This window comes from Cyphomyrmex costatus, unplaced genomic scaffold, assembly GCF_001594065.2.
Source record: "Cyphomyrmex costatus isolate MS0001 unplaced genomic scaffold, Ccosl1.0 scaffold241, whole genome shotgun sequence".
NCBI lineage: Eukaryota > Metazoa > Arthropoda > Insecta > Hymenoptera > Formicidae > Cyphomyrmex > Cyphomyrmex costatus.
In genome coordinates, this window is record NW_017276489.1 from 1,168,265 (window position 1) to 1,240,353 (window position 72,089).

The window sequence follows — 72,089 nt, forward strand, 5'->3', positions numbered from 1 at the left end:
TAATAATCTTTCAAGACCGAATTGTCGCTAATCAAAGATCACAATGTATTGAAATTTCTATATTTTAATAAGAAACGCAAAAGTCCAAAACGCATATATTGATTCAAAAATAGGAAGTTAAAATAAACTAGGGGGGACTAAATCAAAGCTTATACATTAAAAACCAAGAATATTTCTTTTCTTGATTCTCTAATCTTCTTGAACACGATAAAATCGAAAAATTTTACCCATTGTTTGTTTTACGTTTGCGTAGCTAGACCTGCGTAGCTACATCTGCGTAGCTAGACCATGATTTCATTACGAAAAAACATTACGAAGACGATATTTCGTAAATCAAACTGGATATTGCGGACGTTGAAAATAACGTAAATTAAAATAAATAATTATTAGATTCGGAGAGCCCCGGAGATAAGCAGGAGCATAAAGTTTTCCAAGAGAATTATACTGCCGATGACAGGGTAGGGAAGGAATGACGTCACGTTGCGATAATGATCATTAGTTAGTTGACATAAATCATGTAACTGCAATCGTAAAGTACACGCGCCGGGGTTAGCGCTCCATGGTGTTGAGCAATACACGCGAGCGTAAATTACCGCAACGTGTCTGTTTTAGCGAGATTTTCAAAACTGTCGGGATTGCGTCACTTTGCGCAGTAAAAACGGGTTACACACGATCGCGATATAGATAAACGGAAGGTTACCACGCGCGGTTTCCATCGTGCTTCTCCCCGACATACGTTTCTTCTAATGTTGCACATCGGTCCGCGAATAACCTAGGCCCTGTAGGCACCTCAACCGTGAAGAGTCCTTGATACGCGAGCGTGCACAACCGACGACATATATATGTAGGCCAAGCATTCGTGTGTTTTGTCGACATATGCGCACAAGTCAAGTGTGCGCGTATATACTTCACATGGACTCGAGAAAGGCTAGACATTCTGTCTGTTGATGGAGTAAGTACATTTATTTCAAATTAAAGAAAACACAAGGCTCATAATTTGCAGAGTCAAATGAAAGAGAAAGCGGCTGAAAAAACGCGCGGTAATGAATATATGAAATAAGAATTAGTAAAATTTATTCTCTAAGAAGTTATATAATTTATACTAAAAATAATTTACAAGAAAATAGAGAAAACATTTTTCTTTTTCTTAGAGAATAAATTATTTTAATAAAATTCTTATTTTGTAATATCTATTATTTGTTTTTGACTGCTTCCTTTCTTATTTTACATCAATTTTATTTTAAAATACATAAATCTACTTTCATACAGTAATTAATTACACATTTTTGCTTTTATTGTGAGATAGAAAAAACTATTGAATATGAATTAACATACGAACTTCACAGACTAAATAAATATTTTGACCATTAAGAGTGATCTTTTATACTTAGATCGAGACACCATGCGAATTACAAAACTATTTATAGCCAAATATCTATTCAAAATTAAATCAATAACATCTTACATCCTCCTTGAAATCAACAACTTGGTATCTTGTATATCCAAAAAATAAATGATAGATAATTACTTGTAATAAAATGAGAAAGGATGCACAGAAACTTTCACTTGATCTTTGATACGTGTATCTTTTACTACAAAAACAATATTAAAGCATTTCTAAATGTTTAAAAATTATTTCCGCGCCGCAAAAAAACCATGAAAGATTAATATATATTTTTTAAAATTATTAACGATGTGTGCATCCCAGCATAACGGAGTTAATCTACTATCTATAGATACGCAATATAGACAACAATATATACAATAGAAACAATCAGTGATCCATGATACCCCATGACTCATGATGCCCTCCTCTATATTAATTTTGTGCATTTTATATATTTTCCTTAATGTATTAGAACCATACACCAAAATTATAATTCGATCTTAAAACGCCAAATTTTATGCCAAAATTGAGAAGATTACATTATTATTAAATTGCAAAAAGCATTTTAAATTGCAAAAATAATGTCGATCTTTACTATTTTAAACTATATGGGGACTTTATTCTACAATGAGGATACGTTCGATTGTGTTCATGTTGTATCATTATTTTCAAGCGCAGATCCTGCTCTGTTAATTATGCCAATAATTTTGTTAACTTTGTAGTCAGTTGTTAACATTATTATTAAATATAAAAAAGCAATTCTGAATTTTTTAAATAAAAATTCAAACTAGGTTTTAACATAGCAGGAACGAAGAATTAATGAAACATTCGGCTAGGAAATTATAAATAAATGAATAGTATAATGATGGTTTCCAAAATTTTATAACGGAGATGACAGTCTCAAAAATAAAAAGGGTTAAGAATAGCCTGCAATTCATTGACAATGAAGAAAAAATTATTAAAGCAAATCTATTAAAAATCACTCCAAAGATTACACTGAAACTAATCAATTAACAATTTTTTATCAATCAATAGTTGTTTGTCATTTTAATAAAAAATAAAAAACTGACATTATTTTTGTATCAACCTCTAATAATTTTAACAATTTTAATATTACTCATGCGCTAATAAAGATCTTATAAACTTACAAATATTTATTATAGAAAACTTTAATCAGATGATGATTTACTCTTTGTACTTATGGTTACTATTTACTCGTAATAAATTATTTAAATTTGTTTGAAGGCTGCATGATAGAAATATTTAATTGAAATAAAATACGTAATTAACATATATATGGATAAAAAATAATTATGAATATGGAAAACATTTTGTAGAAAACAATCCGAAAATAATTGGAATAAACAAAATTTGTTATAGTTAAAAATTTAAAATTAATTAATTAAGTTAAAACCGTACATTTTCAATTTAATAATAAAAATTTTTCTGTTTATATCTTATTTTCAATATAAATATTCTGATGAAATTTCAGCTATAATAAGATGAAACCTGTACATTATGGATGCATTCCATTTGGCGCTTACAACGCTTGCGAATGTTATTTATCTTCATTTAATATTTGGTAAACAATGAAATGATTCTATGAGCTTTGCAAGCATCAAATGAAATGCATCCTATGCATAATAATAAGTAAGACTTAACGGTAGAAAGGGAAAAAAAGTAGTAGGAAAAACATCAACGTCTATTGGCAGACACAAAGATCACAACATGACAAAGAAACAGACATTTTTGGAGTCTCATGGAGTAGTGCAGTTTCCATCTACCACCATTTACGTAGATCAGTTTCTGTCTTCCAATGGTTATATTAGGTAGTGCCTAAGAATTTTAGGAATAAAAGTGAAAAAGTTTGGAAAATCTATATGGCAGAACTTCATTAACATCACTTTTACGTAAATTCGAAGTAGTTGAACAAAGTTGATACAAGGTGAAATGAGTGATAGAAGCAATGGTGATAAGATCATAAGAATAATGCGTAATAAGATTTTGTTTTTTAAAAATAGAAAATATTAAAAGACTCTCGAAAATATAAAAAAAATTAAACAAAACTTAATGAAGAAGGGTGACGTAATTGGAGTGCTAATTAATTTGTATAAAAAGAAGCTAGTGTATAGTTCTTATATTAATAATTTAAAATAGTGAACATTTCGACTCTGTTTTGAGACATCTTCAGTCACAATATAAACGATCAAACGCTTTAAAATACCAAGTATTCCTCCAGTTGTTTAATTCGTTGCATCGTTTGCACAGAGATTAATAAATCAAGTGCAGTCTTCTTTATTGGGTAAGCCTCATTTAACTTCTAGACATTTGCATGAAATATAATAATTAACCTTCAACTCCAGCAACTAATCATTTGGACCCAAAGCGAAAAATTTTAGACGGCTGTACTCAATACGATTGGTGCTGTGAGTTTCTAAATTATACAGGCAAAAAAAACTTTTTATTTTTCTTCGCTAATTGCCGTAAAAAAAGTTTACTTACACTATGCACTTCAAACAAGATGCTTTGAAACTTAAGTGTAGTTTTCATAACTGTAGTTGAGGGTTAATTTTGATAAACTGGGAGTACAGCATGTTGTGTACTTTTAGTATTACATGGACTCGTATATAAGTAGTCAAAAATACATACCGTATCCTAAGCTTACGATAATCTTACTTTAATTTTTCTTTGTGCAAAACGTGTCTAAAATTCAAAAGTCAATCAGCCTTCTTTCGACGATCGATTGCAAAAGGACAAGAAGTAGTTGCAACATCAACTACTATTTCTGAGTTTATTCATTATTAAAATAGATGAAGTAGATCAAATGCTGTTACACGTGTCCGCTGGGTTGCTCGATACCGTCGCGAGCAACACATGCCCCTCATCTGCGCCAACAACATAGTAGAACGTCTGAATTAGAATCTTCATGCTGAACGCGTGTATATCTACGAGTGTTGCAACCGGACCATATTGTCTATTCGATATTCGAATGACCCTGCTCCCGTTGAACATGTTGTCGCGGAAGCGCACGATTTACGATCCCAAAGTTGAAGCCTTTAATGAGGCCTTGCCGAAAGATTTAGTATTTCGAGTTACAACTATTTGGCTCGCAAACGAGCCCAGCTTGTCCACGTGCACATTCTCTCTTTTAGGCGTGCGTGCTAGATGTATTTCTCCTTCAATACGCCCCGTTCCCTCGATTGTTTGCATCTTAACAACATCGTAACACGTGTCTATCGTCAGCTAGAAGAACGTCGAATCAGAACTTAGGCGTGCGCGCCGCGCGCGTGTCATAAATGCGCGCGTTATACTTGTCGCCGCTACCAAGAAGCAGCGACCGCGACGCAACCGAGTTGCATACGCATATAAATGCAGTCAGTCGCGCGTGCGTTTCGTTCGGGAGGAATAGAAAGCGTGCAATAAGGGGGAGGGAGAGAGGGAGGGAGAGAAAGAGAGAGGGACGGAGTGCTCTCAAACGATGCAGCCGGCGTGTGTATATGCGATGTAAACAGTGCGGTTGCTGCCAGCCCTGACCGGCCGGGTGCAACGCCACCGCGGACCTTGAGCGATTATTTTACTGTGAACTCGCCTCGCGCGAGCGCGTGCTCCGGCACCGCGGCAGCTCCGTTTTACGCGCATCGCATTTTAGTGCAGCACCATGCCGGAGTGCGGTTTTACGCCTTCTTTAAGGGAGACAACCACGGGGGGGAGATATCGCAAGAGAGTATTGTAAAAGATGGGATAAGATACTTGCGTTCCCGGAATGTACACTGTTAGACAAAGGAGTAATGGGTATATCCTAATCCCTTGAGTTAAATAATTTTGTTATTTTCAACTTTCATGTCAAGATATAAATAAACCCATTTCTGTGGTGTTGATTTCGACATCCATATTAACGTATATACGTAAATAAATTTCAGTCAAATTTAACTCTTAGTATAAAAATCAGGCGCCCGACTACGAGCAATAGAAAACAAATTGAACGCACTTAACGATAAGTGATGTGAAGAGAAATAATTAGGTGTGTCACACGGAACACAGGGCTAAAGATATAGGTCTTTAAAAGACGAGATATGCATACAAACAAAAACATATATATTATTCCTGTGTACTCATAAGGGAATTTCGCAAAGTGTCAAATTTTGATTTTAATAAAATTTTGTTAAAATATATATATATAAATTATGTAAATAAAATTTAGAAAATGTTAATTGCGACCCAAAAATGATTTTAATATGGCTACTACAAGTATCTTATGCTAGATCAAGATTTTTTTACAATGAGTGTTTTCTGTATACTTATATTAACAGTTTAATTAATCTATTAAAAAATTTAGCAACATAACAGAGTACTCGAGACTTAAGATTGTTTGAGTAGTTTGAGTACTTTGTTATACACTGAATATCCTGTATTAAAGGCTAAATTTGATTACACCATTTATTGTATGCATAGGACGTGGACGTCTTTAGGACATCCCTTCAAGAGTTATGTTGTGCTAGGAATTTAACAGTGTACACAAGGACTGACACAATGTGCAAAAATTATATTGCGCTCTAAGAAGCATTTTGCATGCAGGAAAAAAAGAAGGAGACTGTAGTCGCATAAGCTGCCTGTTGGACCACGGATGGCTCACGATGCTTGATCAATATTTTCGTAGCACGAGTTTGACATACACGAGTGAAAAATATCCGACTCGCATGTCGCTCACAAAGTTTAAGACACGATCAGCAGACGTCGGCGTATCTTGGCGTTAATCTTGGCTAATTCCATGCGTCATCAGTATCACTTGGCGTCGTTTTTACTCTCGGCCGTGTTTACGCACTCTTTGAAAAAACATTCGCGGCGTCGTTGAAAGCGATATGCCATGGCATTTTTATTAGCACGAATCGACACGATTCGCTATTAATAACAATCTCGTTAATAGTCAATTCGGATGCGGAGTCCTCCGCATTCGAACGTATCTCAGCCTGCATCGAGCCGCACGCCGACGCGCGGCTCCAAAAATACGCGTTCGTCGCGGCGACGTATCGACTAAACGAAGGAAAACACAGCCGCAGGAGTGTTATTTCAATCATCACGCCACGAAAAAGAAATCGCACTTGGAAAATATTTATTTTCTGTACCGCAGTAAACGACGAGTCCAATCGTGGAAACGCGCACCTCGAGACCGAGATGTATCGTCTGAAACGTTTGATCTGACGGCGACTAATTGTAAGCTGAAAAAAAATGAATTCGTATAATCTTTGAGTTTAGAATCGATGGAACAATGCTTTGATGAATGTAATCGTAAAGTTTTAAATTTGAATACCAGTTTGTCAACCAAGCTATTATTTTAGGATTAAACATATTATATTAAGTCCTCAGATGTAATTCTTTTGCTTTATTTTTTTTGTTCGAGTTGACAAAATATGTATTATAATAATGACAATAAAAGTTTTCCATATCATTTTTTAAATTGTCTCTAAAATATGTTTTAAAAATAATTTATAATATTAAAGTTTCAAATAAAATTCTACGAGACCTAATTGTAAGTTAACCTAGTTTGGTCATTACGTATATACATAGATTTAGTTTAGGTTTAGATATCTAGATTATAGAAGTTAAATGAAATACAAATGAAGTGCTATAATATATCACCTTCTTCTCTAGAATGTCAAAAAAGATAGAACGATCGTATTAACTCATACCACTAAATGGAAACCCATACAACACATCATTTCGACAATATTGCAATAACATGGAACATATTATACAATAACAAATGTTACAGCAATGCTACTGCAAGCTTCTGCGTTATATAGGAAAAACACCCAATGCTTTCTGTTTATAAAAAGAATGAACGAGAAAAGGAATGAAATTTGGTCTCGCAGCTGAATTGACACGACTCAGGTACATCAAGGATCGCCAAGTGGTCTGAGGCCATTTCTTGAGACGCTGAAAAGCAGCGTCAGCATGGTTACGTGGCTTCAATTTGACGCTTAACGTCTGACACTAAAAGTTGGATTTATTCTACTTCCAGCTTCTCAGAGCACTCAGTTCACTCAGTTCAAAATTGAAGTTTCAACGATTGGACTTTATATATGGGGCATTCCACGCCAAATCGGCCACTCAAAAACTTTTGGATTTTTGATTTGGCTGAAATTTTGATATATTATAGTACCCATCGCAAGAAGCTATCATGATTTTTTTTGAATTTTTTTATGAACATAGTCATGAGATATGAATTTTTTTTAAAACTCGCATTTTTCAAAATTCGCAATCTTCAAATGCCTATAATTTTGCGAAAAATAATTCAAATAAAACGTTTTTTTTTAAATTGTTTTTTTCTCTAGTTTTCAAAAAAAAATATCAAGAAAAGTTTCAAAATTGTTTTTTAATTTTTTTTTAATCTAATGTAAAAAATTATTAATTTTAATTATTAAAAATTATTAATAACGTTTTATTTGGATTATTTTTCGCAAAGTTATAGGCATTTGAAGATTGCGAATTTTAAAAAATGCGAGTTTTTAAACAAATTTATATCTCGTGACTATGTTCATAAAAAAATTAAAAAAAAATTATGGTAGCTTCTTGCGATGAGTACTATAATATATCAAAATTTCAGCCAAATCAAAAATCCAAAAGTTTTTGAGTGGCCGATTTGGCGTGGAATGCCCCATATATATGACGTTATACAATGTCATTTTCATGCATCTTTCTAGCTCTATCCAGTTTTATCAACTTTAATTTAATTTAATTCAATTTAATTTATTGTGTACTTATATACATATAATAACTAGCATATGAAACACGCAAAAGGTAGGACAGCAGCAAAGTTACTGATCCAAAGCCCACCACAACTTTGATTGTATAAACCTATTTTGACACTGAAAGTGAGCGAGTCGAACGTCAACATGAAAAAGGTACTTCGATGCTGGGTCTTAGATAACACTATCGTAAAATAACGGCCGTTATCATGCTTCGTGTCCGAACCGCGCTTCGGCAATCGGAGATTACTCGGCCACCGCGATGCAGCTCGACGCCAGGCCTTGGTCGACGGAGGAAAGGGCGGATGACTGCATACAGGCGTGATAGGATGAAATCGAAAGCGCGGCACGTTTCCATGCCGCGATCGCGAGACCCGCGCTATTAATAGCGTACTGCGCGTTATTATCAACGTCGATGAGCCGAGAGACCGAGACGCGACAACTCTCCACACACAGGGAGGAAATCCCAAGGAAAGAACGACGCGCGAACGGCCGCGAGTCCTCGTCATTTTCTTTTTTTTTTTTTTTTCGACGCCTCGCACATTTCCTCTGGAGAATTCTCCTCTTCCAACCTCCTCTCCTCACCCTGCGTTATCGATTACTTACCTCGGAGACCTGTGTCGTCGAAACCGCGATGGGACGTGCCTTCGGCAAATTGAATTCTCGATTGCTTCGCAATTCAGCAGGCTGTTGGTCGACTGAAGAAACGAACGCAATTTACAATTGAGCTACTTTGTAAACCTCGAGCAAGTTTTGGGTCTTGAAAAGTCACGCAAACCAGCACCGTTGACGATGCCCATCCCTCGAGATACATGACCATCTTTTTGCATTATAATCTCCTTTCCACGAGATCGTCTTTTGTATTTTTCTTATTATTAATTATTTCTGCGGTATGAAATCGCAATAGACTGACAATAACTGACTGAGAATAAAAAAAAAAAGGAAAGAATTACAGCAGCTGTTACATTTAGATCGCCTGTTTCTTCCACGAGAAGCAAGATGCCAAGTAATCAGGTGCGTTCCACGTTTCAGCGCCGCCGGAGGTTGCTCGAAGGTTAATTAATGCTGAAAACGGTGACGGAACAGATGATGTGAAAGGATCGGTCGTGGAATATAATTGTTTCGCAAATTAATAAAACCACTTGGTTATTTTTAAGTTATTTTTTAATAATTTCGATAAAAAATGATACAAATCGGATACTTAATAACAATATAATAATGTTATAATGTATTATAAACAAGATTACTAAATACAAATGTACAGTGGTATTTAAAGTTAGTCGTTATCGTCTGCTTCTTTCTTATTATGTATATGCTGCAACTTAAAAGCTATGATATATAACTTAGAAGCGCATGAATATATTTCTTTTGTCGTACAAACGCTCCACAATGCTTCGGCAAAGAACGCGTACAGAGAACGTACAAACAAGAAAGTAAGCGAAAAATTGACGATCTCATCGACGAAAAAAATTGTATTTTTTCCCCCCCATCTCACATAAGGAGAAAAAGAAACGGAAACGACCAAGCGACGCAACAAAACAGCGACAATTAAAAAGACACGAGAGAAACAAAAGATCCTGACTTTTTCTCCCTTTTGATCGCGAGAAAGTTGAGAATCGATCGGTTATTGCGAGAGATACAGGTTCGTGTAAAAATATCGTGAAAAATTTACGGCATCTTCTTCTTCCTCATCGAAAGTGTTGCTTCTTTCTTCTCGCTTTCACAGTATATCGGCCCTTCGGCCATGAAAAATAGACGTGTCGGCTGAGATCAGGTTTTTTTCAGCGCGTTTACGTATCTCGATAAAGGTGATTTCTATTTCAGAGCTAAACGTTTGCCTTCGCGGAATATTGCACTTTGGTGTACCTCCTTTCTCCCCCTTTTTCTCGCGCGAAAGGCTGCACTTTTGCATTCGTTTTTGTTTTACTTTCCCTCTTGGAACAACGATAACGTAGCATCGAGGAAGTGATCTGTACCGGTCTTTACGGAAGAAAGAGAAACCTGCGAAAAACCTGCCCGCATCTCCTCGATACATATCGACACAAGCGATTACACGTCACGCGACAAACGCCTAAGGTACACGACGAATGCATTATCCGACCAATATAGATATTACACGTTAACCGTAAATAATGGCTCTCAATAAACCTTATCACGTACACCAAATGTAACTTTGTAGCCCATCGAAGCGCAATCTCGAAATATATCAAAAAACCTCTTCTCGTCCCGCGACGCTCTCAATTGGACATATATACACGCTAAGAATTTGTTAGAAACTACTACACATCTATTTGTCGAGTCGTTCATACACATACATATATATATGTATATATTATATATACGAGTACACCCTGGCCGGCATTCGAATCGTCACAGTATAATCGTATTATCAATAAATATCGTTCTTACTTACAATAATTAACGCTTCAATCTTACTTTAACTCTTCTAATTTTTTAATGATAAGATTGAAGTCAATGTTTATCCAAATTGGATATCTTGAACCGGCATTCGAATTATCAATGTAATCGCAATGTCAATAAATATGATTCTTACACGATTAATTTCAATCTTACTTTATGTATAACTCTTCTAATATATATGTATTTTTAAAATAAGATTGAGAAATTCATATTTGTCCAAATTGGACAACTTCGACTGATTGAGCGGATTAGATATTTCACTTTAAATTGAGGCAAAAATACGCACTCGACGCAGCGAGTTTGCATATTACATTGCAATCGATTGCAGGATACTGATCGGTTCGAGTGTCCGCGAGTGCACGCGCGCCTAAGTTTATGTGTTACTCGATGAAGTTTTGTAAAAATTGAAAAACCCTAATCGCAACACGGAGATGATGTCGTCGGTGCGACTTCGAGGTACGTGTGTCGCGGCTTACGATTTATTTGAGCACACAATTTGTATCGGGTGGAAAGTGCACGCATGCATTTGCTCTTCTCCCCCGTTCTCGAGACATTCCTAACATCTACACGCGAAATCTGGTATATAACTATTATTAGAGATCAGACAGTAAAAGAAAGCCCCGCGCGCGGCTCTCGAAGTCGCAACGACGGACGTTCGTTTTAAGGATAGAAGGCGGTTGCGATGCGAAGAAAGCAAGTAAATCCGAACGCAACTGCGAAACGATCTGCTGCACTCAAGTAACTTGCAGTCGTGTCTCTTTGTTTTTTTTTTTTTTTTCAACGTGTATAAAATAATCCTGTACAGATATCTGAATTGGAAACAATCGATAGGAATACATCTCGCGAAGTTAATTACCTTTTACAAAGCACCACTGCGAAGCTAACGTATAACGCAATCTGCGTTCGAAAGGGGGGGGGGGAAATTAAGAGAAACCTCAGCGATAGAGTTTGGTGGAAGCACTAAATCCAGAGTTTTCCCACGTTCCCGTCTCTCGCCATGTAAAGCCTTCGGCGCAAGACAGGAATACGAGAGACCCTCGATAACATTCCGATAAATCTACGTGAAAGCAAAACGCAAGTCGGCATCGTCTCGCTTTCTTCGCGGCGCCGCGCGAATTCTTTTTCTCTTTTAACATACAGCTACGTATCCCCGTCCCATATACTTTGTAACTCGTTCGTTAACTTCCTCTCTTTCTTTCTTCTTTTTTTTTTGTTTGGTCGCTTCTGCAATATATATCCATCGATTTAGGTATCTCGCTGTTGTACCCGCTCGCATACGAAATTCCCGCTCCCGTCCGCCGAACGGACACGCTTCCCTGCCTCTTCCACTAAGCGCGATGCAAAATTACGATCGTAACGAATGCGTGTTTGGACGAAAGGAGTTTTTTTTATCTGGCGAATAATCTAAATAGCGCCGGCCGTTAATTCGCGAACAGTTATAAAAAAAAAAAAAAAAAAACTTGACAAAACTTCGGGCAGACAGAAACGATCAAGCACGCGAGCCGGTTCTTCATATGTGCCAAACAACTTTTTCTAAACAGAAATATACATGTTGATATATGTAATTAATGTATATCGCGCCAGAAGAAAAATCTTCGCGACAAACGATGCATCGCGTCACTTTTTTTTTTTTTACTCATTTTTCAATTTTCTACAGCCGCTCGTAAATCGGTCGATACTTCACTTATTATTTCTTAGCACACAGCAATGATTCGCGGTTTATTTACGCGAATCATTATCAGGTTTCTGTCAAGGTTGCTTCAAACTCCCGCTTTACAATCCTTGCCATTCGTCACGCTCCGTTGTAAGTTCGCAAGAACGGCTCTTCGTCCGAATGCGCACCCGTCACGATCGTAGCCCCACGAGAAAGAGAAAGAGAGAGACCCTCTCACACACAGAAAAATACATATTGTACGCACGTAATAGTTACATGTTTCAAGTACTTCAAAAATTCATATATTCGCAAACCCGTCATGAGTTCGTCGCAAATATCAAATTTATTCAAAATATAATCTGAATCAGTGGATAATTACTGACATCAGTCCTAATGCCACTGGTAATCAGTGAACGAAACGTGAAATCTCTAACCTAGCTTACTTCACTTTAGTGTACAAATTCAATGTATATTGGAAGTAACTGATGTGCAAGAGAGAGAGTCTTGAAATTTTAATTACATAAAAACTCGAACTTTCTTTCCTTTAGTAAAATTTCACTGATCATCTAGTATCATGCATGCTACTGGGGGTATATAATCAGTAATTATCTATTAAATTCAGATTTAGAGGATAATAAGTTTAATACTTAAATCGAGATTATTAAATTAAAGCAAAGTCGATTTGCTTTTAGCACATGAAGTTGCTTCTTCGATCAATATTATAATATTCGTCGAAAGAAAATTAATTCTTATTTTCACTACTGTATAATAATGAGTTTTTCGAAAATTTAAGATTATTACTAAGAGAATTAATTTGTTAAAGATAACCGTCACTTAAAAAAAAAAAAGAAAGTAAACTGAGCAATGACTTTTTTTCTTAGCAATAGAAGATTTTTCTGTGTGCACGCGTGCGAACTGTGACCCAGCCGATGTACGTAACGATGCGCGTTTGCGTACTTATCGTCGATCTCTATTTGCGCGAACAATGGCTTTCATGAAGCTGCAAAGCGAGTTGCAAGCGGCGGGAAGGGGGGGGCGGGAGAGGGGGGACAGATTAAAAGGTGGCTCGCGCTCCGTTCGGCCGGTCCCGAGAAGTCAGTTTCCCGTACTCTTTCCCTCATCGCCCTCTGTTTGCACAAGTGCCCTTCGTCGTCGTGTGCACTCGGCTGCAAATTGTTCGAGTAATTTACGATATCTGAACTCGTGTCCCCCTCCCCCTTTTCTCCCCGCTCGTCGTAACCATCCTGCGCCAATTCAGACGCGAGCCTAAAGTTTTAGAGCTTGGACAGTTCGAAAGTTGAAGGTCCGTTGTTATCTTAAACTTGAATGATTAATTTGGAACAACCTCGTAATAATTTTAACATTGAAAAGTTAAATAAGAAACGTTCGTGTGATGCTGCGATTCAATATTCTGATCCTATATAGTAAAGATCAACAATATTACAGCAACATTGCAACGTTCCAGCGATATTACAGTAACATTGCAAACGTTGTAACATTGTTGCTGCAAATTCTGTACTGTGTGGCATTTGATTTCTTCAACGTCATCACCTTGAACGTTATTCGATGTGCGTTACGACGGAAACAAAAATTTAGTTATCTATTTATCTTTTTGATTACCGAGGCATTAATTATTCTTCGACGCAAGTATCGCGCGTCTATTGCTGGCAGTTCTCTGTTGCATTTGACACATCGCGACGCACGTCGTGAGCGCGTTATTGTGTGGCTACGAGCGATGAACGAGCGTGGCGTTTAACGCGGCTTGATATGTAATGCTGTCCGCGAGAAGCGTTTAACAACTTTAGAATCGACACAGCCTGTTTTACTCGTGAAAGATTATTCGCTCCTAGAGCAATGGCTCTCCCTTTCGTTTCCTTCACCGTAATTGCTTGCCCGATTCGCGAGGACCGAGTCTGATCATCTTCCTGAAACTTCCTGAGAACCTTAGTAAAGGAGACGAGAATTTCGGAGCAATTGTATCGTAATAATTTTTATTGCGCTTTCATGTAAATAGCTATCAACACTAACATTATACTTTGTTCCTCTTGGCCCTGTATATGATTTTTGTACGAGAGTTTCCAGACCGGAGTGATAGGCACTGTATTTTCTTTGTATTTTATTCTCTTTTTCTCAGTATTACATCCGGTTTCCTTTAGTCCCTTCTCTTTCCTTCCCTTTCCAAGCACGTCGTTCGCCCTTTTGCAGAAAACGACCATCGTTTCATACGGCGATCGTTTCTCTCGAGAAAAATCGAAAAGAAAATTAAAAAAAAAAGCGCTGTTTGCGATTGATTAATTGGCGCACTAATTGGCGCACTAATTGGCGCAGTGTCACATACGACGCTCGCCTACGTGTTGGTGAAATGAAAAAAGAAAGGAAAGAGAAGGAAGCAGATAAACAGAATTTATGAGCTATAATTCGCACAGAGCAACTTATTTTGCTCGCCGATGAAAAATTAATTTTTTTTTCCATTTTTGTCCGCAAGTTTTAAGAATCGCGCACTCCGCACGCGCGGTGTCGGAGCCGCTCGCTCGTTTTTCCACGCTGTGTTCGCCGAATCCAATCTTTTTTCGCAATTGACGATATAGCAAATACGAATAATAATGATAATATCAGTAATAATAGCAATAGAATTGATAAAGACAATAATAATAAAAATAATAATTATGATAATCATAATTACAATAAAAGTAATAATATTAATAATAATAATCATAGATATTTATATATATATTTAACAATGTTAATACGAATAATGAGAATAATAGCAATGTAGAGCTGCTACATTGCAAACAGTAGCGTTTGAATCTTACCAAGAGAAGTAAAAAAGAAAAGAAAAAGAGACGGGTAGTAGTGAATTCACTGATGGTGCGCGACTATAAGATAATCACCGTTTACGAACAATCGTTGAAAATTAACCGCTACGCAAACATAAATGTAATTTGTAATTGGAGACTATGAGATCAAGTGTTTGATATATCGATAATCGTGCGGCTAGCCGAGCGTGGCTCACTCCGATCTCGCTTGCTCGATACCGATGATGGATCTTAACCGCTAAGATCTAACGTCGGTGACCGTGTGCACGACCGATCGGAGAAAAACAGCTCGCGCTGTTATCCTCCCCGTTTCCGTTTCCAATCGAAGCGACGCGCCTTGCCTCCACTCGACGATTTTTCTCCCAAACGTAGCCCTTCCATCGAAAATACGAATTTCTCTTTTCTATCATTTTTTTTTTTTTGTTCTTTTCTAGGACAGACGTTCGGAGAAAGCAACATCTCATGAAATCTCTGAGGGTATCTCGAGGGATACCCGACAACAATTATCTGAGCAAATTCTCTAAAGTCTAAAAGTACATCTCGTCACTTTGCGTCACGTCGATCAAGCTTTACAATCGTTCAACGTCAACTCGTCAAACTCGACAAGATAATTATGTGTGACCGATCGTGACTGAGCATACAATTGTCTTTTCGCGTTTTATTCGTTTGGTGACGAGGTTCTTGATTTTGTCGAGGGAGTACTTGATGATGATCTCCGATTCGTACCGATCGCTTCGCCATTTCTCGTGGGAGGACGCAACGACTATCGTCAACGTAACGGTGTCTCACACATTATTCACTCTTCACATCTATATATATTTATGTATGTATACTATCGTTTATAAGTTCCTAGATACCTTTAAAAATAAAACATATTCTTGTACAATTTTTTTATTTTAGCAACTTACATAATCTTTTAACTATAAAATAATAGAAAGCCTCTCTTGGCTAACAAATGGGTAAAAAAAATTAGGATCGTACTATAATTCTGACAGTATTTTCAAAGTGCCTGGAGATCATTAAGTACGCTTAAAAAGTTCAAAATATGTAAGGCCATATAAAGCAAAAGGATTTTTTGAGAAAAAATTGTAAGTTTTCCGATTACTTGAACTTATCAATCCGTGACAATTAATATCGTTATTGAAGTTGTTGCCAAAACAAAAGAAAATTGCACAAGAATACGTTTTATTTTATTTTTTTAAGAATATCCAAAAACTTATACGGTAGTGTATATATTTTTCATGAAGCAATGCACGCATACACATTATATCAATTGATGTTCTTTCTTCATCCGTTTCATATCCTGCTGAAAAACAACTTCTAACATTTTTAAATATCGTATAAGTACTCGACTAGTAATCAACTTTACTTAATTTTTTTATATCCTTTTCTGATCGATTAACTAAAACATGTTTGCAATTAAAAAGTTTTTAAAGGTAGTATAATTTCTTTTTTGCACTTTTTTCGAATTTCTCATTGTGCTTATGTATCAAGACAATAAATAAAAACGGTGAAATAAAACTAACATTTTTTCGATTTTTGTTTTAATATCGTCTCAATATAAAAACCAAAGAAATTTGCACTGAACGTAATAATAATAAAAAGTAAAAAGAGATAAATAAGCACAACCTCCTTTTACTTCAAATAACGAAAAATAGAATATATCTTGATTAAATTTAATCTAATATTTTAATTTAATTTAAATATATTATATAAGGTATATTAATATATTCTATTATACATATTATATAATTAAATTAAAATATTATATTAAATTGAACCAGGATATATCTTATTTCATCGTTTATATTAAAATATATATATGTACATTAACATATTTTATTTCGATTTAATAAATAAATAATTTTTCAGAATTTTCTTAGTTAAATAAAATCCTCAATTTTAATTTTTAATTTTTTGACTTATTTTAATATTATGATTTTAACGGAATCAGAAGGAACATTGATGTCACATAAAATGCGTGCGTTATTTACATCACGATTGGAGATGGATTTACTTATACTTTTAGTATATATTATATTCTACTAAATACAGCGATATATACAAAAAAAAACGGGCGGCTGTAACTCGCATAAGGACGAAAAATCGTTCATCTTGGCAAACGTGTTTTTCGTATTCTTTTATCAATGAATTATCAATTGAAAACTTTCAAACCACGCGAACCCAACCGCCCGCCTACGTTTATATCTAACTTCATACAAAAGTATACAGTACATATACAAAAAAAAAAAAATCCCGAAACCGTCACGCGTCGTGGCTAACGTTTGTCTTTTTCTTCTCGGTAATCAATGTTAATGCCGCGCACGGATGATTCGTCAGCTATTTGCTGAGCTGGCTAATCTTACGCAATGCTGATATTCGAATAAAGAATGAACGAAGACTTGATCGCTTTAGATCTGGAAAATTTTGATATATTGATTCGTACGAAAAATTCAGGAAAAGGTGTTTTTATACGAACTATAACATATCCAAAGACGATGTGTGTTGCAACAATCGTCCAATTGGAATCACATCCGCGAATCTGAATCTAATTAATTAATTTATTATTAGGCGCTGACCATTTCCCGATTTCTGCCCAACGAAATAATCAAGTATCCGAGATATTTTTCGCGGATTTTTAAAAAGAAAAGGTGAGAACCAATAAAGGCCACGTAATGCCGTATCTCTTGAATTTATTTTTATATATGCTAATCATTGTGGGCTTTTTGTGTTACCCACAAATATATTCGTATTAGCAGCTAACTGCAAATCAAACGATCCTTTTGATTACGAACAAACTCTTACGAACGTACCTTTCGATGTTTCCTTTGAAAGACCATTTTCTGCCTTTCTGATCTAACGATTGATCGTGCAGATTTGAATTACATGAACCACACACAACACGGAAAGCCACGACGCGCGTCGGCCGAAAAAAACACTCGTACATTCGAACAGTAGCGCGTCTACTCTAGCGACAAGTACAAAAGACGAAGACGCGCGATAGCGGATGATAATTCGTTCAAATGAACTCGAGCGTGCGATCCGTGTGAAAGAAATGTCGACAACGATCGCAATAATATGCGTTATCTGCTTCGCGCATCGCGCCGATACGTTCGGTCAAGATCTTTATTAATCGGTTCATGCGGAACACAGCGAATGAATTCTTCTCTGCTCGCTGGTGTCCTCGCGCAACGTGGAGGACAATTATATGTAACGCGATTATTTATGTGTCTCTATGCGTGAAAACACTCCATACAAACCAATAATGCGCATTCTGTTTATCTTCCTCTTGGTTTTCTCTCTTGACTTTTCAGTAGGACCCGTTCCATTCGTCAGTACCGAGTATGGACATAATCTCCTCATTACGATTAAACTCCAAATCCGGCATCATCATGTCGATGTCGTTTGATAAGTCGGTTAATGCTTGATCGGAGAGAGATTGATCGGCGAGTTGTGGAAAGCTGTTTATAAGTTCCTCAAGGTTGACCGGACGACCGATGTTGCTAATAAGGGTCTCATCCGTGAGAAAAGAGTCATCAATGGTGGTACCTCCAGTGATGCCCGTTGTCGGCGTTACAAAGGTGGACGACATGATGGATACTGGCGACGGAAGCATCGTCATTGGGACAACAGCGTTCATCATCGTGGGCTGTGAAGGTTCCCGCTTCACTTGCAAACTCATCTGCCGAACGGCGGAAGTCAAATTCGTGTGACAGTAACCATGATTGTCCGTCCGCATTGTCGATGGTAAGTCCACAGACGCTAGAATTATGTCTTTCGAGGCGAAATTGATTTCATCCAATTCCGACTCCGGTTCCACCTTCGGTTCTCTCAGTTCTACGTTTGGTTCCTGCTTGATCTTAAGAGCGACGTTGCAGATCGCGTTGTTGTTGATAACATTCTCGGGATTGTAACTTTCATCGTAGAAGGCGGACTCGGGCGAGTCAGGGGTATCGCAGGTCGGACTGGTAGGCACCTTGCCGGGAATTGATAACGGTGCCGAGTTGTAATCCACATCAGAACGCAACATATGATGTGGCGTTTCCAAGGTCTCTAAAGTCAATTCGATGTGTTTTGAGTTCAACCTGGACATCGGTTTAACACTCGATTGAAGCTTTTTCATCGGCTTCTTCAGCATCTGCTGTCGGGTATTGTTATTATTATCATTTCTGGTCCTGGCAGCGTGACTAGCAGCGGGTGCCGCAGAGACCGGCGACAGCGGTGACAAGGATGAGCTGGCCAGCATCGAGGCCGGGCTGTTTGACGGCGTCGACAACATCGATGACGACGACGATGGAGAGGGCGGTAGTGACGGCGACGACAACGATAGGGATACCGATTTCCGCGTTCTTTTCCTCTCTTTTGCCTTCAAAACCTCAGCGGGTTTTGAAGTCTTCTTCCTTGGTCGGTATTTGTAATTTGGGTACTCTTTCTGATGCAGCTTCCTGAGTCGTTCGGCCTCTTCTCTGTAAGGCTTTTTCGCCATCTCCGGTAATAACTTCCATTCTTTCCCTAGACTTTTACTGATTTCAGCATTATGCATATCTGGCTGTTTCTCGCAAATCTCTCTGCGCCTCATCTGCGACCAGACCATGAACGCATTCATGGGTCTCTTGATGCGGTTGGGATTGTTCTTTTTCGTCTGTAACAGAAAAATTAGAAAGGGACATTGGTTTATTTAATTCGTTACTTTTACTTAATATCTTTTAGGAAATTCTTATATTTAGCATAGGTTTCTCCTACGTTGATAATCATAGTAATCCTGTAAGATAATTTCCAATCGATATTGTGGCAATACTCAACTCACCGCGATAAATGGAGAAGTTATATCATATCAAAGTTTAATACCGAAATTCATAGATGCTACTTATTATATTAAGATCATCTTAAGTAATATCTTAAGAAATTAATGCAACTCTTTAATTCATGACATCTGAAAACTGTACTTAAGACAATATAAGACTCGACTATGAATACCGTCCTGTGTGATTGACTTCTGACATCTTAAGACTATACTTAAGGCAGTCTTAAATATAAAAACCGACTATAAATACCGGCCTAAGAACTGTTCTGAAAATATTACTACGTCGAAACAGAATCCCATGAAGTCATATATCGATACCCGTATATTGAATATCTAACGACGTGTGATTTTTAGTCTATGATACATCGAATTGACCGCGATCTTCGCATTAGACAGACACAACCCGGAATCGAATGACGACGTTCGATCACGTTGAATGTGGGATGCAACGAATGCGGGTCGACATATCTTCTCTTTTTTTCTCTCTCGTTTCCTTGCCGTCGATCCAGGATCGACCGCGAGCGCGAGAAGAGTGCTTATGTATGTTGAAAAAAGGCGAATGTACGTACAGAACGAAGGTAAAACGAAGCGGGAGACACGACACCCGTAATAAAACGAGCGGCTGCTCCCGTTTCGGCATAATTTCCGACATTACGCTACAAAGAAACGGGCGCGACACGGAAAGGCTCCTCGCCGCTCCTTGTCACGGAATCGAGGCCCTGAGGTTCGGCCGTGCGTGCGTGCATGCGTGCGTGCATGCGTGCGTGCGTGCACATGCACATGCGTGCGTGCCTGCGTATCGACACGTTATTCACAATTAGCCCGCAGCTGACGGAAGCGGGTGACCAAGGCCGAGTCCGAGAGACACACTCGCATCTCAACTCGCTACATAGTGGTGGCCTTCACGAGAACTTGACGGAGAGACAAGCGATCGCGTGCGTGTACACCGCTCCGGGCTATATGCGCGTCGTTTCGCCGTGTGTACATATGCGCGCGCGCGCGCACACGAGCTCGCCAGCTCCTGCGTGACAAACCGCGTAAAGACCGTATCACGCTAATCGCTCATCGATTGCTCTCCGGTTCGCAATTGCGCCGCGTGCGCAGATTGGAAGAGCGGATTGAGCTTCGGAATTCCTCGATTCGCCAGAATTCCGATCTTGTTTTACGTCTCTCGTCGCGCATATACAATCACTTCATCTGTGTTTGCAGAGTTTTTTGACGTAAACTTTCCGTGCAGAACTGTAATATGGCATTAAGGAGGATGTGCCAAAGAGTCTTTTATTTGCAAGAATATACTGCGAGAAGAGAAAGAGAGAGCATCGAGCCAATATAGTTCTTATTCTCGATACTATCAGTATCCTGAATAATATTAGCGAGTTCAGTTAAAGATCTTAAAATAGCATCTACTCTTGAGAGAAAGAGAAGAACGATTTTGCTTGTATGTATTTAAACATTTAGTTGGATACGGATCTGAAAATAATTGGACCATTAAAATAATCATTTCGAATGTTCAAATTGGTCGTTAGAATATTAAAACTTTTTACAACAATTTGTCGTCAATAGCGTTTACAATCTATACAATCAATTTTATATAATTCTACCAAATATTGTTTTTAATCTCTTATCTACATGGAAACAATATGTTTTGCTGACGTATCTAAGAATTCAAATAGAAAGTTTTAACATTAGAAATTTGAAAATAATTTTGTTTGAACTTATTAATTAAAATAATTATGTAGGATTCAAATTTTGCCAGAATGTTAAAACTTCTACTTCATTTTAAAACTTGCAGCACTATTTATAGTGCTTGTCATATTTGAGATTTTTAATTATTTTATTGTAATGGTTCATCAAAATTATTTTTAGATCTGTATCTAAATATTTAAACATTTCAGTAAAGCCGTTCTTTCTGTGTAGCTAAACTGTTACTTCAGCAAAATCACGTTTTTTCCATATAATTATATATTATTATTTCTATTTCATTAAAAAGAATGAGGAAGCAAAGCAGGTAAAGAATACAAGAAGTACACATGTTAATATTTTTCAACTGTTTAAAATTCTATTCTTAGATTAAATTAGATAATTTCATATCCATCACCGTTAGTTGAACAAGCAATTAGACTAATTGGAATGTTAGATAATTAAAATAATAGTAACATTTCATCTCCTTCTGTCTTTTCGCGCTTTGCTGAACGTTTGAGAAATACTCGACGCAATCGCGTCTCGTTCCATGTTGATTGAAAAACACTGATAGCGAACGCGATCAACATACAGAATGATGAACGGCGTCGCTCTTCCGCGATCGTGATCGCCGGCGACGGTAAAGATAGAGATCCATAGATCAAGCGCGACTCGACGTGCGTTATCGCTGGCAAAGGAAGAGGAAGAAGGAAAGCCGCGTGTATTGTCCTTTTCGGGTCGTCGCGTATAACACCGAGTCGCGAATCGCGATTCTCGAGAAAGGAAAAGAGCGAACTCTCGTCGAGGGCCCGGTCGTGCGTAATGAGGCACAAACAGCCAGCGAGGTCCCTGAGCCTCCAACTCAAGGATCGCTCGTTGCTGACGCACAAACGACGGACCGCTCTTGTAAATCACCTCGTCGCTTCCTAGACGCGTGGCCGTGAAACACGGAATCGTCATTTGTATCGCGAAACGTGAGAAAGTTTCAAATGGATATCAGACCGTAAATACACTTCGCTGCCGTTTCACGGCCGACCCGGCGATTTCCGTCGCACCGAAGCTTCTCCGGATGCAGGCTTTTAGTAACAGACACGTACATACGACACGATACTTTCCGATGGAATGAAAAAGAACTTTCTAAAAACACCGAGACAGTTTAACTCCTGCCATGTACATCGTGAACAAAAAGTGAAACAGCAAATTGAAGACCTTTGCGATTTGAGAATTTCAATACTTACTCTCTAAAAGTGAATCGATAAATTCAGTGCTACACTTATAACTGATGTCATCAGCGAATATTTACAGCCAATAATAATAATAATATACTAATTGTCTCTCATTTTTAGAGGGTAGAGGCTTTAAAATTTTATACACGGATGTTAGAAATACTTTATACGGAAAGAACAATTTTGCTGCAGTCAGAAAAATGTTTTTGTGTGATATATAATTTATAAAAGTTTATTGTTCTAATCGAAATTTTTTAATGAAAAAATAAGAAAGTTTTGTAAGTCGAAGAAAAAGTAAGTTAAAAATTTTATTTAACATTTTTAAAAAGTAAGAAAGTTTTCATATGAGATACATATTATATAAAATGTTTTTTTTCCAATGTAAAATATCTAGGAATTTCTAGCTAGATGCAGATCTGAAAATAATTTTATTGGATCATGAAAATAACTAGGTAGACGTTTCAAGCATGATGTAAATGCTGCCAAAATGCTGCCGGATGTTAGAAATACTTTATACGGAAAGAACAATTTTGCTGCAGTCAGAAAAATGTTTTTGTGTGATATATAATTTATAAAAGTTTATTGTTCTAATCGAAATTTTTTAATGAAAAAATAAGAAAGTTTTGTAAGTCGAAGAAAAAGTAAGTTAAAAATTTTATTTAACATTTTTAAAAAGTAAGAAAGTTTTCATATGAGATACATATTATATAAAATGTTTTTTTTCCAATGTAAAATATCTAGGAATTTCTAGCTAGATGCAGATCTGAAAATAATTTTATTGGATCATGAAAATAACTAGGTAGACGTTTCAAGCATGATGTAAATGCTGCCAAAAGTTTTGACATTCCAATTTGAGCGTACTACGTAATTATTTTAATAGTCCAACAAAATATTATTTTCAGGTCTGTATCCAGCTCAATTTTTATGCTTTACCAAAATCATTCATCCCGCGTATGTAGAAATTTAGAAAGTTTCTAATAGTTGTATAAAATCATTATAACTATGAAACTTGATGATATACCTGCGACTTACATAGTGATGTAACGCGGATATCTTTGAACGATAAAAATAATATTCATCGCGATGCTTCGTTTACCTCGCTATCGCAATTATCCCAATTGACCGTATAAATATCTAGATGGTAATCTCTAATTGGTTAAATGGCCGATAACTATACGGCTGAACGGATCCGATCGTTCGATCGTCAAGGCTGATTATTTCGGCCCGATGAATTACACGTCGTCATTCACCGAAATTCGGCCGTGTTTCTCGCGCTCGCGAGATCCGATTTATGTATAAACACCCGGTAGAGAAGGACGAACCTGCGGCACGTCTCGCGGGATATCTGGCACAACACGTCGTATATATCGAGACGGCCCCCGATCGTTTTGACGAGCTACACGCTGCAAAAATGAGAGAGATATCGCCGACCAGGCGGCGCGCGATCGGCGTAATGGATTCTCTTCTCCCGAGAGGCCGCAACGACGTCGGGCCCAAACCCCGGGCCTTAATAAAACAAAAAGGAAAGCCTGTGCCGCCGTGGTGGAGAGGTGAAGTCGTTGCGCTGCCCCCCCGGGGGCTCCCACACCACCATCACCAGCGGGGTCCGATAAATCATTATCCTCGCCGACCGGCTTTTACCTGCGACCCGTGAAAATCGCACGAACACGAAACCGCCAAATCGAGCGTGACCGTTGCTCGCGAGAGGATCAGCGTCGAAAGTATGGTTTCCGAGGGATGCGATGAGGTGGGTAGGGCCCCTGTGTATATTCGGATGAGGCTTGTGTAGCCCCGCCATATGTTCCGCTCGCGCTACAAAAGCGGTGCCATTAGAGCAGATATCTGGTCGCTACGCTGGTATCTCGATAGATCGGAGAAAATAGTTTATGGATGGTTTTTACTAGCCCGAGCTTATATTGCCTCAAGTCTCGCCTGCATCTTGCGTTTTAAGGACCTGGCGGCGCCCTTTGGAAATGCATTATATGCGTATCTACGATAAACAGCCGTTTATAGCGTTGAAAAAATAATTTCTGTGGTTCACATGCATTTTTTTAAGTAACGTATATTTATCAACCGCATAGGATATCCAAGACACACGCTTTATAAATTCATTGAATGCTATTTATATATTTATTATATTTATTACAAATTATTTCACAATTTTAAAAAACTTGCATTTATTTTTGTCTAAAGAATGTATAGAATATTATCAATTTTTTTTAATTAGATATATAATAAGTTATCAATGAGAATCAATGTCAGCAATCTTAGGTTTTCTTATTCAACCTAAGTATTTTACTGTCCTAGGCCTTCAAAAATATTGAAAAATTTAGAGTTACTTTTTTCAATAGTTAACTAAAACGTTTATTTAATAAAAATTGAAAGAATAAAAATGAGGCTGAAATTTGAAAGTGAAATTTCGATTATATTAAAAAACAGATGGAGAGTTTAATAAACCACGTGTAATGTGTAGAGTTAATATAATATGGATTACATCTCGAGTGAACACGCACTGCGAAGCAGTAAAAAAGAATGATATAGTATCTTTATATATGCAGGTCTTTTTTGAAAAATCGACCATCGTTAGACTGCACATGTTTTCTTGAGCGAAACTCGAGTGTCTTGTAAAATTCTAGCGTGAGTTCAGTGCGGGCTATTTAATGCGGTATCATAACGATATCAGGGAATAAATATACCTATACCGGTTCTTACGAAAGACGTAAGCTCCTTCCCTCCTTGTATCAGCTAATTTCCCAGACCGTCTCGGTCCGCAGACTTTCCACGAAAAAGCAGACCTTGGCACATCGTTGATGCGCGCAGGAGATCCTCACGCGTTACGCAATGCGTAATTATCAAAACACGAATGTGGGAGAGAGGCACCCGGACTTCTAGTCCGAGATATGAAGAAATTGCGCGCGCGCAATACGAACGCAAGGGCACCGCATTCTGATCTGCCCGCGATTTGCGTTGCTTATTAGACAGCGGTGTATGTTAATGCCAGCTAACACACCGTGCGTATACTATTATACTTTTAAATGTCGACGGTCGACGTACCGGGATTTGCGCGGCGGAGATCGCGAGGCTGGATGTAGGTTACGAAGAGGAGAGCCACGCGTTACCTTGCGCGTGCCACACCGCGTCGGACTTACGATTCGATTCGCAATTTATATATATTCAGCGATTAGATCTCCCGTTAGACGTAAATTGGGAGAGTCGGTCGGATTTTAGCAAGCGAAAGAATTCGAGACCATGATCGTCTCGAAACTTTATCGCTTCGAGAATTTGGAAACTTCTTTCGCGGGCTTGATTTGGCAATTTTTTATTGCGTAAAAATATTTTTCTCAATAATATTATTTTCAATATTTCGAAAACAATATTATTCTCATCAAATAGCCCTCTTCATTTAATTATATTAATTTTCTTATTATTACCTGATTAGCAATTAAAATATGATATTGTTTTAGTTAGGCTCGGATAGTTAAAGTTTTTTAAAGAAAAGGAAAAAGAAAAAGCAAATAAGAAAAGAGGTGAGGACTAAAGGAAGACGAAGGAATTAGTAATAAAATAGGCTAAGAATAGGTAAAGGATAGATGACTTGTGTTAAATAGGTGGTTAAATCTAGTAATTACGAAGCTGTGATAATTGTACAAGTAGAATAGGATAAGATGAGATTAATAGAATATAATTGCGACTAGTCATAGGCTAAGGTCATAGGATAATGGAAAGTTTTCTAGAAAATTTTGCAAAATTTTTTTATTTCCCTGGCAATCACCAGATTTCTGAATACAATATTATCATATATAAAATAATTATAATATATTTTTATAATATGTATGTACAAAAATATGAGATATTATAAGAATATATATATATTTATTATAATATATTTTCATAACATGTTTATAAAGATTTGCAATATATTTTTAAAAACGGAAATATAGAGCTTATCATCAGTATATCACTTTATTAGCCATAAAATTTTCGTCGACAGATTTCCTGAAAATATTTACAATTTTTTTTAATGATCCGTAATAATTAAATATTATATAATCACGGAAAGGATGTTTGTGAAGTATCTAAAGCTAAATACAGATCTGAAAATAATTTTGTTTGACCCATTAAAATAAATAATTATATAGGAAAAGTCAAACTAATTGCTAGAATGTTTAAAACTTTTTGCAATATTTTTATCAATGTTTAAACGTTTTACATAATTATTTTAACAATCCAATAAAATTGTCTTCATTAATTATCAGTATCTAGCTAAATTTTTAGATACTTTAATAAACCGTTCTTCCCATGCTTCCCACATTTTCGCAAAAGTTTAAACACGCCACGATACCTTCCATTTAGCCAAAAAAAAAAAAAAAGCTGTATAAGTTTTATTTCATAATATCCCTTAACTGATCACGCACGCACAGCTCCACGGCTGTATCTATACTCGGCGTTTACATTTTACATAACATTTCAAATTAATGTCTGAGGCAGCCAATTAACAGAAACCATAGACGCGAGAAATTCTCGACGACGTAAGATTTCAGCGGCGAGAAAGACCCGGTCGATTGCCGGTATACACGAAACCGCATGCATGCGCACATACGTATAACTTACGTACATCGAGGGAGGATCAAGAATCAAACGCGGTAATACGAGGGACGGAGAGGAGAGGCGACGCGCGCGGCGTGTGCCCCGAAAGTAATTTCGTGACGCCCGGTCGTTATTTACGAGTGCTTCTCGCGCGAGCGCGAGCGCACGCTCGCCTCTCGGCGGTGCATAATTTCGTGGCGTGCAACAAAGTGGCCGGCTGCTGTTTCTGCGGTAAAACAACCGGCTCGCTTCCGTTGCTGCTGGAGCCTACACTCCCCTGTGCCCTCTCTCGCGCTGTTGCTGTGCCTGCTTCTCCGTCTGCCGAACCCCTGAGCCGATCTGATCGGTGCTCGATGCACGATGGTCGCGTTTTCTCGACGCAGCTGGCCTTGGCCAACCAGCTCCGTTCGCTACCGATTGGAACCTCCGTCGTTAACCCTCCTCGCGTATACTGATTCCCCTTACTACCGCCTGCATTTGGAACCTGGAAAAATCACCCCCTTCTGTTCCCCCCCCCTCCCCCTCCCCCTCTTCACGGAGTTAGTTCCGCCACCTGCGTGCTCACGCATTCTCGCGTTTGAAAATTACCGTTGTACAAACAGCGTTCTCGTAAATCGTGCTGTTTTTACTAGAGTTTGAAGGCTGCTACGAACAAGATAGTGATCGTGTAACTTTTTCCCCAAGGCGAAAATGTGAAAAGTAAATATTTTTATCGTGAAAAATAATGGAGAAATTTCTCACTTTTCATCAAGGGATAAACCGCGCTGATCAAATCACCAATGCTTACTAGTGTCCAAGTTATGCTCTGAATGTCAATTTTTTATGCTTATTAATACCTTAGTAATGCTCTACAATGTCCAGTAATGTATGCTCTTATACTGCTTATTATAATACACAATTCTCTTAAGAATATCCAGTAACGAAAGTCAAGCGTAATTAGCGCAGTGCAAAATAGACTCTATTTTTATTTAAAATACACATTTTAAATTCAGATAATTTCAGCTTCTTTTCGAACTTCAATAAAAATAGAATACCATATCATTATATATTTTCCTGAAGTGAAAGCAAAAATCCTAATCGAATGAGTGCGTCACACAGATTACAAGGCCAAGTGACGTCAATTAGGATAAAAGATGTACGAAGATATAATATTATATTTTCGCTGAAGATATGATATACGTGTCGAGGAGATGAAACGTCTTAAATATAAAGTACATTGTAATTTCAGCAATTAACCCCTTACTTTTTACATATTTGCGCCTTTGGGAAAAAGCTACATGAATCCGATCTTATATTCGCCAAACTTGATTTTCTACACGGGTTAACGGCGTGTTACTTTTAGGCAATTTCGATTGGACTTTTGTGCGTTAATGAGTCCGTTGTGTAAACGAAAAACTTGGTAAGAAAAAGATACTAACAAAATAATATATTTTTTTAAAAGAATTTCTAAAGAATTTGGAAATTTTAAATTAAGAGAAAATAGTATCACACAAGGCAAATAAGTGTCAAGAGTAATTAATGAGACGCAAAATTGAGTCTACTTTATTTAAAAATAAATAACATTTCAAACATTTTATCTCCTCTTCAAGCTATCTTTAATGAAAATACAATATTATATCTTCATATATCTTTTATTCTAATTGACGTTACTTGGCCTTGTAGTCTGAGTGACGCACTCATTTGATTAAGATCTATTTTTACTTTCTTGAAGATCAGGAAAATGTATAATGATACGGTATTATTTTTATGAAGATACACTGAAAGAACAATTTTACTGAAGAATCTAAATATTTGGCTAGATACAGATCTGAAAATAATTTTGCAGGAATTTTAAGCATGATGAACAACGCTTCAAAACGTTTTGATATTCCAACAATTAATGTTGTCATCCTACCTAATTGATGGTCCAACAAATTATTTTTTAGATTTGCATCTAGCTAAATTTTTATGTTCTTCAGCAAAAACTTTTAATGTGGCTCGAAGAGGACCTGAAATTGTCTGGAATGTTGTGTATTTTTAAATAAAAATAGAGTCTATTTTGCACTGCATTAATTACACTCGACTTTCATTTGCCTTGTTTTTTTTCCTCTTGATATTACTTGGAAAAAAACAATTTTATTAATGTATCTAAAAATATAGGTATAGATAGAGATCTAGCTAAAAATAATTTTGTTAGACGATTGGATTAAAATATATAATTGTGTGAAAATTCAAACACACAATGAGCAATACTGCAAAACAAATTTTGACATTGTAATAATCAGCTTAAACGTCCTACATAATTATTTTGCTAGTCCAGCTAATCTGATAAAATTATTTTTAGATACGTATCTACCTAAATTTTCAGATACTTCGATAACACCATTCTTTCTATATAAGAATAATTCTCTTGGAAAGTTATAACTTGCGATACATCGATACCTCCTTACAATTTTCAAAGTCAATTTGTAAAATTTATAAAAAAAGGAAGAATATATAAAAAGATGGTGAATTTCAAATTGAAATTATAATAACTCTAACGCGAATATTTAAAGTTCATCGACCTGATGCGGATGCGTCACGTCCATATCGTTTACAAAACATCATCGGATATTACCGCTTGGTAATGCCGCGAAAGGATCACAGCGGCGAACGATTTGGTAAAACTTGATAATGGAGTTCCGAGCCTCTTTCTGTTTTATCTCTGTCTCTCTTCCCTCTTTCTATCGTCGCGACATACTGAGTCCTCGTCACAGTGATTCATCCAGCTTGCATACGATCGTGGTACTTATAAAATACACAACGACGCGTCTGTGCCTGCCAGACCCCTTTTAAGTGCTTTTTAAACATATCGACTCTCTCGAAGCGTAGTCACTGTATTTCTAAAATCGTCCCTTTTCCAGCCTTGATTAGTGAGTGGAATTATTATACTAATTTCTACACGAAATCTGAATTCCTCCGTTATTTTTTGTACTAATTTCAAAGCGGAAAGTAATACAAGATGAGGATTATATTTGAATAAGTTAGCGAGCTGTGGCTTTGAAGCCACAAAATGCAAAACAGCGTTAGTCCATTAGCGCTAAACTTTTGAGATGATAAAGTTTCCCCCGCATAAATTTGATTTTATTAATGGTATTACGGTAATCCTTCTCCACATATAATGTAATATCTTTATGTACGTACACTGAGAAAAATGTACTAAATTTTAATAAATATTTTAATAAATTTGAATTTTGAATAGTACCACAACTTAACATTTAGTAAATATTTATTTACTTGCGATAAATCAGTATTTATTTAAAGAAATCATAGTTGGATTAAATTTGGTTCTTGTATCAAAAATAGCTTTTAGCTTTCATATTAAATGAATATACATATATTTAGTAGTAGCTGAACATTTACATGCAGTAAATATTCAGCTACTGCTATTCAAATAAATGATTATTAAAATTTAGTACACATATATTTTTTTTTAATGTAAGCGCGTGGGATTTCGAGCTCTCGATTCTATTAATATCTCAACTTTGTCAATGATAATTTACTAGCAGTTTATTCACGGCCTCTCGCCTCCGTAAAATACATGCGATTTCGGCGCGAAGAAAAAAAACTACTCTGGCCTCCAGAGAGTTAAAATCAATTCTCCTCCATCGGACATTTGATCCGGCAACTGTTCGTCTCGGCGAAGGCGAGCGATCGTACTTTCGTTTGACCTTCGCCGGTACAATTTACCGCTATGAATCTGTCAACGCGACCTTGCAATAGACATTAATCTCGTCAGATCGACCGTAGAGAGACTCGGAGAACGTTAAAAGCATTTTTTTTTTTCTTTCATCGTCTCCCAGTGACACGCGAATCGCTTTTTTCGCGCCGTAGAAATCTCTCGTAGCGTCGCTGAAGAGACCCAGGAACGTGATTTCCGGGTCAGAATCAATCGCCCCGTTGTTTTGCCCCGTCCGCTCTTTTTTACGTGATAGCGATAGAGACGACATTGTGCATCCGATACGGCAATGTCATTGAGATTAGATCGATAGATAAACAGTACAACGATAGGCAAATAACCGATACGCTGAAAACGTCACTTTATCGCGCGCTCTGTGCGTGGACTTATTCCGCTATTATCATAAAGCCTCGCGTAAACACAAATATATATTAGGGAAAAAAATATTAAGGAAAATATCTTATCGTTCGAACGTATCATTACTCGTAACGATAGCGCGAAATGTTTTATTTTTCAAAAAGGTAAAATAACACTCTTAAATTTAGATCCAATAGTTACACCTTTTTGCTGAGACATCGCATCATTGCAACTAAATTTAAAAGCTGGAACTTAATTTAATAAATTGGAGCTTAACGAATCTGTTTATTTATCATTTAATATCGCGCCGTTGAACTAAAAACACGAATCTCATAATATGTAGAATTACACCAGCCGTAATACTCATTTGAGATCGTAAAATTTCTGATTATTAATTAAAGTTATATACGTATTTAAAAAATTATATTAATAATATAAAAATATAATATATTATTTACAGATTACGAATTGCCAAGAAAAATTATGTTCTAGAAATTTTATTTTATTAAATATCTGCTTTAACGTATAAAAAAAAAATTATATTCCCTATTTGCCGAATTTCTATTTTCAAAAAATATACATATGTACCCTTTTCTTATAATTTAGATATGGTAACCCTATAATCCCTCATACAATGTACGGCTCTGTCCACCGTGGTGCGTAACAGAAAAAAAATGCGTGATTATATTTATAGCTGGTCTCTTAAACAGGCCGATCTCAGTGCGAGATAGTCCCGCTTTATATTCTCATAACCGTAACAATAACTCGCACCACCCAAGTAGAGAAATCTCAGTTCTTATCAGAATCTCTTACGAGCCCGTCGTAACTTCAATCTTTACGGCCGATTTTATGCATACTCGACAAAAGACAACTATTTCTCCCGTTCACCGACGAAGACTACTTTTCCCACTTTCTTCCGTGCACGCCTTCTTCCGCGGAATCCGAGCAAACTTGTGCAATTTCCAGAGTAGGGAGGAAGGGACTATCGTTTTTTATCGTTCGCATAAGTAAAGTACGAAATAATTACAACGTGACGTGCTCGCGGCTCGTACGCGCTCGCGTAACTTTCAAGGAGCGAAACCGGCGTTCTCATCCCGCCATTTCACTGTCGCTTTTGTAATACCGTTACACCGGTTAGCACAACATTACGGCATCGCCGATGGTTTCACCGTCGCGGCTAATAATGCCTCGGTAGATAATCCGACGGTTAGCGTAATTAATTTTGACATGCTCTTCTTTTATTACCTTTGCAGACCTTTTGAGTGTATACCTGAAACTTTTTCGAAAAGGAATTTTGAAAAAATTTTTAGTTTCCTCTAATCACAAAATATAAATTTTTATTTCTTTAACACCAAAAAATGTACAAAAAACAAAAATATGGCATATACAAAATGTGTCCCGTAATAATGTTTAAATTCCTGAAATTATTTTAAGACTTAAAATCCAAATGTTAAAAATCCAAAATACCAAAATGTCGAAGCTGTAATAGTTTTTTAATTATAAACATTTAAGCTTTACGATTTATACCGTCAAAAATTTGCGCGTTTCGACACAACGCAAAGTGCTAAAAGCAAGAGTTAATTACCGCCTCTTGTTAACATAACATTTCGTATGCGAAGATAAAATTACCAATATTTCTAATTAACTGATATTTGTTACCATATTAAAGAATATTTTTTTCGATATTTTGATATTAAGAGTTTCATCTCTAAATAATCTAAAGAATCTTTTCTTAAGCATTGTTCTTTGTAGGTTGGTATTTATACAACATCCTGTATAAGTATTTATTTTTGTTTCATTTTATTTATTAGATACGATATAAATACAAATGAAGATGGAAAACAATGCAGTAAAGGACAACGTAGATATACAATTGGAGAGACACCGGCTGCTACAACGGCCACCAATAATGCTAAAAGCGAGAAATGGATTACATATGCAATAAGCGACTACATATACATAAGATGAAAAAGTAAATATTGTTAACTAGAAAGACATGTCAAAATCTTAGATAATGAGACTTCTTATAATAAAAGTATGTATACACAAATTTAAATTTTACAAAATATACTAAAACAGGCACGTATAATCCTTAAAAAAATCATGTAATTCAATTTCGCTTGAACGAGTCTAGTTCCAGTACTGTGACGATTGTTGGTCTTTATTTCTCTGTATTTTGTTTTGCTAAAAAAAAAAAAATAAAAAAATTTTTTCATGAATGAATCGTTTTAATTAATATTTCCATGCAAATATTTTGCACATATTTTGCAGCAACATGCTAAAATTGAAAAATATTTTGTATGCAAGATAATACTGCCATTGAACAAGGCTAAGACTGACTGCTTAATCTCGAAAACAACAGAAAGTAACAGAGAAACTTGTAGATTCTAGGTTATATATTGGGAACTTCTAATCTGTTCTAATCCCAATCGCTAATTTTACTACTACTACTACTACCACTACTACAATAGTAGTACTACTACTACTACTACACTAATAATGCTCTTACAGAATTTCAACACTTAATACCTTCAAATTAATACTTTTTATTTAATAATACAAAAAAGCGCGTGTGTGATTAATTACTCATTTTGTAAACTTATAGCATTATTATTCAGTCGATAATACTTAAAATAAGTAATTAATCACTACTTTTCAGTATTACATTTCTATAAAGAAATATAGAGAATAGCACACATTCTTATCTAGCATTCCAATCACACGTCATCAAAGCATCAGTCCAAACTTAATTATCGCTCAAATCTTATACTTTCTATACATTTGTTTAGAACCATAGTTAGCTGCAATTGCTTGGCAGGAAAATCGCATTCGATATTCCGACGTGACGCGAGGATCGGAGACACGATTGATGCTAAACGTGACAAGGTGCGCCGTTCTCAATAATCATTTTCGTAAATAGAATAACGTGCGAGCGCGAAATGTCACGTTCACGCGTACGCGTGCGGGAAAAGTGGCAATGATTTGCGTTTCGTTTACGCACCAATACGTCAGTAGGCACCGACAGTCGGTCTGCCAGCCGGCGTTACTTGTGCTCGTCCCACGATGAAAACGCGAGACGTTTTTTCCAACCGCGTCCGCGCCGCCACCGGATGCGCTTCCCAGAACATATCCGACTTATCCCCCGCGCCGCTACGTTATCACGCAAGCTTTCCATGAAAGCGAGTCGATCCGCGTATCCGCTCGTTGCTTTTTACTCCCGATAGCAGAACCCTTCCCTCCGTAACCGCGAGATCGATGGGAGTCTGGTCCCCCTCGATTAAAATTCCGCGCTACGCCTGTTCACGTCGTCGCAGCGGAAAGTACTCTAAGAAACCGCGTTATCTCGCCGCCGCGCATTTGCCGTGATTATTTTCAATCGCTTACAGGTTGCAATATCTTTTTAGATGAGCCAGTCGATACGGATGTAGCGAAAATAAGCGTACAAGTACCAAAGTTCAATTACGAAGAAGCAAATCAGAGCCAACACTAAATGTTCATGTGTACATTTAAATTCTTTATTAACTCTTCGTAGATATATACATATATATTTTTATTAGGCACATTCTGAATCATTTTTTACCAGCCCAAATTTTTTACTGTTTACTACTATTAGAGATTTATTAAAAGAAATTTGAGAGCAAAATTTCATCTGGGTCAAAAAAGCATGTCCTACACACACACAGGAAGGATCAAAAATAATTAATTAATATGATAATTAAATATCAAGAATAATTAATTATTTTTTATATTTAATAAACAATGTAAATGCACATATGAACACCTAATGTCGGATCTGGTTGGCATTTGTTTTTTATGATTTATATTCTTTAAGTTTAAGGCTTGTACATTTTTCTTGCCAAAATATAATGTAATTCGTCAAAATCGCAGAAAATCGATTATTTTTCGATGACGAATAACTCGGAATCCGGCTTGTTCGCGTCGCGAGAATTACGTTCAATGTCACCAGTAAAAGACAAGAGGCAGACCACGTTATTTAACGGTAAATGCGCGGCGTAAATCTAACGAAACTCACGTCACGCGAATGCCGGCAGCACGCGTTCGACTTCGAAATCGTCGTTAACGTCGGTGCGCGCTTGTCTCTATTAGAAAGGCTCGCGTATACCGTCAAGGCTACAGGTAATCGGGATAATTTGATGGGATTGTACCTATCAGGAAAGGAGGAGGCGGACGGACGAGAAGGAGGGAGAGACGGAGGAGGCCAGAGAGGCCGAGAGCAGTCAAAGAGAAGTTCAGAGGGCCAATTTACTGGACGAGATTAAGCCCGCGAGAAAAAGAAATTGGAATCGAGACGAAAATTACGGATCCCACGTTCCCCGCCGAGTCCTTTTTTCGTCCTTCCCGCGCGCCGCGCCCTAACACACACGTGCGGTTTATTTCCGAAGCGACGTAAATCAAACGTCGAAAAATGCGTACGGCAATATCGGTCCATCGGACGTGATCGTTGTGTTAAGGGAATAAAATTCGAAATCGATTCGATTGCAACTGAGAGAATCTCGCGAACGAAAGTTATTAGTTTCACTTCAGATAGGTACTCAGAGCGAAATCCTTATAGACGTTACTCAAGATTTTGAGATTAAATTAATACCTAAGATGTCATGAACCAATCAGAGAATAGTTTTAACATTTGAAAGCATTGCTTGAGACGGTCTTGAAACTAAAAACAAACTGTGAATATTGGCTTAATGCCATATATATATATATATATATATATATATGACATGAGGTATCAAGTGTTTTCAAATATCTCAATTTAAAACAATAATATTAGTTAATCTAGACCGATGTGTAAATAAATCAAATTAGTGATAAATCAAATTAAAATAAATTAATCGAGTTAGTGATAAATCAACTTAAGGAGGGTCAATACGGTCGAGGTTAGATCTTGATAGTAATATTTTATATATATAAATTCTGAATATATATATGTATGTGTACATATTTATTGTATAAACTGCATATTGAACTTTAAACACACACACAATCATAAACTGAAATTGAAGTAATAATTTAATAAAGGCGAGCATAAGAGTACAAAATTCTACACGGTAATTCGTACACTAAAACTTATATTTATTTCTTTTTACATTGATTAACAAGAACTTTCGTGTTAATTAATGGAAGGAACGGAACAAATATAACATTTTTAACGCATGAATTATCGCGTAGAATTTTACTCTCACTCGCTCTCATTAAATAGTTACTCGTTGATCAAATCTCGAGAGTTCAATTAATTTTTATTTATTTTTTATGAAATATAATAACATACGATTAAATTAATACTCGATTTAATAATGATGCTACTAGCATCTCAAAATATTGTAAATAAAGGATTTATTGCGAGAAATATAATTTCAGCCAAGATCTCAATTTTTATTTTAGCAAAAGATCAATGACAGGCAAATCACTCGATTAATAAGATGTCAACGTTTCGAGACATCTTGAATATTCTGTGTACGATATTCTCTTTCCCATTCCCTCTCGTCGTCGCGCATTCCAGACGAGTGTCATGACGCACTTGTTGCGATTTCACGCGAATATCGCAAGGCGGATGTAACGAAGATTTGATAACGCTCAGTGCGACGTTACAGCATGTCAAGGGAGATTAAGATAGCTAACGCAATTACGATGCAACACGGACGAATCAGATAGAAAAAGGAAAGATATATTTGTTTCGGATACAGATAAAACAGCGATTATCTTAAATCATTCTCACATCTTTTTTATATATTATTATAAATATTATTATAAATATTATCTCAATATTAATCTCCCAAGTAATTAATACGATCTCTCCATTTACGTTAAGCGGATGTTAAGTAACGATTCGAGATTGATCTCTCATGGTGAAACATTTCAGCAATATTAACTTGAAAATGCGTAACGCATCGTAATTATACACGGGGAAGAGATATACGCGATTTAAATCCGCGTCTCTCGGCATGCAGGAGTCAAAGTAATAGGACCTCCAACGATCCGCGAAGCTACGGGATGCTGAGTGCGGAACACACGATCGTATTCCCAATTCGTGCTCACAGAGTACGATCGATCGGTCGAAATGGACGATCATGGTGCAACCGTCGAATTACCTGGCTCTCTCGAACGAGCGCGGCGCGGCGGCCGGGAGTCGTGCGTGCGAAATCAAAAATCACGACGATGACGCGATCGATCGATTATTCCGCGCCGCGGACCGATACTCGTACCGTGGTCTGCGCGCGTACCGGGGAATGTTATTTCCCTGGAGCGATACAAAATACATAACCGCGCGCGGAGGACTACCTGGACGGACCGAACTCTAGAATTAGAGACCTGAGTCATTAAAGTCCCGAAGGATAATTGACCGGTCTCGAAAGGAGATTCGAGACTGGAGGACCTACTCAGAAAAATGTCGGTGTATCGGCCAGAACTCCCAAGTAAATTACGCTTACGAGGGAGGAATATCCGGTCCGTGTATCGAGGTTCGGTAAGCAGAACCCAGGTCTGGAAATATCTATACGAATTTTCACGCGCGAGCCATATGGCGACACTCTGTTCGTGCGCCCGCGCTCGAGGAAAACCGGCAACGTACACACGCACGCCGGAAACGCATGGGTCTAAAAGCGAGGAGGATGGTGTTTCATCGCTGCATGGGTTCGCAGCAGCAGGCATACTCGAAATCGTGTCTTAAGGATTTTTCTTTCATGTTTTTTCGATTCATCTCACTCGAGAGACCCTTCGAGGAAAAACTTTCCCTCTTCAAAAAGGATTAAGTTAATCCGATCAGTATATTTCTCGCGAAAAGAGATTGAAAGTCCACTTTCTGATTTATATGACGCATCGTGCTCGTCTCTTGTATTCAATTTTTATAATAATGAATAACAACAACATGTATATCGCGTCTGCGAATTCCCGATATTTTTAATTCTCGATTGAATTTGACTTCGAAGGCATAGTCGACATTTTAATTGTGAATATTTATAGATAAATTTAAATTTGTTAAAAATATAAGTAAAATACAATTTCTATGTAAAAAATATATATATAGTAAAAATTTATTGTTAAAGCTTTCATAAATACTCATGACACATTTACATCACGATTGCAAATTTCAGATATTTTTAATTCTCGATTGAATTTGACGTTTAAAGACGCAGCCGACATTTTGATTGTAAATTTTTCTAGATAAATTTACATTTGTAAAAAAAAAAAAGTAAAATACAATTCGATTTCTATGATAGTAAACATTCGTTGTTAAAGCTTCTATAAATATGCAAGAATTTTTTCAGCAAAATTTTTTTATGCTTAAAGAGATCGCTGACGAAAGGTGCAAAATTTCACATGGTCGTGAGAGAATTAATATTGTACGTGTGTTGTAACGTCTCCTCTTCTTTCAGCCGCAAAATGATAGGCCGATAAATACTTCTATATTTAGAAAACAACCGATTTCTTTCGGTCAAAGACACTGCCGCGAAAAGACTTCGACGATCGATACATAAGCACGGAAAAATAACACTGCTCAGGACATCTCGAGGAGGACGGGCCTCGCAAACAAACATCGGCTGGCGATATTTTACGTTCCGTCCAACGAGTTATCTTAATATAGTATATACTGTCTGTCTCGTTCCATCAAGAGGTCTTCGACGAATCAAATATCGCACCGAGTCATTAGACGGTATATTGAGCTGACCGACGGGACTTTGCCTTTACTGGTTGTGCCACTTTAAAATAACGTCTACCTACCTCTCATTTCTCTGCGCAACCAGGCGTTTCTATCATCTTTCCGATACAGATTGCAGACATCAAACGCAGACAAATAATTTCATTGATTGAGCGTTTTATTGCTTCACATAAATAACAATTATCACACGAAGAACGTATGGAAATTAATCTCGACACGAATGAACTTTCGTTCCTACATTAGAACAGCTTAATGCACATCTAATAAAGATTACGAAAGGACGCTTTCAACTAGATACCAATTAGACAAAACAAAAATGATTCTGTGCGTGCAGCTAGTGTTTCGAGAGAAATCGTTGCACTCCAACTTCCAACCGTGTAACGAACGCGATCGTCCGTCGTAAATTCATAAAAGTCGCATCGATGAATACGAATGAGAATACGCCGTGAAGCAATAAATTTCGTTAATACTAGAGATTTATGTACTTCGCCACGTGCACCGATAAAAATGTAGTTTACGGCCTACTTTGAGCGGCGCGCACGTTCCTTCGAAGTTATTAACGATATCACGAGCGTCGTTTTGCGCTATTTTCGCCGGGTCGAAACTTGGTTCCGCGGGGAAAGCTCGTTCTTGGGACATTAATCCGGCTTAAGGAAGACCCAATGCATCGAGATGCATTCATGCAGCAATATTTGGCAGCGCAAATCTGTGACGAGACTAAACAGCGCTTTCGAAAATCTTTATACCTGCGGCCGCTTTCAAAATAAACAGCTTGACCCTCGTCACACGGAATTCATTGGGACCCGGCATCCCGTCGAATGCACCAAGTCTTTTTTCCCTTTGATTATCGCGTATTATTAAAAGGTTCCTTCGGGAAAGAAAGGAAATCGCAGGTAAAAGTACGATCGAAATTCAACGTGGATTCTTATTTCGCCAAATAAAATTCTATCAAGTCCGAGCTAAACCCCCGCTGTCCACCGACCGTCCGAAGATCGATTTAATGGCCATACCTGCCAGTGCAAAACGACGTTCGCGACTATACTACGTCGTATTCGAATGCAGAACGAATTTCTGTCTAATGCGAAGCGATTTTTGTTTCGGCGTTTGAGAATGATGCAAGGTGTAACTGTCGTGACGTCAAACTTGCGACGAGTCACGTTCGTGGATATTTCGCCGAATATCGACAATGTGTTTTTACGATATGTGCTAAGACATCTTTCAATGAGACTTTGTTCGCTTTCCGCGCGCGCGCGAGCCTCTCTGACAGCCGAAGGGCCGGTTTTTCATTTTGTGGTTAGACTTAATGTGATACAAAAATTATATTTTTCTAGCTACTTAATATTTCTTTGAATAGTACTAGCATTTACTTTTAATAAATAAATATTTATGTAAATACATATGTAAAAATGAATGATAATTAAATCAAATTGATTCTTGTATTAAAGAAATATATGTTTACAATTAGTAAATATTTACTTAGAACTATTCAAAACAAATATTTTTTATAATTTAGTATTTTTTTAGCAGTGTATAGTTAATCACTAAATTGATGGGTTACTTTTAAAGTTACCACTACAAAACTATGAGTTTAGTGATTAATTATAGCTAGAAAAACATAATTTTTATACCACTGTCAAGTTAGCGAGTCTGAACCATAGTTTTGTTTCAGAAAATGAAAAACCGGGATATAATTATGGTCCAAAAAAAAAAATACCGTTAACTCTTATTGTAAAAATAAAGGATTCGGATGCCGATAGTGAAAATAAATGTATCAAAAAATGATAGAATTAATTCTCGACAAAATATGTTTCTCAAGTAGACATTAGTCGAATGAAGAAGTGAAATGCAACACAAAATCCATTCAAATCTCCGGGTAAGATTTCCCGAAAACCGATTCTTCTCGTAGCATGCTGTTTTGAATATAAGTTTGAGATTCGTCCAAAACTGATTGTATCACCATACTCTCTTTCAGATAAGTTTAAAATTCCCTGAGTAGACTGTTTTAGCATAGCAAGTTTAAAATTTTCGAAGAGCTGATTTTTCTAACATGCTCTCTAATTTTCAGAAATTTTAAAATTCTTCAAAAGTTGATTTTTTTAGCAAAGTTCACTAGTTAAATAAGTTGACACATAGCAGCAAGTTCAAGATTCCCTGAGAACTCTGACTTTCTAACATGTGCTCTCAAATTTCCAAATAAGTTTAAAATTACACGAGGACCGACTTTTTTACTAACATAGCCCCTCAAATTTTCAAGCAAGCTTCAGATTCCGTCAGAGTACATTTTTCTCGCATGCTTCTTTCAATTTCCAAGATAAGTCAAGTCCTTTGAATGCAAATTTTAAATACGTTTCTTTTCATCGGACTCTTTAATTTCTTCTCACTTTATAAGATATTTACGAGTCAAAAAATAATTGTGCAAATATCTCAAAAAGTAAATTTAGGAAAACGATAGCCGCTCGTAAAATAAGAGTACAATCCTCGCGAAAGAATGTTGGTTTGAAATCTTTGCGGGGAGATCTATCGCGATGAGAAATTTGTTGAAAAAAAAAAATATCCCTCATGGGCTTTCCTCATGCTATGGAAATCCCGATTCTAATTACTTACCCTCGTGGCATCCGAATACGGCGTGGGAGAATTCTCATTCACGAGATAGGATCCGAACTTGATGGACACCTCCGACGAACTCGTGGGGCTCTCTTGCTGCGTTGGCAGCATTTTCGGGCCGCTTCCGAAACAACTCCACGAAAAAACTCCACTTCACTTCAATTGAACAACGACGTCAAGTCGGCGACTCGCATCACAATTCCGCGCGCTTCAACGTGCGACAAGTGCGACTCGAAGATTATTTTCTCGTCGTTCACCCTCGCAATCGAACACTAGTCGCGCGGCTTCTCTCACTAAAATTCGACGCACCTTCGACGTTTGAAACAAATCTCGCGACGATCTCGCGAAAGGTTTCTCAAGCACAATCCAAAAAAAAAAAAAAAATAGGAGAATGCCCCGCGCGGGGAGAAACTCAAGATGTGCGCGTTCAAAGAATTAGCGTCTGTCGCGCTTTATCGACGTTATCGGCGGGGCGAAAAATGACGAAGGAACATAAACACGTAGTTTCCTCTCTCGTGAACGCGACTCGACTGTGGATGATGGACCGTGGCGCGGATCCAACGCGTCGCTATCTCTCGCGATCGGCACACCTCCTTCTACTGCAGCTGATCTGTGCTCGCGACGATTCCTACGATCGCAAGTAAAATATTCCGTATCCACGTGTTCACCGAGCAGCGATAAAGACCCGCGGTTTAATCGCTATCCTTCGGTCGTCTGAGTGGACTCGTTTCTTTCTCTCCTCTCTCTCTCTCTCTCTCTCGGTCCTCTCGATATATCCGGGATATTGACAACGTGCACGCGCGTTCCAAGACTTTTCAAGACGTTTTATGATCCTCTCACAGTCGCTCGTCGATCACGAACTGACATCCTCGCCCGCTCCACGAACAGAAACGTTTCGATGCTCGCTCCACGAGCGCTCATGAGCTACTGACTCTATGATCCGCTACTCGTGCTATACCTCCAACGCTCAGCTGTGAGTATCCCTACCCTCGTCGCGGCTACATCGTCCCGACCAATCCGCGTCCGGCAATCTCCCCCGCCTGTCCCTCTTCGTCCACTGCATCTCGTCCAGCGTTCGCACTCACTCTGCCGCGCTACGTCGAGCTGCGCGCACGCATATACACGTCGAGGAGTTGCGTCGCTTCTTGCCTGCGCCTATATCCTTAAACTCGATCGCTAATCAGCCACTGTCAGTGTCAAACACGGTCGCAGCTTCTCGCTCTGTCACGCCATCATTTTTTTTTCTCGTCGCTCTTCGAGATTTTTAACGACAGATCATCTTACAGGAGAGAGAGAGAGATTGGTAGCATGAGATGACGGATATAATTATTTAATATACCTCTAATTATATAATTACAATTTTTAATTATAAAGTACAATTAATTTTTTTATTTGCGCATTTCTTTTATATAGTAAGATTGCGATATAATTGTATTTAATATAATTATATCGTAATCTTATTACAAAAAGATGCAAATAAAAATTAGGTTGTACTTATTCTTAATCAAGCTGTAATTATTCAACGTAATTATATAATTATGTTAAATGAGATTGTATCGCAGTCTTTACTGTGTAAAAAATGCAAATAAAAATCAAGTCGTTAAATCGCCGAGATTTAATCTAATCGAGAACTATTCTCGAGTTGAAACGAGGATTCAAGTTCGGGTGTGTTTGTGTAAACAGCAATGAGTGCGCGCGCGCGGATGGAAAATAAAATCCGGACCCTTTCTTTAGTTTAGTTTAAAGCTCAAACGCTCGATAAGATAAGCCGGAGGAGTTCTCAGGGGAGTATAGAGGTGCACGGATGAAAGCGAGTGACCCGATAGTCGATGTCCTTGCATCTCCTCGCGATTAGTTTAATCCTGGCGCAACTCGGCGCGACCGCGAATATCGCGTTATACCGGTTTGGATACTCGGACGCCGTGCCTGCGGGGGCGTAAAAACATGCGAAATTAAGAGATTACGATCAGCGCGGCGTGCACTTTCTCATATGACGGGCTTTTGAATGCGTCCTTACGTATGCCAGATAATATATCTTGCGAGAAGGCGTGTGTATGCGCTGCGAAGGAGAAATTTGAATCGTAAACCGTTAATTTAACCTCCGCTGACTTTAAGAAGACCTCCGAATAACGTCTTCAACAACACGTTTTTATTATAATCAATTTTTTCCCGAACTCGTACATCTTCATTGTCCTGAGAATTGATCTCTGTGTAAAAATATGAATAAATATATTAAATGTATAAAATTGTTCAAAACAAACAAAAAAATCACACTTGGCGCAAGGTAGTCAAGTTTGATAATTTCACGGTTCTCAAGATCCCGAGATAAAACTGTCGCATTAATGCAAAGTAATTCACAATTTCTTCTTAACGGGAAGAGAATGATGCGTCTTCGTTTCTTTTTAAAGAGGATAATTCGACTAGCGCGGTGTCGAGATATTTATTAAATGAGCGTATCCGCTCATTGATCATTGCACGGATTTCTTATCGCTATTTACGAGCACATTGTTTACTTTACGTAGAGCGCGCAGCTGAGTGATCGTGGGACCGTAAAAATGATTTCTTCCTGCTTCGCGTCACGTTCACATATTAAAGTGCACGGATACGGCGTCGTAAAGGAAAAAATGGTTGTGTGGTAGACTTTACGCGTAAACAGGTTTAGTGCCAGTCAGCCCCGGGTACTCTTGTTTCCTTGAACATAATGTTCGACGCGCCGTGCCGTGCCTAGGGGAGTTGCATAATAGCACTCGAATCACATTTTCTATTCTCATAGAAACTCTCTGGAGCCATATTAGCTCGGCCAAGCGTTTTGCGTGGCCCCAATCGGGAACATTCTTTTTTTTTTTTTTCAGTATCTAATTATTTTACGCGGAAACAGCAATCCACGGACCATTTCATCGAGACTATTCAAATCACAATGCAATAATGATACGTTGAATTATTTGATTGCGTTACGCATATTCTATTTCTATAGAATGACAATATTAGCCTTATGTTCAGCCAGCTGAACCGTTGTAATTTCGTTCCACAAAAAGGATTGGACTCTATTCTAAAGTCAATAGATCGCTTAGAGGGAAAATGCGTCTAAATTCAATGATGGTAAAGTAAATATTTTTTCGAAAGGATATTGGATTATTTTTGCAGAATTGAAAAAAATTTCATAAGTATTTATCGGTTGTATTAATCTTCCAGAGCTGGGTTTGTAAGATCCATCTAATTTATGTTACACTCTAAAAACAGATATTCAAAAATATATTTGAGATACAATGTATCTTTACTTCTCATTGAAATAAATTCTTATTTAAATATAGCGAAATAAAATGTTGTTCCCAGCAAATAAACCGTTTTTATTTTTTACGATTAATAAGAAAAATGAGATGTATTTTGCAGAAATGCAAATTCCGTCTCTCTCGCATTAAAGTCAAATCTTTTTTATAATCAATAAATATCGAAGAAAACGTTATATAAGCATTTATTTGTCAAGATTTTAACTTTTTTTCTCAGTATATAATTAAGAAGTACTAATTAATTTTAAGGAATTAAAATGATATAACTCGTATAAAAAAGAATGAATATATAAGTGTTCGAATGACAATAATCCAGATTTGCGGGTGTAACGTATAGAAAATTGATATTTTTGACAAAGACATTTATATGATTGAGTGGTCCGATAGATCCACCATTAGGAGAATTAATTTCATTCTAATTTATCAAGTTTCGCACGAGGCATCATTCGCAGATGTTCCACGTCTTATAAATAAAATAGTGAGATACGTTATTCAATTCGGCAGTAAGATTCGTAATGTCAATTTGCGCTCAAATTTTGCGAGAATCGGCATCGTTGAAAGTCTCTTGAGACTCGATCGATTCCGGGATTTACACGGCGGTTACCTCTCTCTTTATAGACCCGGGATTTTTTCCGGTAAATGCCCCGATCTATAAATGCAGTACGACAGAAGACGTGTGTGTGTGTGTGTGTGTGTGTGTGTGTGTGTGTGTGTGTGTGTGTGTGTGTGTGTGTGTGTGTGTGTGTGTGTGTGTGTGTGTGTGTGTGTGTGTGTGTGTGTGTGTGTGTGTGTGTGTGTGTGTGTGTGTGTGTGTGTGTGTGTGTGTGTGTGTGTGTGTGTGTGTGTGTGTGTGTGTGTGTGTGTGTGTGTGTGTGTGTGTGTGTGTGTGTGTGTGTGTGTGTGTGTGTGTGTGTGTGTGTGTGTGTGTGTGTGTGTGTGTGTGTGTGTGTGTGTGTGTGTGTGTGTGTGTGTGTGTGTGTGTGTGTGTGTGTGTGTGTGTGTGTGTGTGTGTGTGTGTGTGTGTGTGTGTGTGTGTGTGTGTGTGTGTGTGTGTGTGTGTGTGAGCCACGCCAACACGAGACGGGACGGAACGACTCTCTCGTACACGCGAGCGAGACGGACCGTCCAAATTCTTTATTTTGCGTAAACACGTCAAGAGCGGCGCGCGCTGAAAGTCATACAAATATAAACCATATATATTGCCGGCCTAACGAAACTCTTTCGGCGAAAACGGCGGACGCGACGAGAGCGGCGTCTCCCTCCGGCCGTCTTTCACGCTTGCGAGCCGCGACCGCTTTCGACGAGGAAGCCTTGCGCAACGCGATCAGCCCGTGAACCGGAGTTCCCATGCTATCAAATAAAACCGCATCCTCCGACGCGACGTTTCAGAAATGACGATTCCCTCGCCTCGGCGTGTTTCTTTTTCACGGTCGGAAACACGGGATGGGATCTCTTAATTTTTAGCAGAGCGACAAGCCGTTTACGTTCGCGAATACGTCCTCCTCACCTGACTAGGGAGAAGTTTCTCTTTTCCTTTTATTTTACATCACTGTCAAGGTTAACTCTTGAATATAGGTCAGCTCATCAACGAAATAGACCATTTCTGCGAAATGTTTTTATTTTCAAAGGCCATCAGACTTTAAAGAACGCTTCTTTCCAGAAAAAGTTCTTTTAGTTATGCCCAATTTCTTCACCTCTAGATAACTTTATCCAGGAAATATCTCCCAGAATACAATGGAGATTCGCAATTTATCTGAAAGTGAAGAAATTGGGCACTGGTCTATTTTTTTTTTAGCTTAAAAGCAAGATTCTTAGTTAACGTGACAAGTTGAGATCTCTTGTCAATGTTAATTGATTCTTGTTCGTCCATTTCTGTTCCAATTTATCTCTCCTATCTCAATGCGAGGTGTAAGTTTTCCACGCGAAAATGCCGCTTATATATCTGTATCAATAGAAGATAGTTTATAGAGGATCAATAGAGGATCAATATTCTTTCCGTGCTTCGGTTTCCCGGAATCGCACGGTTTACCGGCAGACAGGTAATGAGATCCAGAACCCGGGATCTCGCCGAGAGAAATAGAGAAAGAGAGAGAGAGAGAGAGAGAGAGAGAGAGAGAGAGAGAGAGAGAGAGAGAGAATTGGAGCGATCGAGGAGAATGGCGAGACGTCTAGGATTCGGCGGTGTTCGTATTTCAAGAGGCAACATAAAAGCGATATAGGTCGACAACGGCGGTGGCGGTTCGATCCATCCAAGGTCCCAAACGTTAGGTTCCCGAATCGAGGTGAAGCAAAAAGGAAACGGTCTCACCGGGCTCTCCCTCCCTCTTTTCACTAACGGAAAAAAGTATCGTCCGGTCCGATGGGTGCGGTCTCGTCGTCGCTTTAACCGGATGCTAACTGCAACTCGAGAATACTAAACGCCGATGTTGAACGCCGTACCGATGTGTTTACGGGAAGTGCACCGCGATACTCTTCATGCCCTATACGCCTAGTCTCGTCTTCTCACCGCGATAACCGTTCATTAGAAAAAATATCTTCTTGCTGACCGATATCGTGTTTTTCACAATTCGTGAAGAACACTTTCATTTATGTACACATTGAGAGAAAAGTGTTTGTATCTATATTCGAGAAAAATTTCTGGTTGAAAATGAACGAAAGATTCTGATCATATCTGGTTATATCAGAACTAGAATTATAATAGATTTAACAAGAAAATTCTAAATTGTTATTTTAATTATTTAATTTGTTCATTTTCGCAAGAATTCCGATTAATGCAACAAGACTATTTTTCCGTATAATTGTAAAAATGCTATAATATTTGTAATTATTGTTAGATACTCAATTTTTATAGTTACTATTATAATGTGTTAATAGTCATAATTATATAGACTATATAGAATAATAAAATAGTCATAAATATGTTTTTAAATTTCGTGAGCGTACTTCTTGAATAAAAGGAAAGAACAAATATTATGAAGGAAGTACACACGTTAGGTAACAAATGCTTCATTATTAAAATAATGGATACAAATAGATTTAAAATAATACACATCTTGTGTATCGATCGATCAGCAAGAAGATATTTTTTTAATGAACGTTTATCGCGATGAGAGGACGAGACTAGGCGTATAGGGCATGGACAATATCGCGCGATGCACTTTTGATAAACACATCGGTATATAGCGTTCAACGCGTTCAGTATTCTCGAGTCATGCTTAGTATGTAAAAAATGATGATATTTTCATTTATCTCTTATAAACAAAAAAAGAGAATTTATTTGAAACTATTAAATAAGTAAAGTCACACATTATTATACTCTATTTGTGTTCATTGTTTCGACAATGAAGCATTTGCGACGTAATGTTCACCGAAACGTTTGTCCTTCCTTTTTATCCAGGATGATGCTCACGAAATTTTAGAAGATATTTGTGGCTCATTCTATATATTTATAGTTCTATGTATATACCAAAAATAACATACAGTTATTCGAAAATGATTATAATTTTATACCATAAAAATAAAGTTTTTACTGAGAAAAAAGTAATATAGTAATATGATAAGAGAAAATGAGAATTATAGACAGTCGATTATTAATAGACAATTTGGTCCATTGATAATCGGTTATCTATAAATAAAAACAGCAAAATATAATATCATTTTTATTAAATTAGAAAAAATTAGTAAATCTTTAATTTAACAGTAAAATGTTTCTAATTATTTACATTTTGTAAATAACAATATAAAATTGTGCTATTAAAAATTAAAAAGTTTACCAAGAGTTTGCTCATCTAATAAAAAAGATATTACATTTTGCAATATAAGGATTTGCAAGATAAAAAAATTTTGTCCACTTTTCATTACATCATAGTTAACTATCTTTTTCAGAACGATTAATAATTACTTAATCTAAATTTATATATCTTTATCATATAACGAAAATTAAAAATTGCAAAACATAATTTTACTTTGTAGAGAGTAAAAAATATATGCTGTTTTTGTGTAATTGTTTCGTTCCGGTAATAAAAAAATGTTCTATTTTTAACTATAAAAGATTTCTAAATATCACATCTTGTATGATATTTATATAGATCATCAGCTTATTTAGTAAATTCAATAAATTAATATTAGTGTAACCGACGATTACGTGGTCATATATCAACAAATGCAGTTAATTGTAATTATTTTACTCAAGTCTATAGTTTCACTGTAGTCTATAAATTTTTTTTTATACTATGAATGTAGAATTTTTAATTATAATTATTTTACTAATTATAAACACAAACATTTCTGTCTAAGTAACTATAGCTAATGTGCATATATCGGAAATCTGGCTTTGAATTTGTTTTAAAATGTAACGATTGATGTTGCCGGAAAGGTTTTAATCTCTTGATAATCTCAGAATAAGAATTTATGTCAAGATATATGATATAGAACTTCAAGATATACGATAGTAATGCACTTGAATGTTTAGAACATCGTAGAATGTCAAGAATGTTACACTTTCTCAGATTATTTTGTTGAAACAACTTGAAACTTCAAGCAAACAAGCTTCTATCACTCTGTCTTCAGATTAAAGCGTTTATGTGGAAAATATACACAATGTATCTTCCTTTCGGTTCTTTCAAACTCTCGTGTAATTTTGATCGCTTGCAGTATATCAGGAAACATAATTCACTCTCGAGAGATACACTCTCGCAGACACGATCAAGATTTTTTCGCTGACCCTGTTTAGCGCAATCCTAATCGTTCGTATAAACGCGTAATAGATTTTCCATTCCGCGCGCGCATTAAAAACATTATAAATAGCCGAGCGAGAAGATAACGCGTGTTTCTTTTCGATCGCACCGCCCCGGGACGTGTGTTGAAATCAATCAATGTTAAGCAGGGTCAATAGTCATGTTGTGGTGCGCGATAAGACTCAAGATCGGGAATTATCTGCGCGCGGTAAATACATTTAATCCCGATAGCCCCGCGATGCAATTCCCCACGCAGAGACTTGAGCATCACGTTACACAATGTTAAGAGAGAGTTTACGCATGTCGTATGATGCGTACACACGCATTGTCATAAATTATATTTAATCACAGCAGCGCGCGGGATTTAATGCAATCATACTTACTATACGCGATTATACGTTCCAACAGAATCGGCAATTAATTTCCATTGCTTAATTCATGTATAGTGGCGGCACTTTCCGTGCCGGGTTTTGACGGTGATTTATATAATTACCATCTTATTCGGCCTTCCCTATACATGTTTACGATATAAAAAAGATCCCTAAGCATGTTTACAACATAAAAAAATTTTTATCGATTTATTCATGCATAACAAAATTTTAAATTAAAGTTTAGTAAAAGTAATTAATAGTTGAATGTGTAAAAGTTGAAAAATTATTTCTACAGTAATTGTATCTTAGCGCTAATTTGATGAAGTTTGACTGCAAAAAACTCGGCACAATGTTAATTGAAAAATAATATAAATAAATTATGAGTTAATTTACTTTAATATAGACTGACTTTAATTTGGTTATATATATATATATATAAAATAAAATAATATTTTATTTTCTGGTTCTAACATAAATCCAATAAAAATAAAAAACAGATTAAATATCTGCCTTAATTTAATTCAAAAAAGAAAAGTTAAAATATATAATTATATTGACTTTGCGATGTCGACATATAGTATGTATTTTAATTTAAATTTCCAATTTTAATTGTATTCAAATTAATTAATTTTTTTGCGTAATATATAATCTGGTGCCGACTTCTAACGCCCAATTTAATATTATTGTACTTATTATTATTTTAATTTAGTTTTACAGGCTGTAATGAAATTAAAATTAAAATGTAAACCTGTAGACGTTTCGATTTTGGATTTGAGTCTTTTTTAATATGACAAATAATTAAGTCGAGTGCAAACTAATTTGTACTAGACTTCATTATTATTACACTAAAAGACATTCCAATTCAGAATACAAAACGTCTAGGCTATGTTCAGAAACTTCACTTGGGTGGCTGTAGTTTATTTTATGTTTATTATTTATCGAATATTAAACAAGAATGAAATAATACATAGGTGTTGGTTGAAATTTTTGAACGCAGGTTTACATTTTACTTTTAATTTTATTAATCAAGTACATCCTAATTGCTTGCGAATTATATTTTATTACATAAATATATAATTTACGCAATTACCAGAAAACTCATACAGATTTTTTTTTATTTTTGTTAATTATAAATTGGACTGTGTGTACGTTCCGTAAGTTAAATAAAAACACGTACATATCGTGAAATCAATAAAAATATACGTTGGATATTCATTTCCGCTGTACATCAGATTAAGGCAGATATTTAATCCATCAGCAAATCTATCATGAAATTGACATTAATAATACCATGATCTCTCTCTCTCTCTCTCTCTCTCTCTCTCTCTCTCTCTCTCTCCTACGTGATGCAATATCGGTGAAGTATAGCAAAACCACAGAACGTGACGAATGCGGAGGTTAAAAACCTCTGGCGATGTCCATGAAACGGATAGAAAAGGCGATGCGTCGTGATTTCGACAACGGGAATGACGCAGCTGATTTCGCGTTCGCACGCGAAAGTACATGCACCTCGATTTTCCACGAAAGCGATTTGGCGCGGGACGGGTTATCGTCATTTCGACATCGACGAATGTCTGACTTTGATTAATCCGTTAGGATCCGCGACAGAACCCGGTGTCGCGATAACGCTCGTCGATAATACCATCGTTCAATCGGGCATTTGCATCGAATCTTTATGTATGCCATATATCATGAAACACGCGAACGAAAAGTTGAATTATTGGCTGGCTGAAAAGAGATGAACGTACAAATTGAGCCATGTGAGAAAATGGCAGTGAAGGTCTTGTAAAAACACTAAAAACTGACTACCTGATCGCTTGGCTCGAATTATTAAGTTTTAATAAGAAGTACAACAGCGTAAAATATATATAAAATAATTATTGCGTGTGTGTCGACGGAAACACGTCTGTAAAAGATAGTCACGCGAAGAAATAATCTTAATAATTATATCCCAGCGTTGTATAACGATGATAAACAAGTTTTGTTAGATATATATTTTTTTCTCGTATTGATTTTCTCGATAGCGGACAGTGAGATACACTGAAAAAAAAAAGTTACATTAATGGTAACAAAAAAAAAGATGGAATTATATTCACAATTAAGTAGCCGATTATCAATGGACAATTTTATTCAAATAGCAATTTTTTTGTTACATAAGCGGCATTTGGTGAAGCTTTTGACTTAACAATATAATTTTAATTAATTACTTACGTTCTATAAATAATAATATAAAATTGGATTGTAATTACAAAATCAATTTTTTTTGGTATTTAACAAAATAATCTGTTATAATAGAGCAAAGAGTATTACTGCAGAACTCCTACAAATGTATCTTCTCGGAAGAGAAATTTTAACGTGAACCTGTATAAAACGGGAATAATTTAGTATACCACACACACATACAGTATCGTGTATTTCTCGCCAATCATAGCGACATTTTTTCAAGGTGATTAGTAATCAGTTGATCTGAATCTATAATACAACATGTTAATTAGAGGAGGCAATTCTATTTACCTTGACCTTGACAATATGTGCCAAGTTTTAACCGTCAATTATAGTTTATTATAAAATTATTGACAAATAAAGTTGACAATATAAAAAAAGTGTATTTAATAAAATAGTATTTAACAAATATTATTATATTATTACATGTTATAATTATAGTTATTATTATATCAATCGTAACCATAAAAATCGTGTTTCCAATTATTTTACCATGAAATTATAATCACACATAATGATCACATTATTTTTCTAAATGTGTGACTGAATCGTTAAAATTGTATTCAAACCAGCAGGGATTTGATTTTGAAGACGACATATGGTTTACAGTAACTCCCAAACTTAGGGTTCTAACAGGTAAAATTGCTTATTCTCATCACCTGCCGCTTTTTATCCATTTATTCTGTCGAAGACGCCAAGAAAAGCTCCACAGTATTCTGGTCAATAGTGCCTTGACCAGACCTTTTTCCGGAAAATATGTTAAGCCCACAGCAAAATTCGACCATCGTATTATAGATACAGCACCTAGCTACCTAAAGTACCTGCGGTTCTCGAGGTCTACCTTGATCTTTAAACGACTGCATCTTCTGGCCAATGAAAATCCAGCCTCTACAATAGCCAGGAAATTTAACACATCCATAACAATGCAGCGACGCAGGTAGCTGGCGACCAATACAATGAAACGCAGCTGAAGTGTAGAAAATTTTTCATGAAGATAAAGATCTATATGCCTCAAATATTCTCGGCAAAAAAGTGCAAGATGTTCTACAAGGTGTTTGAAACGATAGTTTTCATCTTATTTAATGAATTTTATTTTATATCAATTACACTTCTCTGAGAAAAAATTTATTAAATTTTAATGCGTCTTTTCATAGAATTTTTTCGGTAGTATTAACAAAACATTTACTTATAGTAAATAAATATTCATTCGATAAAACAATGATAGTTTAATCAAATTATTAGGTTGTATATATAACTTTATATATGTATATATATTATATTTTAAAGATATTTGTATATAGGTATATATCTTTAAAATATTAAATATTAAATTAAATATTAAATTAAAACTATTAATTCAAACAAATATATTTATTTAAATTTAATACATTTGCATTTTTAAAATTATGCATAAAATACTTGATTGGATTTGAAAGATTCAATATGTAATCTGCGTATATAAAAAATAAATCCTATAGAGTTAAGATTCTTTTAACAGCCATATCCGCTTATTTCATATTGTGTCTTTTAAGGATTTAGAAAAAGATATTTCTTTCCACTTTGCGGGACCGCTGTGGAACTGTGTCAATCGAATAAGCGTTCCATCGCTTCAGTGGCAGTCCCGACGGCTCCGAGTTTAATTTTCAAGAAGACACGCTTGACGACTCAGCTAGAGAGGCGGTCGGACCAGCACCGACATAGGTCACCAACGAAAACGTAAGGGGCCAAATGCTAATTCGGCGCGGGCTGATTGCAAGACGAAGCTGAGTTGCCATGCGAAGCGAGCCATTAACATGTAATTGCTTTCCACGAATCCACCTACTCGCGTCCAGTTGCTTTTGATAAAGCTAATTGCGGGTTTGCCCACGCTAATGCCTATTCACGAATATCCTACGAAGTAGGTAGGTAATGATACCCGTCGGCAGGAATAATGCAGGTACTTCTTTCGTGATAAAAAAAGAAGATGTAGAAAAAGAGGAATGATGACGAGTCCTGTTAGAGAGCGCGACTGAAAAAAATAAGAGATTTTCGCGAGGAGAAAACAGTGCGACGCCGAATCTCGAGAAGCTGTGAATGTAACGTTAAAGTACTTTGACATAATTACATGAAAAGTAGATCGCTGTAAACTTTATGAAGAAGAGGCTATTTAAAAAAATTACATCAGAGATGTTATATTTTCTTTCAAGATCTATGGTTACGATAAATTTTATTTTGCTATTTACTGTAACATTATAAGATTATAATTGTATTTTATATTTAAAAAAATACGTATGCATATTTTACACGGAAGAAACGGCTTTATATTTAAAAATAGTTATGAAATTAATTTTATTGAACTATCAAAATAATTATTATATGTAGGATGCTCAAGAGATGACTGCTAGAATATCAAAACCTTTATATTCTACACTCATCATACTTGAATTTCCTACATTATTTTGTTGATCTGACAAAATTATTTTCAGATCTACAGCCACCTAAATTTTTAGACACTTTAGCAAAATTATTTTTTGTTCCATGTAAAGTTCTATTCCATTTCTATTAGTATAGTCAAAATGCTTGAAAATGCTTCGACATTTTTCGTTACATCATTCTCATGCTGCAGATGCGATTTATCTTCGAGATTCGCGCGCGCAACGCAAGAAATTTCCCACTGTGTTCTAGCAAATTAATAAATCGCATCTAATCATACTGCTCGGGCGTAGTTATCGCTGATGTCTCGCGCGCTACTACGACAGCGGTGGGAAGAGGCGTGCGGCGTAGGAACGCCGATTCTGAGAATTAATGCTTGGCTAAAGAAACGCTTGAGATACAACGTTAATTAAGATAACGGTACTCCGATACGTACGAATAGTAGAGAAAAGAAAGCTCGGGCGAATATGTATCTGACCCTTACCGCGTCGAGGAGCGAATACTACGCGGTGCCACTAATTAGACGCACGTAGAAGATTTTTACACGACCCCTGCCGTGTCACTTGCACACGCTGTATCGGATTACTTTGCCGAGGGCTGCTAAGCAGTGTCATTTGTATCCAAAGACTTCACGCTTCTTCCCTTCGGGCTCCAGGGTTTTAAGTAAATTTCCCTATGGTTCCACAAAGTTTCTCGATAAGATTGCAGTATTTCTTCTTTTGCCGACGCAATCATACACATACGACAGATACGTTTACGTATTGTCCATTCAATGAAAGGCAAACACGCAATTTGTTTGTAAGTAACGTTCATCATAATTTAAAAGGAAGCGCTTAGCCTTTAAAATTATATTTTCTTGTTCTATAGATACCGGTACGCGCGATAAATATATACAGATAAGTATTTTTCTTCGCATCAATAATGATGCAACATTATTACCTCTCGTACATTCTAGGAAGAGAGAACTGAACAAAGGACCCAATGCCTGTCGATTAGCCCTTGACTTCCGTATTATCGCGCATTCACGCACGATATAAAGCATGCAGCGACAAACGCATGATAAAAGCACAACATTTGATTGATGGGGACAATCGTTTCAATGCACGTGTGGAAACCATGGATAATTCGAGAGAATATCACTTGAATTGAAAGATCGAAATCGAAATTGTCGAATCATCGTTGCGGTGCAATGCATAAGATAAGAATACAATTGTATCATTCCCCTCCTCCTCCCCCCGTCTTTCCCTCTCGCCCGTCCGGACATTCCTGGCGAACAATCGTTTACAAGAGTGGGTATCTACCTCATATCAATCAATTGGAGACAAGCGGTCGCGATTGCACTTTTCTGAACCAATTCGATACGCGATAGAAGAAAAAAAAAAAATATCGCGATTATCTCGCGCGTGATATCCCTCTCCTTTCCCGAAACGACAGGGACCGAGTATGCGAATGGCGAAGTCCAATCGATCGAAAACCATGTTGCGAAACGGTCGTCCTGTCGTTGGTTGGTTATATACCTACGTACGGGACCGGCGGAACACCCGCGCCGCATTTCAGCGCTCTGAGTCAGGCTATCGGCCGGTCGAGCAATCTTGCGCAACTCGCATATAGCTATCTGTAGCTAACAAACACCGGCCGAATGCCGCTTTACTTACACCATGTCGTTAACGGGGTCCCGCAATACGATATGCCAAACGAGACGAGTCGTACGGAGCAGAACGGCAATCCTCCGAGATCACGGTGATCCCGGATACTCCTCGTCTTGCAAGGCTGTGGAATTTGCAGAATAAAATACCGTGAAAGAGGAAAGAAGAAGACACAGTCAAGTGTAAATTCAGATAGAATCATATAAGTACAATACATTCTAAAAATATGGGTATGTATTCAATATTCTCACACAGTGTTGGTGTTGATATAAACATCAACAAGATGTAGATTTAGCATTATGGGTTTTAAACTGTGCTATTAAATCCATACGATGTTGGAATTTATCGACACGGCGAGAGTTATATTTCACATGGTGTTAAATCCATATTGTTTATACTGTACAGTTAAAGAAAATTTATGTTAAGTGTCAATTTAACGCATTTTACGTGTAACAATCGGTCCAATTTAACATAAGACAAATATGTTAGAAAATAACATAAACGTTAAATAAGAATTAATGCAATACCTACGTTTTAACATAATTTGAAGACAAATTCTTTTAGTAAATTAACACTTATAATGTGTTGAATTAACGTACATTTATCTTTTGAATATATGTTTTTAAACCACATTTGTTTATTTGCTCATTAATTGTATTATCTTCATATTAAGAAATGTTAAATATCAGGTTAACTCACAAATTTTAACAAGGACCAACTTTAACACAAATACATGTTTTCTCATCACTGTGTGTGATATTATAGGTATACAATAAACTGAAAGGTATAGCGCTCGCAAAGGTATTAGAACATAAAACGCGGAAAATAGATGTTAATAATTGACACGTAAGATCGCTACGTCGGAAAATGAAAAAGACGTGTAGCGAGATAAAATTGACGCAACTCGAAGAAGAACAAATAATTGAAGGATCTAACGAAGTTGAGGGGGTTAAAGTTAATTACAATAATAGGTACGCATACGGGTGAAATCGCGTTCTAGAGGTAATTATCCGCAGCTGTCGTAGCGGAAGTCACAAGAGCGCTTCTCATCGGAATGGTAAACGGCCGCGCGCGTTTCTCCCGGTATACGTCGAGAGCCGACCGAGAGTCCTACGTGATTTGCCGGAGGCAATCGCGCAGCTCGCGGAGCGCGTAACTTCGCCGATGCCTAAGCGAATTGCGTCACACTGCACATACACACACTCGGTAAAGTCGAGCCGAGCGGAGTAGACTAGACGACGCCGGTCTCGCACGAGTGATCGCCGCGAATATACGCCATATACGCCGAGTAATCGCGATAAGCCGCTTGCGTGTCGCGATCTCGATTATCGGCGTGTATCGGTGGCGTGCGACGATATGAGAATCGCGCTACGATGGGATTAGACCTCTCTTCGGAACTTCCTAGGCTCTTCGAGTTTCTCCCGTTACTCGGAGAAATCGAGAAGGACAGTACTGTAAAAGACCCTCGTAAAACTCCTACCATTAACTCAATGCGTTTATAGGCACCGGGATATTTATAGGCGGTACTACTCTAAATCCATAGGTACGTTGAGCATTCCAAATTACCGTAAGTATCCACGCAGATATTTTAAGGACTTGCTTGTTTCGTCTTAGAATGAATTTCAGAAAAAATTGAGAAAGTTCGAAAGGATTTTCTGTCCTAAAAAATTAAGAAGCAAAAAGATAAACTATTATAAGAGGAATAATGAAAAGAGGCTCGAGGTATTATGGCAATGTGTTTGGTTTCTTTTTACAACTGTTTTTACAATTTTTTCTCTTATCAGAAAGAGATCGTCAGATACCATTTCAAGAAAGCAGGTATATCTAAAAATAGCCATATTCCAAAAATTCTTATCTTTATGATCCGAAATGATATTCTATATTCTAGTTTGAATTCTGTGGTAATATTTTTCACAATTTTATATTTTGCAGTTCAGTATTTTAAGATATTAATAGCATCGTTATCAAATCGACGATCAATTTAATAATGATATTATTTCTATTTCTGTTCATGACAACGTTTTAAATTAGTAAGCAACACGCGCGGTCTATCATATAAAAAATGAGTTCATGGTATGTTCTAAAATTTCATAAATGCGTTCCTGAATGAAAGGAAGAAGGCTATGTGAAGTTGGCCCACCACTATTGCAAATCTAAAAATGACCATTACCATTCGTTTGGTGGTCGTTTGGTGGTGTTTGATAGTCCATTCCGGACGTTTGGTAGTCAAAGATATAATGAGAAATGTCAAAAAAAGAAGAACGCGCGTGAAGTTAGCCCCCCCATTTCTAAAACTCGGCTTTGCAGACTGCAAATGCAATAATGGTTGTAAGCATTCGTTTGGTGGTGGTTTACTGACGTTTGGTAGTCCATTCCCGATGATTGGTAGTCGAAATTATAGCCGGAAATATCAAAAAAAGGATATATACGTGTAAAGTTAGCCCCCCCCCTTTTTAAAACTCGGCTTTGCAAACTGCAAATGCAATAATGGTTGTAAGCATTCGTTTGGTGGTGGTTTACTGACGTTTGGTAGTCCATTCCCGATAATTGGTAGTCGAAATTATAGCAGGAAATATCAAAAAAAGGATATATGCGTGTGAAGTTAGCACACCTCCAAAAAAATAACAATGTCCAAAAAATTACAAAATTCTTTTAATAAATTTTATTTTGGAATACAGCTAGCCTATATATTATATGTAATCGAAAAAGCCGAGTTTTAGAAATAATCAGGTAAAATACATGAGCATATGCCGTTTATTGATACACTTAGTTATAGTTCTGACTACCAATACTCGAGAATGGACTACCAAACGTCAGTAAGCGACCACCAAACGAATGCTTACAGCCATTATTGCATTTGCATTCTGCAAAGCCGAGTTTTAGAAATAGTCATGGTCATTTTTAGATTTGCAATAGTGGGGGGGGCCAACTTCACATAGCCAAGGTAGAACAAATGTTCCTGTGTATATTAGGTCGCAAATGTTTCGTTAAGACTGTTCATAAAAACCTGGAATGCACCGGTCATATGTCGTGCTCAGGCATGTGTGAAAAATATAGAGAACATTTTGAGCATGTGTTGCAAAAAAAATATCTCTTTATATATATATACCTAAAACTTTTAAATAAAGTCATTATTTGCGGATTGTATATTTGACTCGATTATTATTTCAACAACGAAATATTTGTGTTCTAATGCTTACTCTGTATACATTAAATATGTATATTACGCAAATAATAAATATATTCTGAATTTTAGTGAAAATACTCTTTAATCGAAATATATTATTATATTTTTAAAAAATTAAACAAATTTATTGTATAAAGTTGCTTTCTCTCGATTTATTTTATAATATTATTCAAAAAAGAAATTCTTGTTTTGAATATATATTGAGTTTTTCTAAAATTTGTAATAAATATCAAGATTATTATAAAAAAAATCTTTGTTAAAGATAATCGTTACTTAAAAGAAAGTATATTGAGTTATCACTTTTCTTAGTATATAAAAGAATAATATTTTTTGTGTATAATTAAGATGTATTTTTTATGAAACATACTATGTATCGAAATATTATTAGGCACCCCCACTCCTTTAAGCTTCGACCATATTGGCTCTTTCTTTATTTGATTTGATTTATTCTACATTTATTCGTTGATATATCCTGGACAATGACCTCATGCGAAATCCTCTGTCATCGTGCCTTCTGCCTTCGTAACGTCACCCCTCGAAAAAATAAGCTCGTTTAACTACCAAATTAAATTAATAGACGAGAACACGCGCGGGTCGCTCACGGTCGGTCGGACGGACAACGGTTATCATTAGTCGGCGTGCTCGAGATAATACTAGTTTTCTTTGGGCGACGCCGCGTAGACTATCGACAGATAATTGCATAATGCGAGAGCGTATCCGTTGCTCTCTCTCTCTCTCTCTCTCTCTCTCTCACTTCGTTACGCCGCGCATAAGTATACATATGCACCAGAACCGCGCCGTCGCGCATATTCTCGGGTGTGTTGTGGGTGGGCATGAGTGTCCTTGGCCTTGAGCATATCGGCCCTCATGCGACCGGGACGCTCGTCGACGATGGCAACGACGAGTAGCAACCGGCACCAAGAAAATGCGGGCCGCACCGCACCGGTCGTCCGTGACGTTCGCCGATCTTTCCTTCTGCCCTCCTCCCATCACCTTCCTCATACCACTCTTTCGCCCTCGGATACGAAACTCCCCGCTCTTCTTCGATGGCCTCTACCGACGTCGTATTCCGTTTCTTACAACCGCTCCCCGCGGCTAATCTTTTCCTTTTGAACTGGCCGCATTTTGCGCTTCTGTCGGATAGCGCCAAAGCGTCGGTTTTTCCTTCCCTTAAAAGCCTTCTTACGGTATCAGTGACATTGCGTTTTTTTACGAGGCCTTATTACCGGTCATCGTAGCGCTAGAGGCGACATTACGAACAGAATTGGTTTCTTTAAGTCTTATAATAGCGTAAGCCTTATTATTATAACATTGCTATTTACGATGTCAAACGGCAAGTCTTTCAGTAGTTTCCTACAGTAACAGAAAAACTGCTTGGATGAACAAAACTCTTGTATGATAACCTCTGCTCCGATTAATGTCGCATTGAACAAATTATGTATTGATGCAAATTGACAAAATATTTATCGCGTTAATTATCACATTATATAATATGTCGAATGAGTTTCATATTTGCCTCGACGTGTTTTGTTTCGTCGAAACGAACGGATTTCTAAATAGTTTTTTCTTTAACTCGGAAATTATCTATTTTTTTTTATATATATGATCATCTAGGATTTTTATATATTCCAATTAAAAATCACTATTATTAATTACATGTTGTATATGGGCTGTTTTAAAATTCGTGGTCAGTGCTAAAAATATGCATGTAAACTATAAATTTTCTTAATACTTAAACTAATAGTAGTAAATTTTAAAGCAGCTGTAACATACGTACAATAATTAATAATAGTGACTTGGAGTATAAAAATTCTAGATAAAATCGTTTATGTAAAAAAATTAGTTGACTTATACATACAATATAATATATATGTAACATGTGACTAACTCTCGACTGCAATAACGCATTATTTGGACCCGAAGTGAAATTTTTTGAACGATTTTACAATCTATATAATTAACTATGATATTCTAAATTGTAAGTAAACATCTTTGAACCTTCCTTTATCAATCACCATAAAATGGAGATTCACTTACATTCTATACTTCAAACAGAAAGCTTCCTTAGAACTTAGGATCTTATATATGTGTATTTTTAACACAGTTAAAGATTGATAATAGTAATTTTTACTTGTATGGAGTGTGTAAAAATTATCCAGGTGATCGCGTTTAATGCAAAAAAAAAAAACTAGGTGACTATTTCTGAGTTAAGACTCAAAACTTAAAAATCCGAGAGTTTTATTTTAGATGATCCTGATCAGTCCCCTTTCAGATCAGCCTGATTTATTAATTACGTTATAAAAACGGCTTCATTCTCGGATATAAAATATACTGGTTGAGCATTCGTGATTATCTAGAAAATAATAATGGAAGATATAATAATCGTGGATCTCTGGGATCTTAAACTGAATTATCGCCCGGGCCCTTCTTATATAGAAAAACGCGCAGGTATGCCGAAAGAGCGATGGAAGTGGGCGTTTGCGTCGGTCCAAGCATCTGCCGAAAAATATGCGAAAACATCAGCTGTTCGAACTGTACGACGTGAACGTCTGGTTTCGGTCGACCGGGCGGATTGGCGCCCTACGGAAGACAGAATCGACCCTCGCGGACAGAAAAGGGCCGACCGGTTGTGCTTCGCATACAGACACAGACACTCCAGTTGGCGCCCGACTTACTTAACACGACTCCCGAACCCCACTTCGTAGAACTTGTAATATTAGATGATGACTGCGCATGGAAAAATACAAATTCATGCTTCACGTGGATAGAAAATAATTTCAAATTTTAATTTTAGTCATAACATATATCGAAAAAATTGTATAATAAATTGAATTCAATATAAAATGTAAAATTATGCAAATTTATATTATAATATACTGCTAAAATGTTATGGTATTGTTAAAATGTTTAAAACTGTAAAAATTTAGATAGAGAGAAAGAGAGAGAGAGAAGAAGAACAAGACTGTGTGTTATACTTGAATATAAACTACATAGAGAAAGAAAATGATCGTAGATATCACAATTTAAAATGACAATAATTTATAGTCATTTTTGGTGTTTTTTGTAGAACTATAAATGTAATTATCAGATATTATTGACATTATATAGTAGTAATAACTATGAAAATTCTTAATCATAATAATTTTCTAAGCAAATATAGTTATAAACACTTTTCTTTCGGTATATCTATATACCTACGTAATTTTAAAATTTTTCAAAAATCTGATGGTTTCTTCGATTTAGATATGCACAGTTAAATGTTGATCGTCAATAACATTTAATAAATCCGCTCAGTAGATATTTTTCATTATTAAAACGAGTCTCCGAATGTTTAAAATTACATGTAATCAGAATGTTTTTAAAATAAAATGTATAATTTGGTTACATTCATACGAGTTTTTCGTTCAGTAATTATCAAGGAACAATTACGCTATCATCAAGTTTTTAGGCAGTATTGTGAACACGATGACACATAATTGAATCGCTTCCAATGACCGAAACGGCTCTTATCAGAACCAGGAATTTCGGTAGCAGAAAGATGTTGTTTTCTCGAACTAGGTCATCGATATAACGCGTCACCTCCAACAGACGAGCGTCCCCGCTTCGCTGACAGCGAATTGATTCTCTATCGTATGGGTGTGCACACGGTCATTTAATCGCTTCGAGTCTCTCCGGGATACATATGTGTTGGTGGCACCATTTAGCGCAACGCACGATTAGATACGGCAATCGCATCTGACAGCGGCACACCGAGAGCTTCGTCACTCGTTCTCTTCGTTATTCGGTAGAAAAAAAGACCGTCAGTTTATCGCCGGTGCAGCGATGACGGCAGCTGCGTTCCATTAAACGACGTCCCGTAACAAATAAATACAGACTCGATGATAAGCGGCTTCTACGTATTGCCCGTTTCGTTCTTGCTTTCGTTACACCACGCCGTCGATACGTCTTTTCTAATCGAGAAGCTTGCTTTTTCACGAGATAACGATACTTCTCTCTCGCGATGGACATGACTGCACGAGTCGACTTGACCGTGTTCCGAGTCGCCCATCGACAGGATGTGGGCTCGTACTTTAAAAGAACCCACTTCCTTCGAACAACGACATACGAGACGTATTGGTACCATACGTCTTCTTCTTTTCTTCGAGCCGCGCCGCGTCGCGCCGCATCGCGGCTTCGCCGTTGGATACCTCGAAGTTTCCACGGTTGTAAACAGCTGCGTTCGAATTCGAGCGATCTAGAGTTGTTCTTATCTCAAAACACATCGTATCTCTCGTGAAAATAAGTCCAAAACCCCGAGAAAAATACTCGAAAAAATGAACTTATTTAAACGCGTATTAATATTTAAATATTGTGTGAACAATTTAAATATTAATCTTAATTATTTATATTTAAACATTATATGTAGATTTAATAAAATTAACATAATTAAATAAATTTTTATAAATATGTATCTGACATTGTTAATAATAGAAATCACATTAAAAGTAAAAAACCAAAATATCGTGTCAATTTTAAACTTGGTAAAAATTAATCTTCACTCTTCTCGAGCATATCTTTTACTGCAAAATATTTCTGTATATCTACATAACTCTAAGAAAATTACTGCAAGATACGGAATGAGGATACTTTTCGACTTGCGCAGCATTCGCCAAAGAGTCCCGTTACGATGTCCGACTAATTTCATAAACGTGCGTGTGCGCGATTTTATGAGTCAACGCTTTCGAGCGGCGGTTAATCGAAAGCGGAAGTCACAGGCACGATTGCATGTCGCTCGCTGGAGCAGTCAGACCGTCAACATTGCTTTCTCGCTCGCTCTGTTTAACAGAGTATGAAATAATTATACGCTACGAAAATCTGATCATGATACACGTCGTTCCCTTCCGACGCTACGAGCGACGCACAATTGTAACGTTTATAATATTTACAGCTACGCAATATTGTTAATAGCCGCAGCTTTACTTTCACTCGAAACAAAGGCTGAAGAACACATAGAATATATCTCTGCTGTAATAACGAACAGATGAATTTCAGCGGAGGTCACGCGATGAATTCGAAAGTGAATTCGGCAATTAATTGCTGGTCGCGCAAAAGACACCCTTCTTAAAGGGTTACTAGAAGGGCCCTTACATTAATAATTTCGCGACGAGGCGAGCGTGACCAGCAGCGGTTCCCTGTGCGCGTTCGATTTAAAGTTTAAAGCGCCCTGGGGCACATACGCGTAGTTTGTACACAGGCGGGAGTAAACTTTTTACAAAAACCGTTGCCACCTTGGGGTCGCGAATGAGGCAGTCCTTTAAAGGGCCGGCAAGGTCGTCGCACCTGAGCTTCAGAATTCTCCGTGTGAGAACGGTATGAAAGACGATCCAATATCGGGGAGCGGGGAGGGGAACAGAGGCGCAAGGGAAGGCCCTCGAAAGAGGTGCACGCACACGTGTACGCGTCTAAAGGAGGTTTACGCAACGCGCGCACACACCGAGTCGCACAGCACTCGCGAACGCACACCGATTACGTGCGTGGCGCACGAAAGCGCCTGGAAAAAGGAAGGATGTGGTCAAAAGAAGACGACGGGCGAGAGAGCAGGTGACGCCGCTCGCTCGTCCCAGCCATCGTCAATATTACACAAGGTACGATGGGAAATTAGCATTTACCGTTTCCGCCGTGGACTTTCGATTGGCGCCACTCGGAAGCCGTGCATTCGGCCACATTCAACTTCGAGAGCAGCGCGGTTCCGTGAGAAATGCAGTTTCAGCAAAACCGAGCCGTTTTGAGGCAATCATAATCTCAAAACAAACGAAACGGCCCCCTCCCACTCTTAAGAAATCCTCAAACTGCAAAATATACTTTCGAGACGTTCGCAGAAGTCGCAGTATTTTCGGAGATAATCACTGGTCGTTTAAGTTTGTGAGTTCCTAGTTAAAATTTCCATCTACCTAACATTAAAATGTTAAATATTATTTAAATAAGGAGCCTTCTTAACTTCTTAGGACCCATTAAGTAGAATCTTTGCTATACTCTGTAGTCGTTCATTTTATGCTATTATAACCTTGGAAATTTAGAAAATTTTGAGTCCAAGTAAAAAATTACCAGAGGTAACGGAGGGAGATAATTTCTCTTTTGTTAAGCTTTATTGTCCATCATTATAAATTTGTACATCATAGCGATAGCGCATCGAGAGAAGAGAAGTGATTGCAATTATCATAATTTAATTATAACTTATAGTTATTTTTGGGACAATAACTATAGGTATATTTATAGTTGCTTTAACTATGCAAATGTAGTCAATTATCTATTAATAATATAGTCACACACACATGGCTTAAAAATATTTAGTTTTTTCTTAACATATTCTTTAATTATTACTATTACGTAAATAGCAGATGAATTTAAGAAAATAGTTATATTTACTACAACTGCGATTACATTTTACTGAATAAAAATGTTTATTTTATTTATTTTGATATTTTATTATATTAATTAAAATTATTGTAATTTATAGTACAATTTTTTCATATTTGAGAAAACTATTACATATTATTAACATTATAATAATAATAACCATGAAAATAAATCTTCAAATAATAAATATTTTACCATGCAATTGTAATTAAAAATATCAAATATTTTTCTTTGAGAGAGAGAGAGAGAGAGAGAGTTTGATAGCTAACAATTGTATTTCAATAACCGAAATGTAAATCAATATGCATATAAAATATAGATATATTAAAAATGATGTATTACACTAAAAAGTTAATTAAAATATAAATATTAAATATTCAATTATTATTATATTTATTAAAATAAATATATTAAAAATAAATAACGTATTAAAATGAAATAATTAGTTAACAATATTACAAAAAAAGTCATCAAAATTTAGCGTTCAATCAGCATGCATATTAAAGTATAAATTTATTAAAAGTATTTTAATGTATTATAAGTAAATGTATTTAATATAAAATACACATGTTAATATATTAAAGTAAATCTATTAAAATGATGAAATAATATGAGGGAACATAACAATATACCGTGAGTGAAGTAATCGATACATGAGGAAACATGCTTTTTTGCTATTCTAATCACGGCGATGGAATATAATGATACGTTCGTCGTCTTTCGCGCCTGTCCGGCGGAAAATTGGTTAGGAACATAGGTGCCGACGAAAAGGAAAAAAACAACGGGTGATACGTCTGCGCGCAGGTGCATCATCAACCAACACCTGTCCGCTTCTGGAAGTTAAGAGTGAGAAAAGAAAAAAAAAAATGACCCCGCTACTACGCACTTTTTTCCGTAGAAAGCTGACTTTGCACGTATCGACGACTTGCGCGCACGCGTGTCGTCCGCATATAGAACGCTCGTAATGAGACGTTAATTCGCTTAACGACTCTCGCGCTCGGTTTGAGTAATCGAGCAAATGTCCGTCTGCCAATTTGCAGCACTCGAATTAAATTCATGATGCGAATCGTGAGTCTCATCACATGCATGAACGGCGGGCAGTGAAGAAACGTTTTATTACCGTTTTACTCATTATTATATAGTATCGGCAGCAGACATCGATATGCCGATGATGAAAAGAAATGTCGATCACTAAGACGTTTTCGTGACATTTCGCTCAGTAGGTTCTCCTTTTTGCAAATGTGAAGTCTATTTATTTAATAATAAAAACTTAATTTTTTCTTTATTATATAAACTGCATATTTAAATTTAAAATAACATAAAACTGCATATATTATATAACATTACGAAAGTAGAAGAAAGCATTAGCTTTACTTAAGTACGATAATAATTACAGTGAGTATATTAAAAATGTATGAATAATATTAAATATATGTTTCGATCCATCTTTACCATCCAGCTATATAAAAAGAGTTAGAAGAATATAATAGAGGAGAGTTGCAAATGCACACTAATCGCTTAAATTGTACTTTATCAATATTTTATATTATTACTTGATAAAATTTAGTAACAAAAATATGAAATAAATGAGAAAAAATAAGTCATATTAAAAAAATGTAATAAAAATGTTATGTCTTGTTTTGTGAATGTTAGCAGCATTTAAAATAATAATAAGATTAAAATAATCAGGTATACCTGATATTTTAATCTTTAATCAACTAATATAATTGCTAACGTAATAATGTAATATGCATTTTATTATAAATTTTTGTATTTTTATTAAGGTTTACTGTATAATATTTTACATGTATTGTATATATATGTATATATATTTGCAATTATAATAAGAATTATTCAACATTTTTATAAAATCTGTCAAATTTCCTAAATCGTATACCACCACAAGACAGATAATTGACAATGATAAAATTTATTAATAAATATGAAAATGTTTGCTTTAAAAATAAATTTAAGCGTTTGCTCGACGTCCTTGTCCTTTTATTATTCTTATGTAATAATTATTAAATATTTGATCCTTTTTCGATAAACTATTAAAATTAAGCATTAGTGAAAATTAAGATAAACATGTAATAATAAATGTATGAAACATAAAGCTATAATTTTCAATGTTCATTTACGTACAGATTAGTACCAAATGGAAAATACAATAAAAATTAACTTAAGTGGTACGCATTTAGCAACTCTCTCCTATATCTAATGTTAATCCTGACAGAACTGACAGTGAGTTTGTATGTAAAATCAAGCTATTTAATATGAAATTTTTATAACACGCTCTAATACGCTTCGCAGATTTGATTGATGGACAGCTGGCACTGTCGGATGAAATTGTAGGTCTATCCTTCGCAAATATAAAACGATTCCCCGAAATCTTAGAATGACGGGGTAGACTTTTAGATGAGAGGTAATAGTACGATATCCATTCACTCACGAATGCACCTGTTCGATAACCGGTTCGCAATTTTACTTGCTTCCTCTCTCTCTTCACTCAATAAATCTCTAGGTAGCTTCTTGTAACTTGTTAATGTCTAATGACTTTTTAGAACAAAGTTGTCAAGTGAAGTAACGAATAATTATAGTTGCAATTAAAGAGAACTTGTAACGAAAATTTAACGTTCATTAAAAACATGAGTTTAAATTCGCATACAGATGTGAAATGAGATTAAAATTCAACATGCACAAAAGGATGGTTTTGCTGAAGTAGGTAGCTAAAAATTTAACTAGATGCAGATGTGAAAATAATTTTGTCAGACCATCAAAATAATTATACATATAGGACACTCAAACTAATTGTCGGAGTATCAAAACTTTTGCAGCATTGCTTATTATATCTGATCATTCTGTATATAATTTTAACATTTCAACATACATTATTGTGATAATTCAACAATTATTTTTAGATATGTATCTATTTATATATTTTAGCAAAATTGTTTTGTCCGTGTATTACAGTAATAAATATCCAGGAACATTTTATTAATTTAATGAATTAGATTAGAGTATGTGCCTTCGTTTTTAAATGTAAGAAATAAAAATCGCAATATATTATTATACTAGAGTAACTTAATGTCGCGGAATCTTTAAATGGTGTACGAAACTCAGGATCATACTTATCCCATATCGAATCCCTTAAAAGCTTCTTCAGTCACCTCGAGACACGTTCCATTGGATCGACTTGAGAAATAGATGGAGTGTTACGTAAAACTGGTTAAAGTATGTCTTACCAGCTGAATAAGGTAGATAGATTAGTCGGTACACCATCGAAAATCGCGGCGCGATGTCCGTAACGAGGAGAAGCTAATCCTGGGTTCGTGTGAAACGGCACGAGCGATCACAATTTAAGAAAGGGACGCTCGCGCATTCGCGATCGGTATCTGTCGTGAGTAGGCGAGAGCACGAACGAGACCGTAAACTGGTTAGTTACAGAAAAGATTCACGTCGTAAGCGTATTGCGAATCGCTTCGAACATCACTACCTTATTTCAAAAGTGACGTAACTCAAAAAACGTGATCTTCAAGTTGTTACCATGAATCAGTTAAGCAACATCTGGAACGAGATTCTAAGACGTAAAACTTGAGCTTTAAACCTTAAGTCATAAGAAATTGATCGGTCACAGTTAAATGTGAGAAAAATAATTCACTATGATTGGTTTTTATGGCTTAAATTTTTTATCTTAAAATCTCATTGTACCGTTTTAGGTATACATTACATTGAGAGAAATGTTTGATACGACTAACTAAAGTTTTATTATTAACCCAAAGACTACTTGTTGAATTTACTAAATAAACTGATGATTTAATGACACAAAACTTTTGCATAATGTCCAAAGATCTTTTATGATTAAATAGAACATTTATGTAAAAATAATATGTCTTACTTTTTACAAAGTGAAATTATGTTTGGCGCTTTTAAAGTTTTTTAGCTTGACAAGGGTATATAGATTTAGATCGATTGATTGCAATGATTACTAACCACCTTAAAAACGTGTCATCATGATTGGCCATGATGTGATGAGACGTACACGAAAATGATCTCTAACCATCCCTGTTTTATACAGGTGGATGTCAAATTTTTCTTGCGAGAAGACACGCTATCTCTGAAAATTATCTCTGCGAAACCCTCCTTGCTTTATTTTATCATAATAGATTATTTTGTTGAAATTATAAAAGAAATTGATTTTATATTTCAAAATGCAATTTTATATTATTTACAAAACATGAGTATAGCCAAATAAAATTGTATTCTTAAATCAAAAAGTGTACTAAATTTCATCTAACAAAAAAATATATAATATTACATTTTGCTGTTTTAATAAAATTGTCCATTGGCTATACTTATGAATAATTGTTTTTTATCATTACTGTAATTTTTTTCAGTACATGTTAAAAATATATTTTTTTTATCGATGTTATTTGATCACTCAAAAATTTCAAGTTAAAAAATAGATATTTCTTATTTTTAGGAAACTTGAATTTTTTAACAGCTAATATTATTTTTAAAGTAAAAAAGAGTGATACATTCTTTAAATTTATAATATCGAATGCGCACAAATTCTGAAGTATTCTTAAATCATCGAGACATTAAATCACACACATGCTAATTTGATATTTTATTGTAATTTAATTGCTTTAAATATAAAAAGATAATACTTTTTATGTATACACTGAAAACAAGATTTATGGACTCGTGTTTTACCTCAAATATGATATTACGAACGAAATATTGCATCAAGTTCGAATATAAATGTTTTTTCTATTTTTAAACTGCTTGGTATTGGTCGTTCTACTTCCGAAGCATTAGTGTCTCAGTATCTGTAGTTTCGATTTCATTTATAATTTGTCCTGTAAAATAGGCCTACATTTGTAAACCTGAAATTATAGTCCGACACAATGTTCGCTTTTTATCTTATGGTACCACTATAGTTAGAAGTTGCTATTAGACAAAATTATAGCTCGCGCTATTATCTTCCGTTAACAATTGTCTACTGCGTTGCATTTTTATACACAATCAAAAGCATTTAGGAATTTTCGATAAATGGTAACCTATTTTTAAAAGCAATATTATTATTTTACGACTTACGTCATTGAATTTTTAAGCAACTTAGTTACCTAATTCGAATTAAAATTTTGAACAAAAAGTTTATAAAACAAGAATACATAGATGTATTACACATTAATTAGAAATCAGACAACGATTTTTGTAGCATCAAGTTTTGTACATGTTAAGTACATAAATGTACATTAATGTTAAAAGAAATCCGAGTTATTGACGCTAAATAAAATATAAATCAGAGCTTTGTTAGATATTTATTGGAAGAGATAGATGATACTGTATCACCAACAAACATCTTGCATCTCGAAAAAAAGCCTGCAACTGAAAATATCTCTTTACCACAGAGAACCACAAATTCGAAGATACGTGGATCCGGAAGCGCAGGAGTCCACAAATCTACACTTAATCTCATTCGATTGTGGACGGACGCAAGTATGTCTCGTACGTAGTAACGTGTATATCGATCGGTCTCAAAATATTTATGACGACAGCGTGGATACACGTTTACAATCTGGCGTTGCGTTTACGCGATATACCAGTGTTCGTTTTTGTGCGCGTTGTACGCCAGCGGTTTGCCTCAGGTAGGCAGGGTCGCTGGTGCATTTTTGTTTCTGTAAATTGTGAGAGAGCCAGACCCCAAGTTTTACATGGAGCCGCGTTAGTATCGGGAAACGCCGATCGAAAAGTGCGGCCCTTACGGGAGAGAGTCGACCGGGTCGTCTCGACTACCGTAGTAAATCTCGGGATTTTTTAGCTCTCAGCCAACTATATAATGTAGAATGAGGGGAAGAGTTGTTAATTCGTTACCGGACATCGTATTCGTGCTTCTCTCCCTCCTCCCCTTCTCTCTCTCTCTCTCTCTCTTCCTCCCGCACCACTCATTCTTGCGGTCTCTTATATACACCTTCGAATAAGTAAGTATTTGTTAAATTGCTCGTGCGTGTACTTTTTATTCTTCTTATCGCCGTAACTTTGCATTAACTTCTTCTCTTTCTTTTACTTATTTTCTTAATTTTCTCTTTTTTATTATTACTTTGTATATTTTTCAATACTTAGTACATTTTATTATTTCTGTATGTAACAATTATGTTGTAAATATAGGTTATA

General features: G+C 36.4%; 1 protein-coding gene across 1 annotated transcript; it reads right to left on the reverse strand.

Annotated features, from left to right (window-relative positions):
- Positions 1-18,334: 18,334 nt before the first annotated feature.
- On the reverse strand, positions 18,335-41,765 carry LOC108774254 (transcription factor Sox-11). The gene is made up of 2 exons (XM_018540316.1): positions 41,655-41,765; positions 18,335-19,666 (listed from the first exon to the last, which is right to left on the reverse strand). Exons 1-2 carry the CDS (start codon positions 41,763-41,765, stop codon positions 18,335-18,337), a joined length of 1,443 nt encoding a protein of 480 aa, XP_018395818.1.
- Positions 41,766-72,089: the final 30,324 nt, after the last annotated feature.

What these genes read in the sequence shown, in the direction of transcription:
- LOC108774254 (XM_018540316.1), bottom strand. Translation starts at nt 41,765, where the DNA reads ATGCTGCCAACGCAGCAAGAGAGCCCCACGAGTTCGTCGGAGGTGTCC. An exon ending in CGTATTCGGATGCCACGAGG is followed by an intron (nt 19,667 to 41,654) that starts GTAAGTAATTAG and finishes TTTCTGTTACAG; the next exon opens with ACGAAAAAGAACAATCCCAA.